General features: G+C 46.4%; 1 protein-coding gene across 1 annotated transcript; it reads left to right on the top strand.

Annotated features, from left to right (window-relative positions):
• Nucleotides 1-36,553: 36,553 nt before the first annotated feature.
• LOC143808970 (ankyrin and armadillo repeat-containing protein-like) lies at nucleotides 36,554-66,640 on the top strand. The gene is made up of 10 exons (XM_077292148.1): nucleotides 36,554-36,614; nucleotides 37,348-38,409; nucleotides 39,616-39,794; nucleotides 40,643-40,861; nucleotides 51,013-51,257; nucleotides 52,078-52,234; nucleotides 54,221-54,368; nucleotides 61,396-61,515; nucleotides 61,741-61,811; nucleotides 66,414-66,640. Exons 2-10 carry the CDS (start codon nucleotides 37,358-37,360, stop codon nucleotides 66,494-66,496), a joined length of 2,274 nt encoding a protein of 757 aa, XP_077148263.1. The 5' UTR covers nucleotides 36,554-36,614; nucleotides 37,348-37,357; the 3' UTR covers nucleotides 66,497-66,640.
• The last annotated feature ends 1,129 nt before the right edge of the window (nucleotides 66,641-67,769 follow it).

Here is a 67,769-nt window from a genome sequence, read left to right as displayed (position 1 = left end):
CTGATTCTTCAGGCTTAAGTAGATCCTGTTCGTGACGCCAAGTTGTAGCGCCCCCACTGCCGCAGGGCCGAGGGGTACCCGCGGTACCGGGCCTCTGAGTCTCTGCTCCGGGGTTGTCACGGTGGCTAGGCCCGGTCCGTGACCCTGCTGAGGGGCGTACAGTGATAGATGTAGATGGTGATGTTGCGGTGCAGTGTAGGTTGTAATAAATAACGAGGACACCAGGTTGCAGTCTCTTTACCTCTTTACTGAAGATCTCTGGGTCCTCAGTCCGGAATCCGGATAACCAGGCTGCGCAAGTCCGGCCGGTCCAATGGCACCTCTAGAGTTCTCTTAGCAGGTGGAAATCTGTGCCTTCCTTCTAGCGCTAGGTGTTGCGGTCCTTCCCTGCTGTGCTTACGGAAAGTCCCCACAACTGTTGTGTCCATTTCTTAAGTTCCCTCACAACTCGATTAGATGATGTTCTGCTAATCCTCCGTCCCTCCCTGATGTTACGGTTAGGACGGCACCCGTATGACGGGTAGGCTCGGAGCTCTTCCGGGACCCTAGAGTCGCCCCTCTCCACAAGTTGCCCCCCAAGACTGCATAGGTGATTTAGGTGAGACAGCCCGCCTTAGACTGACTGTCCTGCCGTTGGTTTAGAGTATTGCCTGAAGCTGAATATTGTAATACTCCCTCGGCGTTCCAGCCGCCGGTTGTGCGCCTCAGTAGGATGTTGCCTCGGTCTCACAGCACGACTCCTACTGGTATTCTCCTTCTTGCTTTGATCTCGTTTCTCACTCAGCACAATCTATCTCGCTTCCAATCCCTCCTTGGGCACCGCCGCTATGCTGAGCAGGCACGGTCCCGTTACGTTCGCTCAAGTTGCCAGGCCTCTGTCAGGATCCCACCCCTGACAGGGACCCTACCGAATCTTCTCCCACAACACCCTCTGCCACAAGGTGTTGCCTGGTTCCAACCCAGTCGGCTTTCTGTTCTAACTTCCTGCCTGACCCCCAGTTTTATCAGTATGTGAGGAGTGGCCTAATGAATAGAACCCTTAGCTCCCCCTGGTGGCCCCGCTGTGAAATGTATTGGTGTCTGTGATACCTGGTCAGATGAACTCCTTCAGTGCCATCAGACGTACCATAGCTCCCCTTAGTGGCGGAGCCACAGTACTGCAACGACCAGGACTCTGGGGCGCTGCAATAGCACCTTCCAGATCGCATACAGCTTCCTTAAATTTGACGACCTTGCGGCAATCTGAGGACTCCATTCTCCCTGGTAGTGTGTCCTTTCTATATGTCCGCCCCATCCGAATTGACTGGCGTCTGTGGTATCAGTGACACAGGGATCGAGGACCTATGTAACCCCCACCTTTAGATTCTTCGGTGTTGTCCACCAGGTTAGGGATTTCTTTCCTGACAGAGAAATAATCATCTTCTTGCCCAGAGAGTCCTGTCTCCTGTTCCAAGATCTCAAAATTTCTTTTTGAAACCTCGCGAGCGGAACTGGCTCCATTTCACACAGGGTATACATGCCGTCATTAAGCCCAGAATCCTCATTGCCTCTCTTATGGAGGGAGTACTTTTTCTGGAATTTCATTCTGGAATTTGGGACCAGGCATGATTTTTTCCAATTCACAATCCACCCCAGGTCCTGTAGAATGGAGAGTGTGAAGCTGCAGTCTATTTTGAAAAGATTCTCTGATCTCGCCATTATCAGAAAGTCATCCAGATATGGCACTATGGCAATATTCTGGTTCCTTAGATAGGCTACTACCTCTGACATTAGTTTGGTAAATATTCTGGGTGCTGAAGCAAGACCGAAGGGGAGACATCTGAACTGGAAGTGATACATTACTCCTTTGTTCATCAGGGCGAATCTCAGAAACTTTTGGTAGGAAGCGTGTATTGGGTAGTATGCATTGCTTAGATCTACACATCACCATGTCTTTGTCTATGAGAGGCGTTGTGGACCTTATAGATTCCATCCTGAATCTTTTGTACCTGACCCACCTGGTCAAGGGTTTTAAATTTATGATCGTTCGGGAGTCTCCCAAAGGTTTCTTTATTGAGAACAAGTGAGAATAATGGCCCTTGCCTCTGTCCGAGACGGGTACCGGGATGATTGCCTCTAACTCTAACAACTCCTGGATGTTTGTCCACAGAGGAATCTAAGAGCGGACAGGGTCTGGTTACTCCAAATCTTTCAGGGGGACGGTTGGCAATCTCTAGTTTGTACCCCTGAGCAATTACCTGCAGAATCCAAGGATTTTGGGAAATTTTCTGCCAACCCCCTAGAAATTTCTGTAACCGACCTCCCACCTTGATGTCATTTATTTGGCTTTCCTGCACCTGTACTTGGAAAAATGGAGTCTCTACCCTTTCCCGGGCTACTGTTGTTGCAGCTATATTGGCCCGTATTATTGCTGCCGAGGATTCCCAAGTTTTCCTGAGCAGTCCATCGGCTTTGCGATCCATTGGATCCTTTAAAGCGGAGGAATCTTCAAATGGAATTGAGGTCTTCTTTGCCACCTTTGCCAATGGAACATCAATCTTGGGAACTTCATCCCACACTTTAATATCCTCCGGATTATAAGGTAAACCGAGTCTGAAGTCTCTAGGTACTACTAGTCTCTTCTCCGCTTCCTGCAATTCTTCCAGAATCATGGAACGAATATGATTGTTGACTGGAAATAGTTTTGTGACTTGAGCATGTAAACCGCCAAACATTTCATCCTGGATCGAGGTTTCCTCTGGCGTGTCTTGTAACTGCATGGTGTTACAAACTGCATGAAGAAGCTCATCTTTATCTGTTGCTGAGAAGAGATATCTTTTCCGTCTGCCCAACAATTCGTCTATCCCTTCCTGGTCTGATTCTTCCGAATTCTCTTCCTTAGAAGAAGGACTAGACTCTCTTGGTCTTTTCCGTGATGTTTGCGGTTCTTACTGACTTGTCTGGGGAAAGATTCAGGCTTGAGATGGATGCCTGAACCTTCTGACAAATCATTGTTCTCATACTGGTTAATAACGCAGTCTGTTCATCACCCACAATCTTAGATGTGCACGACTTGCATAGTGGCTTTCGCCAATTTTCGACCAGCGTATAATCAGTCCGTGTGCTGTCCGTATGCATACAGCTGGCATACTGACCAATGCAAGTCAATGTCTTAGTTCACATGAAGGTTTTTACACTCGGACTGATGGTCTGCGTGTAAAAAAGTTGCAGCAGTCACCACTTCGATCCATATTTCAGATAAGACGCACCCATTATAAATCAGTGGGTGCACGAAAACCAGATGAGATATGGCTCACCATCAGCATGTCATGTGTTTTTCACAGATTCATTACAATTATTAAACAAACTAAACTGTATTTGGCCTTTCATTAGTTTTTTTTTGTTACATATTTAGTATTACCACGTCCATAAAAATCTGATTAAACTAACATTAACATATATATGCCCAAATTGCAACTTTTTTCAGTGCTTGTGAGTACCAAACAACGCAAGAAAAAGGAATTAAAACTTTATAAAGTACCCCAAAATAACACCTATAAAAAAAAAACAAAACAGTAAAAAACCAAGACCTCCCACTGCTCCATCAGCAGAAAAAAAAGTCTCCAATTGTAGAAACTAGTGACACCAACCCAATTTTTTTTTTTTCTTTTTTTAAACATTTTGGAATTATTTAAGCAACATAATAAAATTCTACATCCTTTCAATAAATGGTGTCAAAGAGAAACCCAAGATACAATGGCGGAATTCAATAATTTTTTTTTTTTCAGGTTTTCAAGTTTATTATGTAAAAACATCACTTATACGACGATGGAGACAGATAAACATTTGTTGTGGCTCTTGGAAGAAGGAGAGGAAAAAAAAATGCCATTAACAAGGGAAGGGGCATTCTCAGGTATGAAGCGGAGGCAAAAAAACATGAAATATGTAGAAATATTCTTTATGCGTCACCTACACAGAGATCAGCAATAACATTATTTCCCAGAGTTTTACCTCAGAAATTGTTCCTCTTGATTTTCTCCTCAAACATGGCTCCTCAGGGCAGGAGCTGTGCGATTATTATGTGTGCTGGTCGGCTTTTCCCCCTCAGAGGACTCTGACACAGGCCTGCTGTCCATTATCTACCATGAGGGGTTAGAGGAGCCCATCTTGTAATCTCAGAACCACAGAGACAAGGCACCATTACAATAACGAGCTTCCCAGTGTCTGTGGAGGAGGAGTGCATGTTGGGAAATGATGTCCACAGGAGAGATCCGCGCACAGGTGTATTGTGGCAACTGATGAGTAATTTGATGATTTCTGAGGTAAAAGTTTCTCTTTTTTTTCCTCTTTGAGGCTGATTCTTGTATCTGCAGTGCCAGCCGGTGAGGGAAAAGCAGAAAACATGGGGTTTTTGTCATAAAAATGCATATTTCCCCCCAACGTCTCCTTGTATATCCATTCCTCGATGTAATGGCCGGTTTGTCAGTCTGTGAGGTAACATGATAATTGAGAATTTTCTCTCCCCACCCCCCAATTCAGCATTTGCTCTCCCCAAGACCATGTAATTCTGTTAAAAAAAAATTCTAGACTTACCTCTCATACAATCCTTTGCCACTCCACTTCTGGACGGGCATCCTGGCGCTCTTACATGATATCATAGTTTACGCGGCAGAGGGACTTCCTTGTAGCGTCATGGCCGTGAGAGCTCCAAGCCACCAATGGCGGCGTGCTGGCACACGATAACCTGGGGCCCGGTGAGCAGAAGCATAAGAGAGGGGGCCCAAACTGGGCCCCCGCCCTTTATTTCTATTTACCAGGCCCCATACAGCAGTCCTTATAGCAGACCTGCACACAGCTATGTCACAGTTCTGAGCTGAAGTTGATCGCAGGGGTTTTATTCAAGCTTCTTTTCATCACACAGAATCACTTCTCTTCATGCAATGCTTCATCACATATATGAAAATCTCTTTACAGATAACGTCTCTTAACACACAATGTCTTAACCTAAATAGAACTGTACTTTGATCATGCAGTGAGGTGGGGGAGGGGATGAGTCCGGTACTGTAGCTCTCACTTCTATCTTGAGGTAATAAGGATGCTCTTGGCTGTTTTTATGATTACAGCAATCGCTTCCCAGGAAGGACTGGTCTAATTTCAGTCTGACATGAGACTCTCTAGCACACAGCTAAGGCTGCTTTCACACTAGCGTCGGTACGAGCCCGTCGCAGTGCGTCGGGCCGACGTACCGACGCATGCTGTGAAAGAAAAGCACAACGGGGACAGCGGAAGCAGTCTTACGACGCTTCCGCTGCCCCATTGTAAGGTCCGGGGAGGAGGGGGCAGAGTTTCGGCCACGCATGCGCGGTCGAAAATGGCAGACTAGACGCACAAAAAAAGTTACATGTAACGTTTTTTGTGGCGGCGGTGCGCCAATATACGACGCAACCGTCGCACGACGGTTGTGACGTGTGGCGATATGTCGCAATGCATTGGTAATGTAAGTCTATGGGGAAAAAACGCATCCTGCAGACAACTTTGCAGGATGCGTTTTTTCTCCTAAACGACGCATTGCGACATCCGCCGAAAAACGCTAGTGTGAAAGTAGCCTTACTCTTGGATGTCCGGGACACAATAATCACTTTCCCAGCATCACCTGGGGCTGAGCTAACCACTCCCTGGCTATAACCATTTTAACCCCATAGTTGCTGGAGGATTCTAAATCAACAGTGCAGCTTCTACCCGTCACACACAGAAACAAGGCACTATTAGAACAAAACTCCCAACATGTTTCACCCTTACAGGCTTCATCAGGGGAATAAGCAAAAGTAAACCAAAATGGCCGAACCACCTCTGTATAACCTCCCCATCTAACATCAGACCGACCTCATCGTTATGATTCTCAATCTGCAGCCAATCTGCGCTGCCATAATGCCAGACCAATGAGCATCTATCAGAGTATGGTCAGAGATATACGTCCATGCCACATGTGTGTTTACTATCAGCACGGATTATTGTATGCAGCCAGCACAGAGCAGGTCGCCATGTCATCACATCATCGGGGTAAAGATATAATTATAATGGTCTCCAAGAAAACGGCATCTGCTCGATACTATGGGTGCCGTCCATGGCCACAACGCTCACACAGCAGGTACTAGGTGGGCGCTATCCCTTTAAATAATCCTCGGCCCATTATCCAGCACAGGTCTAGTCTAGCGCATTATTCTCTATGGAGTAGGCACTGTGGCCACTTGTGAATGAGCTCTAAGGCCGCCGCCATCTTTTTGATGACTTTCGACACCTCATCACATTGCGCGGGCGTCACAGCCATTTTGAAGGAGTCCAAAGTATAAGACCGGCACCATTTTCTTGAAGATTTTGTGGGTGCGACACCTGTGTGAGCGTCGCTGCCATCTTTGTGAAGCCCATAGTATGGAGCAGACACCATTATCTTGGAGACCATTATGATTTTACGTTTTGCAGCATGGCAAGCTTCTTTGTACTGACAATACTGATGGGTTAGCTTTCATTTTTTCCAAAATGACTAGTGTCTGGTTTCCCTGGGCGCATCCTCCACCATTCTCACTCCACAGGAGCCTGTGTCTATACACTTCAGCCCGGATCACATTCTCACCGGAGAAACGCACGCCTTGTTTGAGGGTGAGATGTCCAGAGCACGCACTGCACATGCTCAGGAAGGATCCACCAATCACAGCCGCCCGCGCAGTGTCTGTGGAGGAGTGCATGCCGGGAAATGGAGTCCACAGGAGAGGTCCGCGCACAGGTGTGTTGTGGAATTTCTGAGGTAGAAGTGTCTCAGTTTTTTCACTTTGAGGCTGATTCTTGTATCTGCAGCGTCAGCCAGTGAGGGAAAAGCAGAAAACATGGAGTTTGTAATAAAAGTTAATATTTTTCCCTAAGTCGAGTATATCCATTCAGTGAGGTAACCTCGCGTGTGACAGAGGAGCAGAGGTATAAACTGTGCACAGTGAGGACCTACAGTGGACCGACAGAAAACGCACCAAACCTCTCCCAGCAGGTCACACTGGGCGATATATGTGCCGCCAGTCAACCCCTTCATGACTGGACGTTTTTTTTTCAATTCCATTACTTTCTCCATTAATTACTTTGCGACTCCTCCATTATTTCTATGACGTTCACTGTGCGGTAAAATGACCCGAGAATGCGATTCTCCAGGTGAGTACCATTATGGCCATACCAAACTTGTGTAGGTGGTTTTTTTGAATTTTTATTTCTATTTTTTGGGGGGTTATTTTAGTGGCTTAAAAAATAATAAAAAATTAACGTTGCTTTTTCAGGAATTTTTTTCCAATTGGCTTCTATGCGGAGCAATAAAAAAAATGCAATTCAGTTTAAGTGCAGAATTGAAGCTTTTCTGTATTTATATATATATATATATATATATATATATATATATATATATATATATATATATAATGCTGCTTCAAACTTGCTCAAAAAGGTAGAAAATAAAAGGGAAAACGAATCGAAAACCATTGGTGGACACAGACAGAAGAAAACCTCAGTATAGCTCCTCATACTGCACAACTCCACCTGCTTTAGATATTGCCCCTGCAGCCCCTCGCATCCCCCCTGTGCCCCTGCATCCACATGTGCTCCCGCACCCCCCGCATCCCCCCTTTGCCCCCGTATCCCCCTGTGCCCCTGCATCCCCCTGTGCCCCTGCATCCAGATGTGCCCCTGCATCCAGATGTGCCCCTGCATCCCCCCTGTGCTCCTGCATCCACATGTGCCCCTGCACCCCCCCCCCCCGCATCCACGCAGCCCCCATGTGCCCCTGCATCCCCCTGTGCCCCTGCACTCGCCCGCATCCCCCCTGTGCCCCTGCAGCTTTGGATATTATCCCTCCTGCTCTGGTGGCCACTAACCTGCCTCCATAGGAAGAGCCTGTTATCAGCCAATCTCGACAAGTGATCGCCATCTAGTGGATGTACTTTATAATGCATATTATAGTTATATTTCTACATAGTATATAGAGATAATAGTTATATTTCTACATAGTATATAGAGATAAGTTATATTTCTACATAGTATATAGAGAAAAGTAGATTCATGTCTAATCACTGAATTCTGTTTTTTCCTTCACCCCCATTGTATTTATCCCTCCCCGCCCCATGCTGTCTGCCTTTACTAACTGGCCGATGGTGCAGAGCACACAGATACTAGCGCGGTCCTGTAATAGGAACCGCTGTTCATGACAATTCTCCCTTACTAACATTTCCCCCATTACATGTGAGTAATATTATTGAGAAATGGAAGGAATTACAGCAACTCAGCCATGAAGTGGAGACCCCGTAACATTACAGAGTGGGGGGCCAAGCGCTGAGGATCAGAGGGCAGAAAAGTCACCACCGCTCTGCTGACCCTATAACTGTAGAGTCCAGACCTCCTCTGTGCCCGGCCGGGAGCTTCATTGTTCTCTGGCTGCTATGCTGCTATTTAAACCTACAGAATGTCTATATTTGATGCACAAAAAGCACTGATTAGTTGTGGCCAGGGCTGGACTGGCCATCGAGCACTTCTGGCAAATGCCAGAAGGGCCGGTGCCAGTCATGGGCCGCTCGATCCGCCTCCCCCCGCCGCCGCCGACTCACCCCCCTGCCGCCGCATTCAACTATGCACAGTACAGGTACATACAGGTACAGTTGAATGCAATGATGGAGGAGAGAGCGTCTACAGACGCTCCCTCTCCCATCATTCCCCGCTCTGCCTCTGACACTGCGGGTGCACGATGACGTCATATCATCGCGCACCTGCTGTGTCCTGGGCAGACTGCAGCCGTTGAGACATGAGCAGGAAGCAACGCGGGCAAGAGGAAAGGTGAGGAGTGTATTTTTTTTTTTTTACTGGACTGTGGGGACATTCTCGGGGGGGTGGGGGGGGGGAGGAGGAGGAGAGATGCAGGCTGTGCTGGATATACCACTGTGTGGGCTGTGCTGGATATACCACTGTGCGGGCTGTGCTGGATATACCACTGTGCGGGCTGTGCTGGATATACCACTGTGCGGGCTGTGCTGTATATACCACTGTGTGGGCTGTGCTGTATATACCACTGTGTGGGCTGTGCTGGATATACCGCTGTGCGGGCTGTGCTGGATATACCACTGTGCGGGCTGTGCTGGATATACCACTGTGCGGGCTGTGCTGGATATACCACTGTGCAGGCTGTGCTGTATATACCACTGTGCTGGATATACCACTGTGCGGGCTGTGCTGGATATACTACTGTGCGGGCTGTGCTGTATATACTACTGTGTGGGCTGTGCTGTATATAATACTGTGTGGGCTGTGCTGTATACTGCTGTGTGGGCTGTGTTATCTACTATGCGGGCTGTGCTATATACTATGCGGGCTTTGCTATATACTATGGGGAGTATATTATCTTCTATGGGGAGGCCATGTTATGTACTATGTGGCTGTGGTATATACTATTGTGGGGGTATATTATATTCTATGGGGGAGGTTGGGTTATATACTATGGGGGAGGTTGTGTTATATATTATGGGGGGCTGCATTATATTCTATGGGGGGCTACATTATATATTATGGGGAGGTGGGCTGTATTACATTCTATGGGGTTACATTATACTATGTGGGGTGGCTGCATTATACTCTGTGGGGTGGCTGCATTATACTCTGTGGTTGCCGCATTATATTCTGTAGGGTGGTGGCTACATTATACTATATGTGGGCTGCATTATACTGTATCGAGGACTATGGGGAATACGTTATACTATATGAAGAACTATGGGGTGCATTATACTATGGGAAGTGAATTGTACTACATGGATGACTATGGCGGTGCATTACACTATATGGAGCACTATGAGGAGTGTATTATGCTATATGGAGGACTATGAGGAGTGTATTATACTACACTGTGTTCCAAATTATTATGCAAATTGGATTTAAGTGTCATAAAGATTTAATTGTTTTGTTTTTCAAATAAACTCGTGGATGGTATTGTGTCTCAGGGCTCAATGGATCACTGAAATCAATCTTAAACACATGTGATAATTGGTTTTCCAGGTGATTCAAATTAAAGGAAAACTACTTAAAAATGATGTTCCACATTATTAAGCAGGTCACAGTTTTCAAGTAACATGGGAAAGAAAAAGGATCTCTCTGCTGCTGAAAAGCATCAAATAGTGCAATGCCTTGGTGAAGGGATGAAAACATTCGAAATTTTCCAAAAACATAAGCGTGATCATCGTACTGTTAAGAGATTTGTGGCTGTATCTGAGCACAAATGTGTTTGTGCTGATAAAGGCATAATGAGGAAGATTTCTGCCAGGCAAGTTTATCGGATTAAGAGAGCAGCTGTTAAAAAGCCATTACAAAGCAGCAAACAGATATTTGAAGCTGCTGGTGCCTCTGGAGTCCCTCGAACCTCAAGGTGTAGGCTCCTTCAAAGGCTTGCTGTGGTGCATAAACCTACTATTCGGCCACCCTTAAACAGTGTTCACAAGCAGAAATGGTTGTATTGGGCCCACACATACATGAAGACTAATTTCCAAACAGTCTTGTTTACTGATAAGTGTTGAGCAACCCTGGATGGTCCAGATGGATGGAGCAGTGGATGGTTGGTGGATGGCCACCATGTCCCAACAAGGCTGCAATGTCAGCGAGGAGGTGGAGGAGTCATGTTTTGGGCCAGAATCATGGGAAACAGCTGGTAAGGCCCTTTAAGGTTCCTGAATGTGTGAAAATGACCTCTGCAAAGTACAGGTCCTTCTCAAAAAATTAGCATATAGTGTTAAATTTCATTATTTACCATAATGTAATGATTACAATTAAACTTTCATATATTATAGATTCATTATCCACCAACTGAAATTTGTCAGGTCTTTTATTGTTTTAATACTGATGATTTTGGCCTACAACTCTTGATAACCCAAAAAACCTGTCTCAATAAATTAGCATATTTCACCCGTCCAATCAAATAAAAGTGTTTTTTAATAACAAACAAAAAAACCATCAAATAATAATGTTCAGTTATGCACTCAATACTTGGTCGGGAATCCTTTGGCAGAAATGACTGCTTCAATGCGGCGTGGCATGGAGGCAATCAGCCTGTGACACTGCTGAGATGTTATGGAGGCCCAGGATGCTTCAATAGCGGCCTTAAGCTCATCCAGAGTGTTGGGTCTTGCGTCTCTCAACTTTCTCTTCACAATATCCCACAGATTCTCTATGGGGTTCAGGTCAGGAGAGTTGGCAGGCCAATTGAGCACAGTAATACCATGGTCAGTAAACCATTTACCAGTGGTTTTGGCACTGTGAGCAGGTGCCAGGTCGTGCTGAAAAATGAAATCTTCATCTCCATAAAGCATTTCAGCCGATGGAAGCATGAAGTGCTCCAAAATCTCCTGATAGCTAGCTGCATTGACCCTTCCCTTGATGAAACACAGTGGACCAACACCAGCAGCTGACATGGCACCCCACACCATCACTGATTGTGGGTACTTGACACTGGACTTCAGGCATTTTGGCATTTCCTTCTCCCCAGTCTTCCTCCAGACTCTGGCACCTTGATTTCCGAATGACATGCAAAATTTGCTTTCATCAGAAAAAAGTACCAGGTCAGGCGCTTCTGCCGCTGTTTATGGTTCAAAAGTGGCTTTACCTGGGGAATGCGGCACCTGTAGCCCATTTCCTGCACACGCCTGTGCACGGTGGCTCTGGATGTTTCCACACCAGACTCAGTCCACTGCTTCCTCAGGTTCCCCAAGGTCTGGAATCGGTCCTTCTCCACAATCTTCCTCAGGGTCCGGTCACCTCTTCTCGTTGTACAGCGTTTTCTGCCACATTGTTTCCTTCCAACAGACTTACCATTGAGGTGCCTTGATACAGCACTCTGGGAACAGCCTATTTGTTGAGAAATTTCTTTCTGGGTCTACCCTCTTGCTTGAGGGTGTCAATGATGGCCTTCTTGACATCTGTCAGGTCGCTAGTCTTACCCATGATGGGGGTTTTGAGTAATGAACCAGGCAGGGAGTTTTTAAAAGCCTCAGGTATCTTTTGCATGTGTTTAGAGTTAATTAGTTGATTCAGAAGATTAGGGTAATAGGTCGTTTAGAGAACCTTTTCTTGATATGCTAATTTATTGAGACAGGTTTTTTGGGTTATCAGGAGTTGTAGGCCAAAATCATCAGTATTAAAACAATAAAAGACCTGACAAATTTCAGTTGGTGGATAATGAATCTATAATATATGAAAGTTTAATTGTAATCATTACATTATGGTAAATAATGAAATTTAACACTATATGCTAATTTTTTGAGAAGGACCTGTATATAGAGTTTCTGACTGACAACTTTCTTCTATGGTATAAAAAGCAGAAATGTGCCTTCAGGTGCAAAATTATCTTCATGCTGACAATGCCCCATCTCATGCTGCAAAGAATACTTCTGAGTCATTGGCTGCTATGGGCATAAAAGGAGATAAACTCATGGTGTGGCCACCATCTTCCCCTGACCTCAACCCTATAGAGAACCTTTGGAGTATCATCAAGCAAAAGATCTATGAGGGTGGGAGGCAGTTCACAACCAAACAGCGGCTCTGGGAGGCTATTCTGACTTCATGCAAAGAAATACAAGCAGAAACTCTCCAAAATCTCACAAGTTCAATGGATGCAAGAATTGTGAAGGTGACATCAAAGAAGGGTCCTATGTTAACATGTAACTTGGCCTGTTGGGATGTTTTGGAGTTAAATAGCTTTTTTGTTCAGTGAATGTGACCTCCTAATGCTGCAAATTCCACAAATGAGCATTTTCAGTTCTTTAAAACATATCAAATGTATAAAAATTCTACTGTGCATAATAATTTGGAACAGTGCATTTTGAGTTTTTATTCATTTTGGAGATTATACTGTTATCATTTGGAGGTTTCTTCAATAAAATTCGATGTATAATCTAACAGGTGATGACTTTTATTAGACTGACTGTCATTTGCACCGACCATTTAGGAAAATCTGATAAAAATGTAATTTGCATAATAATTTGGAACATAGTGTATGTGGAGGACTGAGCAGTGTATTTTAATATATGGAGGACTATAGGGAGTGTATTATACTATATGGAGGACTGTGGAGCACATTACAATATATGGAGGACTATGGGGTGTATTTTACTAAACAAGTAAAATGCTGCATATTCAGATTGTTTTTGCCGGAACAAAAATCATTGTTCTCAGCAGCACATCGCCGCTGTAAACTGTAGATGTGCTGCTGATAACATGATACTGTATGGGGATCGGTTAGTGATCTGTTAGTGATGGTTCTGTCCCATCATTCTTTCTCAGATGGTGGAAAGAGGCCGGGAAACAAGTGTTGAACAACTTCAGTATTGTCGATCAAACTCATTTAGCGGCCTGAACTCAGCGCTTGTAAATACAACTGAAATGCTTTTGTGTGATGTGCAATATGTTAGCATTTTGGGCCCCATTTTAAACTTTGCCTAGGCGTAGGGCCCCACTTTGCCTAAAACCGGCCCTGCCTACAAGTGTACAAAGATATTATAAAGTCACCATGTGACAAGTGGGCCTGTGTAACTTCAAATGCCAGGGCTGAATTTTAGTCCCAGTCCGGCCCTGGTTGTGGCTTTCTCCTTTGAGGCACACTCCCGTGGGATCTTTCCACTGTTGATATACTATAGTTGTGAAATGCACCATAACAAAAAACAATGTGGATTTAAGCAGGTTAGAAATTTACAAATTGAAGAAATTTGCAGTCAAACCCTGTGAATGTACAATACGAATAATGGTGAATGTCCCTGTGCCGCTGGCAGTGACTTGGGGGTCACATTCTGTATGTCACCTTGCCATCATTGGAGGCTGGGTGGACGGAGAGCTAAGCGAGGTTACCATCAGGAAGGTGAGTACATGGATTTTTAATTTTAGTTGATCTGCAATGCACATTTCGATGCGGATTTCCCTGTGGCATTCCCTGGATGTGACAGGGAGGATCGTGTGTGATACATCACAAGGCGTCTACAATGATGGGAGCGAGTTCCAGCTCTCTAAAGAGTCAGAATGGACATCAATAAGGGCTCGTAGAGACCACAAATTATATCAGATCGCACCTGAACCAGTGTTGTTCTCTGGGGTTGTGCACATGTAAGATTTTTCCTCTAACTGAACCGATCCGCTGCATGCCCGAGTTTATTCCAATATTCGTAACAAACTCGGTCATGAAAGTCAATGAGTCCATGCAAACCACTGGACTGCACTCGGATGGCATCTGAGTGCAGTCTGATTTCCACAGACTCACAGAATGAAAAAGATAATTTTTTTTTCTCCTCCTGACTAGAGTGCATTTATGTAATCAACCTGATTGTCTTGGATGAGCGAACACACGGTTGTCTGCAGTGGCCCAAAGAAGTAGTCGCTGTGCTCTGCAGACCGGGCTGGTGGCCGGGGAAGCTTTCCACCTCTGCTAGCCTTGTGCTGTCATCTACTGAAGGCTTATGCTCTATTTAAAGTGTTGTATGAAGCTTTCTCCGATCTCCCACCTGCAGTTTTATATTCAGCATTATTTATGTTGAATCAAACAGACATAAATGAGATCCTACATAATTGCCTTCTCTTAGGAGAAATTCTTCAGATAGACTCATATCCATAACAATGAGGATGACTCAGCCGCTCATCACTCATCTGTGAACCTTTAATTTGACTTCCTATATTGTGCATTCAACTATTACCAAAACATATATTATGGTTACACGGAGCAGAAACGGTTTTGTGGTGATTGGGGTTGTTTTCTGCAAAACCCATTTAGATGAGTGGGACAGTTGCAGCCATTATTGCATCAATCCTGTGAATTTATCCTCATTCTCCAGTCACATCTAAAGCTATTTCAGTTAGCCCTGACATCTTTCTGCTGCTGTGTCTGTACAGTGGTTTCATCCTGTTCTTCTACAGTTATTGCAAAACTACAACTCTCAGCATGCTCTGGGAGCCTTTGGTTGTCAGTGCATGCTAAGAATTATAGTTTTACAACAGCTATAGAGCCACAAATTGAAGATTGCATGTTTTCCCCCCCCAATATCTGCTATTGGGGAACAGTCAGGAGACCACCCCATAAACATTTATTCGGAAGAGTGAAAATGACAGTGAGCGGAATTGTATTATATTAATACACAAAGTAAGTGCTGCCCTAAAGGTGATGTGAATATATGTGATTATAGCGCCACCTGGTGCTGAGGGACTGATATGCGCTACATTCTTGTATCAGTTCTATTCTTTAGCTCTCTAATCAATGAAACAATCGTTACAACTTATTCTGATCCGTCTTTCTCTCCGTTCAGCTTCCCTCTGGCCACTGGACTCCATGGATGATCGGCTGGTTTGTCTACTGAAATTGAGTACGGTAGATGGTAATGTCGTTCTCCACCTTTTATGTGGTATATATCGGGAGGGTTCAGGCAGGAGCATCACAGTCTCTGTTTTTATCATTGGCTCTGCAGTACCTTATGTAACATAATTGCTCCTAAGTCCTGTGTTGTAATAAATTGTGGATATTGGAGTCTTCTCTGTGTTTTGCCATTCATTACCCCTTTTACTGGCAGCTCATGAGGTCAAAATCCATAAAAAATCAATCTTCAGTGCAGCAGAAAAGCTCAAATACTTTATGTAATTATTATTTTACTTTTCCTCCATATTGATTCTTTTGTTATAGTAATATGTATGAGGGTTTTGTATTTTTGCAATCAGTACATACCCAATCTCTGCTACTGCTCTGGTGATTGGCTGCAGTTATATTCAGTGGGCACTGCGGTTCTGTTATATGGCACTTCTGAAGACAAATTCAGTGCCGCACCATGGAGTTTGGTCCAATCTGGAGAGGTGTTCAATGCTGCATGACGGTATTTTGCTGCACTTTTGGGGAGGTAATTAGTCATCACTGGTATTTGGCACTTCTATAGAGGTATATTTTTCTGTACTGCGGTATTTGACGTTTATCAGAAGACGTATTTTCCCCCATGACAGCACCGCACATGAGAGATGGTATCCGCCCCCAGGAACAGGAAACCTGTAGCAGTGATAAAAGAAGGGGGGCGGCACCTCTCTCCTCAGTTTTGGTTTCCTGTTCCTGCAGGTGGATGCCTGTGGCAAGCTGTATACTTTCAGGGGTATCTGACGAAGTCTGGTCCGGAGGCCGAGGTCCACAGTAGGGGGGAAGCAGCTGGGCGCGGTGGCACGCGCCTGTAATCCCGGCCGGAGGAGGCTGTCATATGCTACACTCATCCCCCCGCTGGACTCCCCGGCGGCTGCTCCTGTCGGGAATCTGGGCCGGGAGGAGGCGTGCCCATTATGATGCTGGCGCGGACTGAATGGGAGACGGCTTCCGGTTGCGCTGGAAGTGATGTCACACACTGGAGGAAGATGGTGTGCTGGACGCTTCCGGGAGGGAGTCGTTCCAGGGGCGCGCACACTGTTCCTACCCCAATAAAAGAAGCGACGTGCAACACATGCAGTGGTAAACAGCTTCACACGAGGCATGGCAGACCCCGCTGTAGAAATACACACACCGGAGGATGAAGAAAAATTGGAAAAAGCTCCTAGACTGGATGCGGCTCTCGCCAGTACGTCTAGAGGAATAGCCCTGCCATTCGAGGACATGGGTGCTTTAAAAGATCCCCTCGACAAAAAAAGCAGATGCTTTTTAAAATCCGCTTGGGAGGCGTCAGCGTGGTTATTTAAACCTGGGGTAGCCGCTACTTGCACAGCTCGTGCTATGGTGAAGTGGCTTGAAGAATTGAGTAAACAGATAAAAAACAAGTGCCCGAGAGAGAGGCTATTGGAGGCAATACCTTCCTTACAAATGGCGGTGGGATTCCAATCGGACACGTCAGTTGACTCCATTCGATGTGCCACCCATGCATGCACCCTATCTAATTCAGGGCACTGTTCAGTCCCTTGTGAAGGTCAGTACCTCTTCGGGATGGCGTTAGATTAAATTTTGGAGAAAGCGTCAGATAAGAGGAAACGGTTCCCACCGCCCCCCTTCTCTAGGCGCCGTTGGGGTGATGCTCGCTTGTCCTTTCGAGGTTCAGGGAATAGAGGTGGCCGGGGATGCTCAGACGACAGGTCCATGCAAGGAAAACCCTAGAGGAAAGATAAGGGGATTCCTCTTCAATAAGCCTCGCCCTAAATCACACCCTAAACTTCAATGACGCCAAAAGTCCAGTGGGGGGAAGACTTCGATATTTTCTCCACCAATGGTCAGCATTAGCCGCCTCACAGTGGATAACCAATTTATTATCCGTAGGCCTGCGACTAAGTTTCCTTAGCCCCCCGCCGCGGAGGATGATAATCACTCGGGTGGCCAAGAAAAATCAAGCCACACTAGAAAAAGAAGTTCAAATCCTCCTACAGAAAGAAGTGCTCATAAAAGTACCACATCACCAAATAGGAGAGGGATTCTACAGCACCCTTTTCCTCACACCAAAACCAGATGGCTCATTGAGGACAATATTCAATTTAAAAGCACTAAACCGATATATCCGGGTGGAGAGTTTCAAAATGGAAACTTTAAAGTCAGTAGTAAGTCTACTCGATCCAGGCTGCTACATGGCGGTAATAGATCTAACCGACGCTTACTACCATGTACCAATCTGCGGAGAACACCAGTGGTACCTAAGATTGGTAGTGGAGATTGTGCAAAACTCCACTCATCTACAATATCAGTGTCTTCCCTTCGGGGTGTCGGTAGCCACTCGTATATTAACAAAGATAATCTCCGAAATGGCGTCCTATGTGAGGAAGGAAAATATACTGCTGGTACCCTATTTGGACGACTTTCTTGTCGTAGCAGATGACAAGGGAAAATGCGCAAAGGCAGTCACAAGAGTGCTAGAGGTGCTGACCAGTCTAGGCTGGATAATAAATTTCAAAAAGTCAAGGTTAATTCCAGCTCCGATAAAGGAATTCTTAGGGATCCAACTAGATTCAGTCAAACAAGAATGATTCCTTCCAGAGAGAAAGATGTGAACCATTCAACAAAAGATACAGCAGGTACAATCGGGTCAGCCCATCTCAGATCGGCAATGTCACTCTTGGGCGTCCTAACAGCGTCATTCCCCGCAGTCCAGTGGGCGCAAGCCCATACAAGGGAGTTACAATGGCAGATCCTGTCGAGCAGGCAGCGGATCCATACAACTTAAACTGAAAGATTCTCCTATCGCCACGGGTGCAAGAGTCATTAAAGTGGTGGCTGAGCACCAGAAACTTAAGCAACGCTGTACCTTGGTCAATTCAAAACCCTGTGGTACTAACCACAGATGCAAGTTCTTTAGGTTGGGGAGCACACCTGTCAGACCAAATTCTGCACGGTCCATGGGAACCCTCAATGAGAGCAGCATCCTCCAACCTAAGAGAGTTAACAGCTGTAAGGCTTCTTTCACACTTCAGTTTTTTGGCGTCAGTCACTTCCGACATAATGACGGATCGACGGATCCGTCACAATAGTTGAAAAAACGGATGTAACGGATCCGTTTTTTTGACGGATCCGTTACTCGGGGGTTGTATATACTTTTTGGAGCATGCGCAATTGAAAAAAATTGAAAAAACGGATTGGAGCGACGGATCCGCCGAAATGACGGTCGCGACGGATCCGTCGCGATCCGCCATTTCAACGCAGACAAAAAACGTTGCAATGACCGTCAATGTCTAGATGACGTCTGCCAAATTTTGACGGATCCGTCGCATGACGGATGGAACGGACGACCATCCGTCACAATCCGTCGCTAATGCAAGTCTATGGGGGAAAAAACGGATCCGTCGAAAAAAAAAACCGGATCCGTTTTTTGAGGAAAATGGCGGATTTAGACTGACGCCAAACAACTGAAGTGTGAAAGAGGCCTGCGAGCACTTCTTCATGCAGGAAAAGAAGTCCAAAGGAGACATGTCACAATATTGTCCAACAACAGCACGACTATAGCTTATATAAAACGACATGGAGGTACAAGATCAACATCCCTGATGGCGGAAGCCAAAGTGCTGTTCAGATGGGCAGAAAGCAACCTTTTGTCCCTATCAGGTACGCACTTGAGAGGGGCGGACAATCTTGTGGCAGATTTTTTTAAGTCGTCACGTATTGCGCCAGGGAGAGTGGTCCCTGAATCAAGAAGTATTTGGGAAAGTCTGTGCCATCTGGGGCACGCCAGAGGTGGATCTGTTTGCCACAAGGAAAAATCGAAAGGTTAACAGGTTCTTCTCCCTAAATCCAAGATGTAACGGAGTCTACCGTGCTGGAGTACCTCTTTAGTACCACCCCGTGTTTCAGGAGGTCCACTCTGCTTTAGCTGGAGTCTGAATGAAGGACACTGGCTAGAATTCCTTCATTACATGGGCCATATAAAATATCACTGCTTCTCCACGTATTTCCAGTATGACAACCCCTTACTCACAGGACACAGAATATACAGGGGTTGGACAAAATAATGGAAACACCTGGAAACATCAACAAAAGTTAGTTTAATATGGTGTAGGTCCACCTTTTGCGGCGATTACAGCCTCAATTCTCCGAGGTATGGATTCATACAAGGTGTGAATTGTTTCCAAAGGAATTTTAGCCCATTCTGCAGTTAAAACACCCTGTTCTTTGAGCGACGATGGCGGCGGAAATCGACGTCTAACTTGAATTTCTAAAATCGACAATAAATGCTCAATAATGTTGAGGTCTGGGGATTGTGGGGGCCAGATGAGATGCTCAACCTCATTAGAATGTTCCTCGTGCCATGCTTTAATGATTCTAGCTGTATGAATTGGTGCATTATCATCCTGAAAGATGGCGTTCCCCTCCGGGAACAGTGCTTGAACAATTGGATGCACTTGGTCGCCCAAAATGCCCAAATAATCTCGGCTGTTAGTTCTTCCATGAAGGGATATCATTGGCCCGGGGGATCTCCATGAAATATCACCTCAGATCATCACAGAACCTCCACCATGTTTTACGGTTGGGAGAAGGCAGTCTGGATGGAATGCTTCTTTCGGCTGTCTCCAAACGTACACTGGGCCAGAGGTCGGAAACAGGGTAAACGATGATTCGTCTGAGAATATCACATGTTTCCACTGCTCGAGGGACCAATCCTGAATGTTTCTACACCACTCTAAACGGTTGGAAACATTTGTCATTGAGAGCAGCAGTTTTCTAATTGCAGCTCTTTCGTGGAATCCCGATTTGTGCAGCTCCCGACGAACAGTTTTTGTGGAAACTGGGTTCTGTAGGTGTTCATTGAGCTCAGCAGTGATTTTCGGAGCCGTGGTCTTGCGATCCTCTCTCACAATTCGCTTTAGAGTCCGACGGTCTCTCTCAGTCAACTTTGACTTTCAGCCGGACCTGTGCTTTGCTGCGGACGTTTTTCCTTCTCTTTCAAACACAGTCATTACTTTGGAGACAGTACCTCTTGACACGCCAAGCATTCGGGCACTTTCTGTTACATTAGCGCCTGCCATACGAGCACCAACAATTTGGCCCCTTTGAAAATCTGAGAGGTCTGCCATTGGTATCAAGTTATCATCAATATTCTTACAATTATGCAAAACAACAGTTAATTTACATACACTTATCACATAACACGAATAATCAACTACAAAACATTACCATATGTCACAGTTTGCATGTTTATCACATGTTCGAAGATTATGATGCCAAAACGTTAGGTGTTTCCATTATTTTATCCAACCCCTGTATATCACACAGGTACAGAGGGCAGGCCTATTCAAAAGCGGCAGGCCAGACATACATTACAATAGCTGCAGGGGGCCGGAGCCTGACGATATTTACTATGGGAACTACAAAGGTGGGAGAGGTCAGAAGGGGGATATCTTGTTCCCGCTGCCCAGGGATGCAGCCTGTGGGCTGATGCATTAGGGACATGCCTCTCACATGGAAACTATTATACATACATATAACTGCACAACATATTCTGGGTACTGAGGGGTTCGGTAACACGGCTCCCCCTTTTCAGCGATGCGATCGGCATACACAGTCTGATCCTTAATGGATAGGTTTGGGGATGACCGAAGTTTATGGGGTTGGTACAAGTTCCGTTTGTCGACTTAATCCATCGGCGTTACCGTTTTGTTTGCCGGGTCTGTAGTGGATGGTGAAGTCCAGAAGTTGTAGGGCTAAACTCCACCGCAGTAATCTGGCATTGTCTCCGGAGACCCGATTAAGCCACACTAGGGGATTATGGTCCGTTAGGAGGGAAAACTGTCGTCCATACAAATATGGTTGCAACTTTTTGAGTGCCCATACTACCGCCAGGCACTCCTTCTCGATGGCCGCATAGCTTACTTCACGGGGCAGTAGTTTCCGACTAAGGTAAGAGACCGGGTGTTCTTGGCCGTCCGGCCCGACTTGGCTCAGTACTGCCCCCAATCCAAACATAGAAGCGTTTGTGTGAACAAGGAAACGTTTAGTTGGATCAGGTGCGGCCAATACAGGGGTATTGGTGAGGGCGTCATTTAGCTGGCAGAAGGTTTCCTCACACTCTGGGGTCCAGGTTACCTGGCAGGGTTGGTTCTTACGGGTCAGATCAGTGAGGGTCTTGGCTACGCTGCTGTAATTGGGAACGAATTTCCTGCAATACCCCGCTGTCCCTAGAAACGCCATGAGCTGGGTTTTAGTGCGTGGGGTGGGCCATTTGGCTATGGCCTCAATCTTGGCTGGTTCTGATCGCTGTTTCCCACTTCCCACCCAATGCCCTAAATACTGAACCTCTGCTTTGCCCACGTGACACTTGTTTGGGTTCAGGGTGATTCCGGCCTTGTGGATCTTGTCCAGTACTGTCTCTAGGTGATTTAGATGCTCTTCCCATGTCGCGCTGTAGATGGCGATGTCATCCAGGTAGGCACAAGCATAGTCCTGGAGACCATCCAGAAGCCGGTCAGCCAGCCTCTGGAAGGTCGCCGGGGCAGTCTTCATCCCGAATGGCATAACTCGAAACTGGAATAAGCCGAACAGGGTGACAAATGCCGACTTGGGAATAGCGTCAGGACTAAGGGGAATCTGCCAGTAGCCTTTGCATAGATCGATGGTGGTCAAATACTTTGCCCCCGCCAGCCGGTCTAACAACTCATCCACACTCAGCATGAGATACGCATCCGTCACTATTTTGTCATTGAGCTTACGATAGTCTACACAAAACCGTGTAGTCCCATCCTTCTTGGGCACTAACACTACGGGGTATGCCCAGGGACTATCTGACTCTTCAATGACCCCTAAACGCAACATCTCTTGTATCTCTTGTCGCATCCCTTCTCGTACAGACTCAGGGAAGCGGAAAGGGGTTTTTCGCAGGGAGGTATGATCCTGGGTCTCAACCTTGTGTTGTGCCAGGTGAGTGTACCCTGGTCTCCCCGAAAACATCCTCTGTCGCTGCCTCAACAATGCCTCCTGTTGTGAACTATACTTCTTGGCTCCCTCTTGTGGTCACTAGTGATTTGGCACTTGGATTGTCTTTTACCAGGTTTGTACTCACCTGCTTCGTTAGGCCTGGGGTGTTGCTATTTAAACTTCCTGGATTCTCAGTCCAGTGCCTGGCATCGTTGTAATCAGTTCATTTCTGTTTGCTCCTGTCTTCAGGTCCTGGTTCTTTGCAAGATAAGCTAAGTCCTGCTTTCTTACTTTTGTTTATTTGCATTGTTCTTATTTTTGTCCAGCTTGTACAAAATGTGATTCCTGATATCGCTGGAAGCTCTAGGGGGCTGATATTCTCCCCCCTCACCGTTAGTCGGTTTGGGGGGTTTTGGATATTCAGCGTGGATATTTTGCAGGGTTTTTTGCTGACCATATAAGTCATCTTACTATCTTCTGCTATTTAGTCAGTGGGCCTCTCTTTGCTAAAATCTAGTTCATTCTTACATTTGTCTTTTCTTCTTGCCTCACCGTTATTATTTGTTGGGGGCTTGTATTTCTTTGGGGTCTTTTCTCTGGAGGCAAGAGAGGTCTTATTTTCCCTGATAGGGTTAGTTAGTTCTCCGGCTGGCGCGAGACGTCTAGGATCTACGTAGGCACGTTCCCCGGCTACTGTTAGTGTTTGTGCTAGGATCAGCTATATGGTCAGCCTAGTTACCACTTCCCTATGAGCTGGTATTTATGTTTGCAGACTTTGCTTAATCTCTGTGATCCCTTGCCATTGAGATCACAACAGTATGCCAGGCCTAAATAGTTAATGCATTGCAGAAGTGGGATTAAAAGAAAAGGAGTTCTGAGTTGTTGTTTTTTTTCTCCTCTGTCTTCCTACTCTGTTATGGCATTTGTGGATTCAGGTGCTGCCCTGAGTCTTATGGACTTGTCGTTACTGTTGTGAACTATACTTCTTGGCTCCCTCTTGTGGTCACTAGTGATTTGGCACTTGGATTGTCTTTTACCAGGTTTGTACTCACCTGCTTCGTTAGGCCTGGGGTGTTGCTATTTAAACTTCCTGGATTCTCAGTCCAGTGCCTGGCATCGTTGTAATCAGTTCATTTCTGTTTGCTCCTGTCTTCAGGTCCTGGTTCTTTGCAAGATAAGCTAAGTCCTGCTTTCTTACTTTTGTTTATTTGCATTGTTCTTATTTTTGTCCAGCTTGTACAAAATGTGATTCCTGATATCGCTGGAAGCTCTAGGGGGCTGATATTCTCCCCCCTCACCGTTAGTCGGTTTGGGGGTTTTTGGATATTCAGCGTGGATATTTTTTTGGTTTTATTTTCGCCCCTTCTGCTGTGGAGATGGACCCAGTCAAGGTCCGAGCTATTCATGATTGGACTCAGCCCACGTCTGTTAAGAGTCTTCAGAAGTTCTTGGGGTTTGCTAATTTCTACCGTCGCTTTATCGCTAATTTTTCTAGCGTTGTTAAACCTTTGACGGATATGACCAAGAAAGGTTCTGATGTGGCTAATTGGGCCCCTGCAGCCGTGGAGGCCTTCCAGGAGCTGAAGCGCCGGTTTACTTCGGCGCCTGTTTTGTGCCAGCCTGATGTCTCACTTCCCTTTCAGGTTGAAGTGGATGCTTCTGAGATCGGTGCTGGGGCTGTTTTGTCGCAGAGAGGCTCTGGTTGCTCTGTGATGAGACCATGTGCCTTTTTCTCTAGGAAGTTTTCGCCTGCTGAGTGGAACTATGATGTTGGTAATCGGGAGTTGTTGGCCATGAAGTGGGCATTTGAGGAGTGGCGTCATTGGCTCGAGGGTGCTAAGCATCGTGTGGTGGTCTTGACTGATCACAAAAATCTGATGTATCTCGAGTCTGCTAAGCGCCTGAATCCTAGACAGGCTCGTTGGTCATTGTTTTTCTCTCGTTTTGACTTTGTGGTCTCGTACCTTCCTGGTTCGAAGAATGTTAAGGCTGATGCTCTTTCTAGGAGCTTTGTGCCTGACTCTCCTGGAGTCTCGGAGCCAGCTGGTGTTCTTAAAGAGGGAGTAATCGTGTCGGCCATATCTCCTGATTTGCGACGTGTGTTGCAGAGATTTCAGGCTGGTAGACCTGACTCTTGTCCACCCGACAGACTGTTTGTTCCTGATAAATGGACCAGCAAAGTCATTTCCGAGGTTCATTCCTCGGTGTTGGCAGGGCATCCGGGAATTTTTGGTACCCGAGATTTGGTGGCTAGGTCCTTTTGGTGGCCTTCCTTGTCACGGGATGTGCGGTCATTTGTGCAGTCCTGTGGGACTTGTGCTCGGGCTAAGCCTTGTTGTTCTCGTGCTAGCGGGTTGCTTCTGCCCTTGCCCGTCCCGAAGAGGCCTTGGACACACATTTCCATGGATTTCATTTCTGATCTTCCGGTGTCTCAAGGAATGTCTGTCATCTGGGTGGTGTGTGATCGTTTTTCCAAGATGGTCCATTTGGTACCCTTGCCTAAGTTGCCTTCCTCTTCCGATCTGGTTCCTTTGTTTTTTCAGAATGTGGTTCGTTTACACGGCATTCCGGAGAATATCGTGTCCGACAGAGGATCCCAGTTTGTGTCCAGATTCTGGCGATCTTTTTGTGCTAAAATGGGCATTGATTTGTCGTTTTCATCTGCCTTCCATCCTCAGACTAATGGTCAAACGGAGCGAACTAATCAGACACTGGAGGCTTATTTGAGATGTTTTGTTTCTGCGGACCAGGAAGATTGGGTGACCTTCTTGCCATTGGCGGAGTTTGCCCTTAATAATCGGGCTAGTTCCGCTACTTTGGTTTCGCCATTCTTCTGCAACTCTGGTTTTCATCCTCGTTTCTCCTCGGGTCATGTTGAGTCTTCTGACTGTCCTGGGGTGGATTCCGTGGTGGATAGGTTGCAGCGGATTTGGAATCATGTGGTGGACAACTTGAAGTTGTCACAGGAGAAGGCTCAGCGTTTTGCCAACCGCCGCCGCGGTGTGGGCCCCCGACTTCGTGTTGGGGATTTGGTTTGGTTGTCTTCTCGGTATGTCCCTCTGAAGGTTTCCTCTCCTAAGTTTAAACCTCGCTTTATTGGTCCTTATAAAATTTTGGAAGTTCTTAACCCGGTTTCTTTTTGTTTGGATCTTCCGGTGTCGTTTGCCATTCACAACGTGTTCCATAGGTCTTTGTTGCGGCGGTACGTTGTGCCTGTGGTTCCTGCTGTTGAGCCTCCTGCTCCGGTGTTGGTTGAGGGCGAGTTGGAGTACGTGGTAGAGAAGATCTTGGATTCTCGTCTCTCTAGACGGAGGCTTCAGTATTTGGTCAAATGGAAGGGCTATGGTCAGGAGGATAATTCCTGGGTGGCCGCCTCTGATGTTCATGCGGCCAATTTGGTTCGTGCCTTCCACGCTGCTCATCCTGGTCGCCCTGGTGGTCTTGGTGAGGGTTCAGTGACCCCTCCTTAAAGGGGGGGTACTGTTGTGAACTATACTTCTTGGCTCCCTCTTGTGGTCACTAGTGATTTGGCACTTGGATTGTCTTTTACCAGGTTTGTACTCACCTGCTTCGTTAGGCCTGGGGTGTTGCTATTTAAACTTCCTGGATTCTCAGTCCAGTGCCTGGCATCGTTGTAATCAGTTCATTTCTGTTTGCTCCTGTCTTCAGGTCCTGGTTCTTTGCAAGATAAGCTAAGTCCTGCTTTCTTACTTTTGTTTATTTGCATTGTTCTTATTTTTGTCCAGCTTGTACAAAATGTGATTCCTGATATCGCTGGAAGCTCTAGGGGGCTGATATTCTCCCCCCTCACCGTTAGTCGGTTTGGGGGGTTTTGGATATTCAGCGTGGATATTTTGCAGGGTTTTTTGCTGACCATATAAGTCATCTTACTATCTTCTGCTATTTAGTCAGTGGGCCTCTCTTTGCTAAAATCTAGTTCATTCTTACGTTTGTCTTTTCTTCTTGCCTCACCGTTATTATTTGTTGGGGGCTTGTATTTCTTTGGGGTCTTTTCTCTGGAGGCAAGAGAGGTCTTATTTTCCCTGATAGGGTTAGTTAGTTCTCCGGCTGGTGCGAGACGTCTAGGATCTACTAAGGGCCCCTTCACACTGTGCAATCAAAGTCTGAACGAGCGTTCGATTTGTGACGTTTATCCGTCCTCGTTCCGAGGTTGCAAAGTGTGACATGGCGTTACGATTTGCGACGCAGCCCAGCATCGTACGATGTGAAAGAAAGAGCAGAACTTTCTTTCGTCGTAAATGTCCCGCTGTGGCGGTCGAAATCGTAGTATGTGACGGCGGTCATACGAGCTCGTAATGCGACTACGTGGGTTGGGCTTCCGCATACTTGTCTCCTGATTGGGCGTGACGTTTTAGCACGCCCATGCTGGTAATACGTCACGCTCGGAGTCGTAGGACTATGGCGGTGTGAAGGGTAGCGTACGATTGCGATGCGTGACGTTCACATCGCAACTACGTCAGAAAAAGCGTTAACATCGTAGAGTGTGACCGCTGGCTACGAGCTCGTACTGCGATGTCGAATATGACGCAAATGCGTCGTAATCGTAGCAGAATCGACCAGTGTGAAGGTACCCTTAGGCACGTTCCCCGGCTACTGTTAGTGTTTGTGCTAGGATCAGCTATATGGTCAGCCTAGTTACCACTTCCCTATGAGCTGGTATTTATGTTTGCAGACTTTGCTTAATCTCTGTGATCCCTTGCCATTGAGATCACAACAGCCTCCGCCTGCTGTCTCTCCCGGGGACCTAGGTCTTCACCCCAGTGTACCTGGTCCCATGTTTTAGACTGAGTCCTTTCCCCTAAGACATCCGGCAAGGGAAGTCCGGCTAAATCCTCTGCTTCAGGTGCACAGATGGCCACTACCTCTTCAAGGCGCTCCCGATAGGGCTTCAGCATATTCACGTGGAACATGTGGATAACCCTGGGGTCGTCACAATCGGCGACATTATAGGTGGTGTCGGCTATTTTCCCCACTACCTGGTAGGGCCCCTGCCATGCAGCTTGGAACTTGTTCTTCCTAGTGGGCTCTAACACCAGGACCTTCTGTCCTATTTCCAAGGTGCGTTCTCTGGCCCTCCGATCGTACTATACGCGCTGGCGCCCCTGGGCCACTTGCATGTTCCCAAGTACAGCCTGGGTCAGCTCCTGTAGGCGGTCCCGGAATTCCAGCACATAGGGTACAATAGGTACCCCTTCTATGATGCCCTCCCCTTCCCAGTGTTCTAGCACTAAGTCTAGGGGTCCCCTTACCCCCCTCCCGTATACCAGTTCGAATGGGGAGAACCCCGTGGATTCTTGGGGCACCTCCCGATAGGCAAACAGGAGGTGTGGCAAGAATTTCTCCCAGTCCCTGTAGGTCCTGGTAAAAGTCCCAATGAGTTGTTTCAACGTCCCGTTAAAGCGTTCACACAACCCATTGGTTTGCGGGTGGTACGGGGCACTTCTAATGGACTTTACGCCGCACAGCTTCCACAGTTGGTTGGTCACCTCTGCTGTAAACTGGGTACCCTGGTCCGAGATAATCTCCCGGGGAAATCCAACCCGTGAGAAAACCTGGAGCAGGGCAGCCGCCACCGTCTCTGCCAGTATGTTAGGTAAAGCGACCGCCTCTGGATACCGTGTGGCATAATCTACCACTGTGAATATATACCTTTTCCCTGACGGACTGGGTTTGGCTAACGGCCCTATCAGATCGACCGCTACTCGTCTAAATGGTTCCTCCACAATGGGGAGGGGGCGTAATTTGGCCTTGCATTGATCTCCCCTCTTGCCAATGCGCTGGCAACTGTCACAGGTCTGGCAGTACTGACGAACATCATAGGTTACCCCCGGCCAAAAGAAGTTTTGTGTCAGACGATGCTTGGTGCGACTGACGCCGAAGTGCCCGGCCAAGGGTATGTCATGAGAGATTCACAGTAACTCCTGCCTACACTTCTTGGGAACTACCAGCTGTCGTTTTATAGTGGGGCTCGTCCCTGTGTGGTGCTGCTCTGTGATCTGGTAGAGGAGTCCCTGCTTCCATACAAACTGTTCCCCTTCCAGTACCCCTCTCCCCTCCTGTGCCTTCCTACGATATCCCTCCAATGAAGGATCCTCAAGTAACTCCCTCTTAAATTTAGCTGGAGTGGCCCAAGAAATGTGTCTGGCTATGGGAATACATGTGGGGCTGGGATGTCTTACCTGGGCCTCCTGAGTGTGATTCCGCCTCTGCAGCTCGAGCTTGTCTCCGGGTGGTCACAGGATATGTCTCAGCCAGAGGGGCAACCGAGAAGTCAGACCACATGGGCCCCAAGTCATTTCCCAGCAAGACATCTGCAGGCAAATCCTCCATCAAGCCGACCTCAACAAGGCCATCCCCGACTCCCCAGTTCAGGTGAATTCTGGCAGTGGGTTGTCGATGTATGGCTGCCCCTGCTACACGGACTGCCACTGTCCGGTCCGTCTTCTCTTGGTCCTGGACGAGATGAGGCTTCACAAGGGTCAAAGTTGCCCCGGAATCTCTTAGTCCCTGCATACGTTTCCCATTAACCCACACGACCTGTTGATGCTGTTGTCGATTATCTGCCCGGGCTGCCTGCACGGGGTCTACTTCATGCAGCACTTCCTCCATCACTTCCACCCCCTGGTTAGTCGTAGCCCCCAATGCCGGGTCAGCTTCGCCTTGGTAGCAGTGTACAGCGGCCCGGCTGAAGGTAGCTGTTCCTGCCTTTGGCCACTGGGTATGCTGAGTCCGGTTGGGACATTGTCTTTGCAGGTGGCCCAGCTGATGGCAGGTGTGGCATCGCGCCCCAGGGGGACTGTAGTAGGCCGGGTTTTTAGCTGTTCCCCCTACAATCTTCGGTGGTTTGGGGGCCTCCAGGTCCATGGGCGGACCCCTAGCGACCATCTTTGATCCGGACAACTGAGGCATCATGATGTTCATCGGCCAGACGAGCGGCCTCCTCAAAAGTCGTTGGCCGCCTGTCCCGAAGCCATCCCTGTGTCTCGGGGGTTAGTCCATTAAAGAATCGTTCTAACAAGAAGAGCTGGAGGACGTCCTCCTTAGTGGTTGCTTGGCTCCCTTGTACCCACTGTAGCAGTGACTGCCGTAATTCACAGGCCCATTCAGCGTGGGTATCGGTTACGTGTTTTATAAGTCCGCGGGACTTTTGGTGGTATGCCTCTGGTTTCAGCGCATACCGGGCCAAGATCACTTCTTTGATCCGTTCATAGTCCATACAGTCCTCATCAGGTACCGTGCAATAGGCGTCCGCTGCTCGGCCGGTCAGCTTGCTGGCCAGAATCTGAACTCGTTCCTCCGGCCTCACTTGATGAAGGGCACACTGCCGTTCAAAGTCCTGCAGAAAGCCATCAATGTCTTCCTCTGCCTCCCCCAACTGTCGGAAGGCATTATACTGGATCTTTTGTGGCTTACTGTTGAAGGTACCTGGTCGGAGGCTAGAGCTCCCCCCGCTCGCTGACTCCCCTCTCTCCGCTCTGCCATCTCCATCTTGGCCAGCTCCACTTTGGATCCGCTCTGCCATCTCCATCTTGGCTAGCTCTATCCTGGTCTGCTCGGCCATCTTTTCCTTCAGATCAGTACGCACATCAGCCATCACCTCTCGTATGATCTCTACTGCAGGGTTTGGGCCATAGAACATCAGTCTGTTCTTTACCTCCCTCTGGAATTCAGTCTCCTCCACGTTCACATTGGGGGGCGCTGCACTGTCGTGTTCCATGATGGCTGCTATCAAATCCGCTTTTGTTTTGTTGCTGGCGATTAACCCTCGGGCTTCCACCAGATCTTTTAATGTAGTCCTATTTAACTTCTGGTAGTTGTTTTCCATTCATTCCTTTCCTCCTGTAGAAGGGGTATCACATCCCGCTGTCTGCCACCAGTGTAACGGAGTCTACCGTGCTGGAGTACCTCTTTAGTACCACCCCGTGTTTCAGGAGGTCCACTCTGCTTTAGCTGGAGTCTGAATGAAGGACGCTGGCTGGAATTCCTTGATTACATGGGCGCATATAAAATATCACTGCTTCTCCACGTATTTCCAGTATGACAACCCTTTACTCACAGGACACAGAATATATATCACACAGGTACAGAAGGCAGGCCTATTCAAAAGCGGCAGGCCAGACATACATTACAATAGCCGCAGGGGCCCGGAGCCTGCTGATATTTACTGTGGGAATTACAAAGCTGGGAGAGGTCAGAAGGGGAATATCTTGTCCCCTCTGCCCAGGGGTGCAGCCTGTGGGCTGATGCATTAAGGTACCGTCACACTAAGCAACGTCGCCAGCGATCTGTGACGTTGCAGCGTCCTAGGGAGCGATATCGCTGTATTTGACACGCAGCAGCGATCAGAATCCCGCTGTGAAATTGCTGGTCGCTGCTAGAAGGTCTGCACATTATTTGGTCGCTAGGTCGCCGTATATCGCCGTGTTTGACAGCAAAAGCAACCATACCAGCGATATTTTACACTGGTAACCAGGGTAAACATCGGGTTACTAAGCGCAGGGCCGCGCTTAGTAACCCGATGTTTACCCTGGTTACCAGCGTAAAATGTAAAAAAAAACAAACACTACATACTCACATGCTTCCCCCGGCGTCCGCTTCCCACACTGACTGAGCGCCGCAAATTGAAAGTGAAAGCACAGCACAGCGGTGACGTCACCGCTGTGCCCTGCTACTGCCGGCGCTCAGTCATTACAGGAAGCGGACGCCGGGGGACGCATGTAAGTATGTACTTACATTTTACGCTGGTAACCAGGGTAAACATCGGGTTACTAAGCGCGGCCCTGCGCTTAGCAACCCGATGTTTACCCTGGTTACCCGGGGACCTCGGCATCGTTCGTCGCTGGAGAGCGGTCTGTGTGACAGCTCTCCAGCGACCACACAGCGACGCTGCAGCGATCGGCATAGCTGTCGCTATCGCTGCAGCGTCGCTTAGTGTGACGGTACCTTTAGGGACATGCCTCTCACATTGAAACTATTATACATACATATAACTGCACAACATATTCTGGGTACTGAGGGGTTCCGTAACACAAGAGAACACCCGGAAGGAGTGGAAGCACTGCTGCACTGCTGGAAGTTTCACCTGGGGTACGCGTTTCCCCCAATTCCATTGATCCTGATAGTCCTAAAGAAAATTCGGGAAGACAAGGCACGGATAATCCTTGTCGCGCCCTTTTGGCCAAAAATTGCATGGTTCATATGGCTCAGACTCAGTCTATCACGGACCCATGGATCCTCCCGGATATCCCAAATCTCCTGCACCAGGGCCCAGTACTATATCCTCAAGTGCTTTTACTAGCAAAAGTTTTTCAAACCCTTTAGTAACCACTTTGCTTGCTAGCAGAAAGAAGATAACATCGGACAAGTATCAAAAAATATGGGAAAAAATTCTGGAGTTTTCGGGGCGACAGTTGTCTAATACGAGTCAAAAAGTCCCGGTAAAGGAAATTCTAGAATTCTTTCAAAAAGGACTGGAAAGAGGGTTATCTACTAACACCCTAAAAGTGCAAGTTTCTGCCCTGGGTGCATTCTTTGACCAAAAACTTGCAGATCACCCTTGGGTCTACAGGTTCATCCGACCCTCCTTTGCAGCCAGACCCTCAAAATCACTACCCATGGTAGCTCCCTGGGATGTAAATTTAGTTTGAAATGCCTTAACTTCTCCTTTCGAGCCTCTTCCATCTATTTCAGTAAAGGCCTTGACATTGAAAACAGTGCTCCTGGTTGCCCTGACGTCAGCTCGGCGTATCTGCGAGCTGCAAGCTATCTCTGTAAATCTCCCATATACTACCCTTCTGGAGGGCAGAGTAATGATAAGAACTGACCCGGCCTTCCAAAGGTCAATTTAAAATTTCACAGGGACCAGGAAATAATAATAATAATCTTTATTTTGATATAGCGCTAACGTATTCCGCAGCGCTTTACAGTTTTGTACACATTATCATCGCTGTCCCCATTGGGGCTCACAATCTAAATTCCCTATCAGTATGTCTTTGGAATCTGAGAGGAAACCGGAGTACCCGGAAGAAACCCACACAAACACGGGAAGAACATGGAAATAATTTTGCCCTCATTTTGTTGCAACCCAAAATCCCAGGGAGAACAAACCTTCCATTGTGTAGATGTCAGACGTTGCCTACTCCAATATATAGAAATCTCAAAATCATGGCAACAGTCTTCAGCCCTTTTTGTCTCCTTCCAGGGGACAAATGGGAATAAAAGCTTCAAAATCGACTATCCCACGGTGGCTTTGTATGGCTATTTCACTGTCTTACTCTTCCTCCAGTCAGACTCCCCCACTGGGTGTAACGGCTCACTCTACAAGGGCCATAGCCACGTCCTGGGCTGAAAGGGCAAATGCGTCTGTAGAACAGATTTGCAGAGCAGCAGTATGGTCTTCACCCTCCACTTTCTTCCGCCACTATAGGCTAGATGTAGGGCTCTCAAATCTAGTCTTTGGTAGAAAGGTGTTATCTGCTGTTGTCCCACTCTAGGAGTCTCTTCTATTTCTTTCTCTCATGTGCAGTGCTGTCGTTGGGAAGGGAAAAAATAATTACTTACCGGTAATTTGATTTTCCAGAGCCATGACAGACCACATTAATTCCCACCCTATCTTGGTGATGGTTGTGTGATACACAAATAAAAAAGGGGAACTGATTTTTATTAAACAGAAGGTGAGTAAGAGTGACTTTGTTAAAGTGAATATACATGTGAACATACATGTGAACATATTAGGCAGTTACCTTGCATACTCTGAAACAAACTAGTACTACTAGGAGTAGTGTGGTACTAACAGTAATGTTTGAGATTATGGTCTCCGCTCTCTTCAGGTCATTGACCAGATCCTCCTTTGTAGTTCTGGGCCGAAAACTGACCTTCCTCAGAATCATCCTTACCCCATGAGGAAGATCTTGCATGGAGCCCCAGACCAAGGAAGATTTACAGTCATCTTGTGGTTCTTCCATTTTCTAATAATTGTGCCAACAGTTGTTGCCTCTCACCAAGCTGCTTGCCTATTTTCCTGTAGCCCATCCCAGCCTTGTGCAGGTCTACAATTTTGTCCCTAGTGGCCTTAGGTGACTGTTTGGTCTTGGCCATGGTGGAGTGTGTGTGTGTGTGTGTGTGTGTGTGTGTGTGTGTGTGTGTGTGTGTGGACATGTGTCTTTTATACAGGTAACAAGTTCAAACAGGTGCAATTAATACAGGAGTGCGTGCAGAGTAGGCGTCTTCTTATTAAAAAATTAACACGTCTGTGAGAGACAGAATTCTTGCTGGTTGGTAGGTGATCAAATATTTAATTAAATAGCTTTTTTTTGCATGAAATATGTGAAAATCATACAATATGATTTTCTGGTTCTTGTTTTTAGATTCTGTCTCTCACAGGTGAAGTGTACCTACGATAAAAATGTCAAACTTCTCTATTCTTTCTAGGTGGGAAAACTTACAAAACCGGCAGCGTATCAAATACTTATTTTCCCCACTGTACTTCTCCATCCTGCAATACCATCAGAAGACATCTCATTGACTCTGGCATCTGTATGTAAATCTGTGGCTAATTTTCAAGCCAAAATCAAGAAAGAAATCCTCATTTAATGTGTATTTTTACACCATTTCCACAGTGTCATTTTACACCAGTTGAAGTTGGAGCGGACCTGTTGTCAATTGATAATCCGGGACTGTCCCCTTGAATCTGGGACACACAGGAGGTATTGATATGTGTCCAATTATTTGTTAGTTTATGAAAACTAAACATCCCTATTGTTCTCTTTGGTCAATTGCTTTATTATCTACCAGCATCATATTTCCAGAGATCTCACCTGGGGGTACAATGTAACGTGACACTATAAACCTTCAAAGCTAAAGATTAATCCCAGTATAAAAGAAACTTTAATTTTGAACAATTAAGCTGCGGTGTCTTCAGATCACATTTACATCAGCCCCTCTGTACTACCACACAGAGATACAACCTGAGGGAGATACAGTGGGGGAAAAAAGTATTTATACAGGCCGACTGAACACATGTTACAGGTAGTGTATAGCTTCAGGGATGTGGTTTACAGAGCAAGAGGAACAGAGCTATTTATGTATTTAATCTGGAAAAGTAGACAGTGTTTATAAAACATATGAAAAGATGATACAAAATGAGAACAAAACAATACGCTCTATACAATTACATAAAATAAAAGGGAATAACGAAAGTGAACGGAAGTGCACCGATTCCGAAAGTGTAACACTCACAGCAAACTATGTCTTCCAGAATGAACAATGACAGACCCACAAACTCTAATTTTTGTTAGATCAAGGTTACGCCCTCTCACATAGGGGATGGTTGATGGATGTGCTAGGTCTGTTAGAACTTACAGGATATATCTGCCCCTGGAGGTCTCAGGCGGTAGACATTGTCGTTATGTTTACTATTGCGATTTTACCTTTCTATAGAGATGAAACATGGCATCATGATGATGTGAGTGAATGTGTTATATTCGTCCCTTTGTGACAATGCCGAAAATATATCTCCCATAAACATCATTGCAAATCCCAAAATTCATCAAAGACCACTAGTTCTAAAAATTCTGGGACCCGTGCTTTGATCAAGGAAGCTCATGCCTTGGTAGTGTACTTATCTGCCTCTAAAATGACGATTCCCAAGCTTAGTGTCTAGCTCTCGGAGCAAATCTCATGATGTAGTTACCTGGTCACTGCAGGAGGTCCCTACTTCAATGGAGGTTTTAGTGTTATATTTTTAACATTTGCCCAGTTATAATTAATCCCATATGTTCAACATGAGGGTGAAGTGTTCTCTCTCTGGAGATGTCTGTATGGATTTTAGCATTTTTCGTCTTAGATACACTTCACTCTAAATGTGTCATATAATACTTCTAATATTTCTGTGGTCGCACCGTGTAATTTTTCTACTTAAGACTTGGGATAGTTTCCTGAAAGGAGTTAAGCGTAAAGAAAATTTTATTTAGATGTGACCGAATATAAAGTTGCCACAATCTTCCAATATCAACGTGGTCTCGGCATCTGCACTTCCAGTTTATGTTCGACATAGGTGTATGAAGGGGGCAGGCTAAGCTAGCCCGATTCTCCATCATGGTTAATGTATAGACAGAGAAGGATGGATGGCTTTGCAATTAAAAAGAGTAATTATCTAGCCCCGGTTTCTGTCTGTGCATGTTTAGCCTTCTCCCTTCACACATCAGTGGTCATTGTTGATACAGGAAACTCTCCAGCACAAACCAGAAGTGCTGCTGAGCTCAGAGATGGGGTTTGAAGAACAGGACACCTTAGGAAATAAAGTATAATACGAAACTTTTTATAATCATAATAAAAACACTTTTAACTTTTTAATGGCCTCATTTTGTGTTTTTAGACTTAGGGCTCGTTTACACTCTGCATTTTTCAAGGGTAAAAACCACTGCAGTTTACAGTACCAGCAAAATGAATACAATTTCTAAAACCTCATGCAAATGCTGCTTATTTTTTCCTTGCAGATTTAAAACATCAAAGCTGTTTTTTTTTTTAAATTTGCAGCGTCAATTATTTCAGCGTTTTCACTCAGCCAAATAAATAGGATAAGAATGCAAAAAAAAATCACATTGAAAATGCATGGTAAAAAGAACCACTTCAAAATGTGCGTATTTTACTGCCAAGACTCTGATTTTGGTGCAGTAAAATCTGCTGCAAATACTCAACGTGTGCACACCCCCTTATCTATTATGCCATGGATTTCAAGTGTCTTTCATTGCGTATTTTATCTTGTCAAATATACGTGTTTTTTTTTTTTTGCTAGAGCATGCTGCATTTTAACAAGAATGCAAAGGACTCACGAAACCCAACAGGACAGAAAAATTAAGCAAAACAAAGCATTATTGGCAGTGCATTTTATATTTTGCTACTATGAATTTCGTCTTAGTGCAAAAAAATAAAATAAAGTCATGCAAATATGCCAGGAAAAAAATTGCTTCAAGTGATACCTCCCTGAGAAGAAAATTCTTGAGAACAAAGTTTGGATCTGCATTTTCTTGAGTGCACATGTGAAGTTGCTAAGAGCTTGTGTAATTAATGACAGCTGAGAGCTGTACACACAGAGCGAGGGCTCCGACACTCCCTCTAATCACTGTTCCGTGGGCTCAGAAAACTGACCTTCCCTACAAATCTCACACAGAATGGACCAGGAGACAACATGCATAACTGCACCCACATCGGCCTTTGTGGGAGCTGACCGCAGGTAAGAGTCCAGTCTACTTACAAAGGCTGAGGGCCAATGTCCAGGATCTGTGCTGTCTCCTTTATGGATATATCCTACACTAAATCATCCATGGATGAGCCAGCCGTCAGCTCTGCTCTCAAAATTACACCGTCCAGAAGTTTGGAAATTTCTGGGCTGCCCTTTTAAGTTATAGTCTTCTGTCTTAAAATTAGCTTGCTGCACTTGGCGAACCAGATTTCTTTTTGCACAAGGAAACATTCTTCCAAGCAACATGTAGAGATGCTACATGACTTTATCTATAATTGACAATCTCCAAAAAGATGTTTTTGTATATAGCTACGAGTTGTATGCACCCAAGTAAAATGAAATATTCTCTGTATCTGAGAATCGGGTTCAAGGACATCTTCGTCGCTCTGCAGATGAAAGGCACTTATCATCTGACAATATGCTGCACACGGATGACACACACCATGCAAATGCAAGGACGGTGATGGCACAAAAATGCAAAAGTCATGAGTCAGATGCAGGAGAACTTCGAAATATGTTTCTCTCCATTCCCTTCAAGGTTTTTATACGATCTGTGCGCAATACAAGTGCGTTACCTAACTATTTCTACTAAGTTAAATTCTCTTAAAGTGGAAGAATCTTGTAGCAACACTTCCCATATATTATGTGACACCACCAGCGCTTCCGTCCTCTTTGTAGCATTTATATACTGACGTGATGTCCCAAATCTTCTGCTTTGTTACAGATTGTCTGATATGGCAGCCATGAATGACTCTGGGTGGTCTCCAATCCATCATGCAGCCTTCAAAAATCATCTCCTTCTTGCTAAGCGTCTCATTGAATCTTCAGGATATGAACACCTAGAAGAGAAGACCAATGATGACCTTCAAAACACACCTTTGCTTTTGGCCGTGGCATGTGGAAGTCGCCCGATGGTACAGTTATTGGTCAGTCATGGAGCTGATGTCTCCTACGTGAACACCTGCCGGCAGGGAGTAATAGAAATCTCTACTGTCTTTCATCACGCCAACCTTATAAAATTATTTTTGAGTCTTCAAAATAAGGACTTAAATGTGTATAAAAAACTAGTAGCTCTCCTAGACCACAATGCAGAAGATGTAGTCAGGGGGGCTTGTATGGTCATGTTAGAGCTGACTCGCCAATCGGAGGATCAGGAGTCGATGTGTCATTTGAACCATCTTGTAGATGAGGGGCTGGTATCTAACTTGGTCGATTTACTTAAGAAGAATTTTGCAGAGGATGTGAAAATGCAAATTTTAAATCTGTTTAAGTGTATCTTGCAGCATAAGAATGTGAGAAGAAAGATGGTGGAGGTGGATGGCTTCAAGATTCTAGTATCTCTAATCTTTGATGGGTATAAACTGCTGCTTCCTGGGGTCATGGGCTGCATATACGAGCTGGTAGCAGATAAAGACTTTGCAGAAGATGTGTCAAAAACTGTAATGCCTGTGCTCATCAAGCTGCTTTCTAGTTTAGAGCAGGAGAACCAAGAGGATGTTCTGAAGTCAACATTAAAGGTCTTGGACCTTATGGCAGCCGGGTCAGTGATGTGTAAGGACAGTATTGGTAAAGAAGCCGGTCTTCTAGGCATCCTGGTAAAGCTTTTCAAAGTTTGTCAAGTGCTCTCCTTGCTGACGGTTTGGAGTGGTGCTATTGGCAGCATCGCTGAAGGAAACCGGAGTAATCAGGATATTTTCCTTAATGAAAATATTGGTTCATGTCTCCATCAGATGTTAAAATCCCATAAAAGAGATGTCCAGATATCAGCAGTGAAAACTCTGTACAGGTAATACAGCGAACACGGAAATGTGTGAGAGTATACATGAAATAAAGATTAGCAAAGTGTGTCATAGGGTGGAGGGGCAGTGATCCCTTGATTTCGTGAACTGGTGGGATATCGTACGTCACTATCTGTAGGTTGTATAAGGCCTGGTTAACATCGCAATTCTCTATAGGGATTCAGATGTGTCTCCAGCGGACCCATTGAATTCAATGAGGCAAGTGGAGTCCAAAATTGCAAGTTTTGGAATCAGTTTGCCTAATTGAACTCATGGCTCCATCGGGATCTGAATACAATTTTTGGGGAATTCTGTTAGAAATGCAATATGAAGCTAACAAGGTAATCTCACACTTTACATGGGTCTGTCATGTCACTGCTCGATATTTCACCTCAAAGAACAGTTAATCTCCGAGCAGACAGGATTCTTCTTGTCCACTTGTAACGGCATATTAATACATTACAATACGTGCACCATTCAAGGCAGTGGATGACTCGCTCCAGGAATCGCCCCAGGGTATTTACGAAGGTGTTTATGCTCCATTGGTAAGTCTTCATCTGGAACCACAAAGGAGCCAATTCCAGGTCACATACAGGTCTCTCTTTTAATGGATTTGTAAGACTTTCATATCCATATGCATAAAGGAATTTAGTCATTAATACAAACTGATATGTGGCTCACTCGTCCGCGGGGGTAATATGAGATTAGAAGGAAGATATGATTTTTTCTCTCGCCTAGAAACCTTGTCTCCTGTCCATGGTCTGTAAATGGCTTCATTTAAATGGGTGATGTAAAATTCTTATCTTCAGAAGTGTCTAAAAAAATTACGGCTTAGACTGGTGACATGGCTGCGTCTCCAGTCAGATTCTTTCAGAAACTATTGTTCCGAGATTTCAACTCCTTAAAATGCTTCTATTTCCTGACTGTAAAAAGAAGGGTTGAAATTGGTAAAGAATTGAAGAAAAAGTTTAGAAAAAAGTTGCAGAACTTATCATTACACAAGGCCGAATTTACAAGTCCATGTTGGAAGCAAATATGACACGGATGGCATCTAAAAAAGCCATAGTTGGTACACGTGAAAAAAAAAAAAAAAACTACACGGAACTTGGATTTGTTAATGGGATCTAAGGCTATAAATTTATACAGAAAACTTTTTATTTGTTCTATAGAGAGATGATGTAACTAGTGCTTGGATGTTGATGTTTTTTCTCCAGGCTTGTAGAAGAGAATCCTCACGCACAGAAGAAAGTCATTGAATCTAACAATTTCTCTCCCCTCGTACGTCTACTAAGAAGGAGCAAGTCTCAATTCACACAGGAGGCCATTGCCAAGACCCTGTGGTCCCCGTCAGGACTGGAAACAGAGACTCTGAGAATGGTTGCGGCAAGGATAGGTCGGTATCTGTGACCTTTTTACTTTTGGATCCTGTATTTATTTTATTATATTGAAAACCAGCTATAGTGGTTTTGTTTTAAACTTCACTATTAAATACCCTCAGGGCTAGTAGGAAGTATTGCTTGGAGAGTCTCCCTTAACAAAAAGTATAAAACAAAACTTTTAATTATTCAATATTAAAAATTCATGACTACGGACACAACATAAGAAAACGTGACACACAATTACAATATACACATACATAAAGTGCTAGTACTCAACCACTGTTCATTAAAAAATGGTTTGGTCTCACCCATTCGTAGAATTGTGTTCGTAGCAGGATCACAGGCAACAGGAACAATGAATATATGTATGGGGTGGAGATTTTTCTCTTACTCCCTGTCGTGCCCCTGCATTGCTCCTGTTCTCACAAGGACAGTCCCCAAGTGTAGGCTGCTACTGATTCCCCACTATATATATATATATATATATATATATATATATATATATATATACACACACAAGTTAAAAACTCCCTACATGTTTCCTCCCCAATGGAAGGCATTCATCAGGAGAGCAAAAAATAGAAAATTACTTAGAGGGTGTAAATGAACCCTACAGTGGCAGGAGGTAAAAATGGTACCATTAAAGGTTATGTTTTATACTTTTTGTTAAGGGAGACTCTCCAAGCTATACTTCCATCTTATTATATTGGCCTTGATAGGTGGGTGTTATGTGTCCTGACTTTGAATGGTGGATAATGCACAGCGTGCTAATGACAGGCGCCACCAGCAATTACACGGTCAGTAGCACTACATATGGTAGAGACTTTACTCTCCAGTGTAAACCTTTTCGCTTATTTTCCAGGCATACCTTTGCTGGTAGAATTTCTCTCCTCTCCATCTTACATCCTAAATCTAATTGGAACCAGGGGATTGAGGGTCTTGATACAAGGAGCCTACGACCTGAGGAATGCAGTCATGTCTGCTAATGGGGCTCGTCAGCTGGTGCGCCTCCTGAGATCCCCCAGGGAGGATGTCGTTCTTGGTGCAATACAAGCTTTGCGGCACATCTGTCTCGGTGTGGGTATGTATACTTCATGCAGAGGTGCCTGGGGCATGCAGGGGCAATCTGATTTATTTTAGAGCTTTAGCTGATTTGCAGTGTAAAGCATAGGGAAAGTAAAGTAGCAAATTCAACCTGAGATGTGTTTGGAAGTAGACTCCAGTAAACACTAAAGAAAATGTCATTCTCACCCAAGCACGCATGATCCACAACTGGACGTCAGTATTAACACTCAGATCTTTATAATCAAATGCATAGAAATATTCTTTGACATGTTAGATTTGCACTTGCCGTGTTCAGTCCCCCCCAGGTCTCATCCATTATACCGGGACACAGGAACAATGGCTCCTGATAGATCTCGGTGGAAACGGTCATTCTGGAAAGTCAACAGCATCCGTCAGGCTTGCAGCATGTCTCACTGACATGTGGCCAAACATAAAGCTTGTAGGCAAACACCTAATAGAAGTCTGCTGTTTACTCACCATGAACCAGCAGAAATTCAGGTTACAGACGTTTTCTTGTTTATAGGAGTGGGGGGTGCGGGACCAGGGGTTTACGCCCTGAACCTCGGATGCTTGCCACTAGGTGGAATTTTTTTTTAGCTATACCCTCTCCTCCTCAGAGTCTAGGCAACTGATTTTTAGCCTAGTTTCCATAGGTAGGTGGATCTGATATCCCCATCCATTTCTTTACCCCGAGGAGGATACCCCATGCGCGCCACAGTAGTGTACATCCTTGCGGACACCATGTCTCTGCTGGTCATATGCCGCAGTGGAATGCTGGAGTCCCCACAATTGTGAGAGGCCACCAAAGGAGTGACCCCTGAGTGCTTGAAGATGCGAGCATCATCTTATCCCCGTCCTGCACTCCCCCTTCCTCCTCATGTCCCATTCCTCTTTCCTCCCTGGGGCTCCCTCATCCCCCATGTTGTGTTTTTTTTTGTAAGGGTGGGTTTATCCCGGTGTGTCTAATATACAACACTCACCCAGGGCTATTACCACGTGTGGTGAAATATGTGTATATACAGTATATCTATATGTGTGTTTTTATTATGTGTGTGTTTTTCGTTTTTATTATGTATACCCCTCCTCACATGTAAAGCGCCATGGAATAAATGGCGCTATAACAATAAATAATAATAATAATAATAATAATAATAATAATAATGTGTGTAGTGACATATGTCTAGGGTTATATGTGTGACTAGTGATAATGTAACATCTGTCCTGAAGGCAAGTCGCACCTAGGTGTTAATAGGTACTTCCTTGGGACTAGTAGAAATTGTGTCTCCATATCTCACCAGGAGGTCTAGCTAGGGCCAAGAAGAAAGGTAACATTTGGCACCTCCTAGGTCTTGGAGAGGAGATGCTAATTGCGGCTGGAGGGCATCTATTCCTGAGAACCTTTTCACAAGTGCAGCGCCCCAGAGTCCTGGTCGTTGCAGTACTGTGGCTCCGCCACTATGGGGAGCTATGGTGCGTCCGATGGCACTGAAGGAGTTCATCTGATCAGGTATCACAGACACCAATACATTTCACAGCCGGGCCTCCGGGGGGAGCTAAGGGTGCTATTCATTAGGCCACTCCCCACCATAGTGGGTAAACTGGGGGTCAGGCAGGAAGTTAGATCAGAAAGCTGACTGGGTTGGAACCAGGCAACACCTTGTGGCAGAGGGTGTTGTAGGGGAAGATACAGTAGGGTCTCTGTCAGGGGTGGGATCCTGACAGAGGCTTGGCAACGAGAACGAACGTAACGGGACCGTGCCTGCTCCGGGTAGCGGCGGTGCCCAAGAAAGGATTAGAAGAGAGATAGATTGTGCTGAGTGAGAAACGGGATCACGCAAAGGAGAAATACCAGTAGGAGTCGTGCTGTAAGACCGAAGCAACATCCTACTGAGGCGCACTACCGGTGGCCGGAACCCCGAGGGAGTAGAATAACATTCAGCTTCAAGCAATACTCCAAACAGCGGCAGGGCAGTCAGTCTCAGGCGGGCTGTCTAACTCAAATCACCTATGAAGTCTTGGGAGGCAATTGTGGGAGAGGGGCGTCTCTAGGGTCCCGGAAGAACTTCAGGCCTACCCGTCAAACGGGTGCCGTTCCTACCCGAACCTCAGGGAGGGACGGAGGATTAGCAGAACATCTTCTAGTCGAGTTGTGAGGGAACATCAGAAACAGACACAACAGTTGTGGGGTACTTTCCGTAAGCACAGCAGGGAAGGACTACAACACATAGCGCTAGGGGGAAGGCACAGATTTCCTCCTGTGAAGAGAACTCTGGAAGTGTCATTGGACCGGCCGGACTTGCGCAGCCTGGTGAGCCGTATTCTGGATTGAGGACCCAGAGATCTTCAGTAAAGAGGTAAAGAGACTGCAACCTGGTGTCCTCATTATTTATCGCGACCTGCACCCCACAACTGCACCGTTACAACACCACTTATTGCACCGGATGTCCCCCACTGACAGACAGGGCCACGGACCGGGTCTAGCCACCGTGACAACCCCAGAACTGAGACTCAGAGACCTGGCTCCGGGTACCCCTCGGCCCTGCGGCGGTGTGGGGGCGCTCCACAAGTGTCTCAGGAGAAAAAATAATATATTCATTAGTAGCACAGCCGTGGCCAATCAACAAGCCAGCAATTATGATATTAACCTGAGGGTCGGTCTAGAAGCCTGACCTCCAGACCAAAGTTATAAATTTAGGCTGCAGACAGAGAATTGTGTTCACATGATGGGGGCAGCCTGAGAAGCTGATGTGATCCAATCTACATTCGTCCTACCCTCAGGGAGCAGAAAGCAACTACCAGTTAGATAATTTCTGTAAGTTTCTCCTGTTTATTTTGATACTGTTTTGCATAAGTTGTATGTCTTTTTATTATCATATTTTTATACCTTTTTCTTATTGTAAGCATTGAACCTTTTGTTATTAAAGTATAAAACTTTAACAAGTTGAACCTTGAATGTTTAAAAGAATTCATAGCCTAAGGTGTGTGAGCCTTATGAGTGATAGACATATTTTTATCAATATTATTATTTCCGGGACTCATCGCCCGTGTATTCGATGAGTGGTGGCAGCGTGTATGAGCAGGTGTGTGGCCTGGGTCAGTGTGTGATTTATCCTCCCATCACAGTATAGGACAGAGGTTGAATGCTGGACTGAGAGTGGGGAGATAGATTCACCCTTGCAGGCACAACCCCAAGTCACGTGTGAGAGCAGGCACGTGACGAATAAGTGACACCACGGAGAAGGGATCCGTGACACCCCGGGTACAGTTACAACGGTCCAGGCATTTGGGTATCCCTTGGAAACTTGGTGGCTCCTGTTTCCAGTCTTTGGTCCTTTCTATCTTCAACCTCTTGCTCATCTCTTTAATTTTTTCACGCTGCACCAAATGCTTAGCATGCTGTCAACCATGCTCCTCAGGACCTTTCAGATCCCCCTCAGAACCTTCTGAATGGATCAGATCTTTGACCCACACCATAAGTAACCTGGCCATCTTTTCCCAATCTAAAGTCGGTTCTCAGCTTGGCCAACAATGTATGCTTTTCTAAGTTGGTCTGCGCAGAACCTGCTTACCCCACTTTCCTGCAGACATAGGATTGTTCTCCAGAGCTGTTCCTCGGATCACTTTCAGGACAGAGACACCGAAGATGGGATCATTTCTCCCCCTGCAGACTCCGCTTCCCTTGGGGATGTATACCAGTGGTCCTGTGTTCCCCCAATGTATTCAATGAGAGAGTACAAAATCCCATTTCTCCATCGCCACATTGGGGGACACAGGACCGTGGATGCTTGCTGCTGCCACTAGGAGGCTGACACTAAGTAAATACAAAAAGGGTTAGCTCCTTCACTGCAGTATACACCACCCACTGGCTCCGGATAGAACCAGTTCATGCTTAGTGTCCGTAGGAGGCACACTGGGTCTGCTGTTCAGACCATACTTTTTTATTTTTATATTTTGTTTATACCTTTTTGCTCAAGAGAAAGACTGGGGCGACGGACCCTTTGAAGGAGCCGATCTCCCCCAAACATCAACAGGCGAGCACGGCGAGTGTCGCCTCCTCGTACCCTCTCCTGTGACGTGAGAAGCCAGGCCTGAGCTATTTTAGGGTTGACGGTTCCCTTCAGGGCGCCGATCTCCCCTCTCCAGCAACAGACAGAACACAGAGTATCGCTTCCATGTACCCCCTTCTGAGCCAGGCCACAGCCGGACACAGCCCTGTGAAATCCTAGGGGAGTGAACCCTTAGAATAGAGGGTCCCTCCCCATGGCGTCCAGCTGCTCCCGTTGCACCACCACTGAATGAATAGTGGTGCTGCATGGAGCTGGACGGTCCCACTCCACCTCCCCCAAAGGGGATGGTGGATCGAGCGTTCCTGCACTGTCCTCCTCGCATTACTGACTTCCTGCAGAGCTGCAGCTCTGCTCCTCGATCCTCCTAGGCTTCGGGTGAGTTACAGCGTCACTGGTCCGGCCAGTTCTCCTCGGCTGGGCACCGCTAATTTAGTCCCCAGCTTCGGCCTCGACTAGGCCGCAGGCAGAAAACTCCGCCCACAGCGCACCTCACGCCCGAGGTCCCAACCACCGGCCCGGCGCTTCTCGTACACTGCGAGAAGCGCCCTTCCTAATCTTGGCGGTCATCTTAAGCTCCCCTAAGGACGAAGAAACACCGCACTGCCGCTATAAGGCTACGTTCACATTTGCGTTGTGCGCCGCAGCGTCGGCGCCGCAACGCACAACGCAAATAAAAACGCAGCAAAACGCATGCACAACGCTGCGTTTTGCGCCGCATGCGTCGTTTTTTTTCATTGAATTTGGACGCAGCAAAAATGCAACTTGCTGCGTCCTCTGCGCACCGACGCGGGCGCCGCAGCGAAGCATGCGGCGCAAAACGCAAGTGCGCCGCATGTCCATGCGCCCCCATGTTAAATATAGGGGCGCATGACGCATGCGGCGCCGCTGCGGCGCCCGACGCTGCGGCGAGGACCGCAAATGTGAACGTAGCCTAAGACCGCTGGGGAAGCAGGGGCACAGGACCTGGGTAAGTGCTCTGCCACACTGCCCGCAGGTCCCCTTTTCTCAGCCGCACAAAGTGCTCTGCCTCCCTTACAGCAGCACACAAAGTGCTACGCTGACTTTACAGCACAAAGTGCTCTGCTGACTTTTCAGCCACACTTAGCCTTCCCTGCAGTATTTTGGGGGTTAACAGGGATACCGCATGTCTCTATCTAAAACCTCCAAAAAGTCATCTAAGGCACATACAGTGTTTTTCACTTCTTGCACTTGTCCGGCTGCGCTACCAAGTGGGCATACTGCTCCGCACTGTCATGCTGGCGACCCTAAATGCGCTCAGGAGCCCCCCCACCGTGATCAAACCCACGGTGACCAGTCCCCCTGAGTGGGCCTTGTCACTATCGCAAGCTATGGCTTCTTTAACTAAGGTGATTGAGTCCAATCAGGATCCCTCCAGGAGCAGGACCACTAATCTGTCTGTCTCAGAGAATTCCCCTACATCAGGGGAACCACCGGCCTGCAGGGGCCTTTCTCATTTAAGACACAAACAGGCATCTAGGAAGCGACTACATAGCTTGTGTCCCCCGGGCCCTCCGGTGCCCCGGCGTCCGTTAGCTCCACTTCTCCCTCTCCAGGCGCCTATAGCGATCATGAATCTGATTCTGAGTCTGATGGGCCCCTTGATCTAGAGTCGCCAGGTTATCAGGCTACTGTGGATAGTCTCATTGAGTCTGTCAACCAGTCACTGCAGGTCGACAAAGAGCTTTCTCCTTCCCTCACGGATAACGCAATGTCCTCCTGACCTCCCCAAACAATGGACAGAATCCCCTCCAGTGGATCTATCCTGATTGTCCTCTAAGACTCCTCTGTCCCTGCCGGACAGATCCTCCATTAAAGATCCCACAGATCGCCTGATTGAGAACCTCGCCCGTTCGGTTTTTGAGGCATCAGACTCAGCACTTTTTCCCTCATTTGCAGCTACCTGGGTAGCCAAAGCCGTGATTTACTGGGCAGATTCCCTGCATAAGGACATACAGAAGAGTGATCTCCCCTCCGAGATAGCGGAGTTGGCCAATCAAATTTCTTTGGCTGGTGATTATTTCGTAAATGCTTCCCTGGACGCGGCTAATTGCTCTGCACTTACAGCTTCAAACACAGTAGCGATTTAGAAGGGCGCTATGCCTGAGAAACTGGCGAGCGGACTCTGCATGTAAAAAGGCCTTAACGTCCCTTCCCTATCTCAGTGTTCGCTTATTCGGTGAAAAGCTGGGCCAACTGATTTCGGATGCTACAGGGGGGAAGGGTAAATCCCCTCCCCAGCAGAGAATTAGGTGACCGATCCGCTGACAGCTGCAGACTCGTTTTCGGTCCTTTTCCAGCAATTACGGGTGGTCCTCTATAGCCAGGTCCCCCAGTTCGGGCGTCCCGCTGTCAGAGAAAAAAGTCCATAGACCTCATACAAGCCCAACCACTCGTGGAAGGGCCGCCCCATGCAGTCCAGATCTAGGGGATCCAGACCCCAAAGATCTTCAACTAAATGACTCGCAATACTGTCCGGACGACACCAGCAGAGTAGGCGGCCGCCTACTCCTGTTTAGCCATATCTGTCTCGCAGTCGTTCACGAGTGGGTCAGAGATCTGGTATTCTCGGGATACAAAATAGAATCCTGGGTTCTGACCCAAACGGGTTTTTCCCGCGAAGTAGTTTCCACCTTGATCAATACTCGAAAGCCAGTGTCATTGCGCATCTATCACCGGACCTGGAAAATCTTTTTTGAATGGTGCAGAAGCAGAGGTCGCCCTCTGCTGGTTTTTAACATTCCCACCATCTTGGAATTTCTTCAATCTGATCTGGACTTGGGGCTATCGCCGAACTCCCTCAAGGGGCAGATCTTGGCCTTGTCCGTCCTTTTCCAGCTTAATATTGCTTCCAAACCCCAGGTGAGAACGTTCTTTCAGGGAGTCTCCCACGTGGTACCTCCCTATAGAGCACCTCTAGAGGCTTGGGACCTTAATCTGGTCCTAGGTGTCCTGCAGGAATCTCCCTTCACCTGCAACCTGGTCAGCCTGCATACTATCTCAAAGCATTATAATGTCCATACTTGGGCATCTGCAGATGCGAGCCTGGGTAGATGAATTTTGCAGGCAGCGGTAGCGCACTTTTAGACAGCAGGCACCGTGAGTTTACTCTGTTGTGATGTTATTTCCCACCCAAGGACTGCTTTGGGACATCCCACGGTCCTGTGTCCCCTAATGTCCCCTCATTGGGCGACACAGCACCCACCCTTTTTGGCCTGTTACCTATGATGAGTGTTATAGTTTTGACATGTACCAACGGTTAATTTTGTTAATCTCCTGCTTGGCCACTGAACTGGTTCTATCCGGAGCCAATGGGTGGTGTATACTACAGAGGAGCAGCTACCCCTTTTTGTATTTACTTAGTGTCAGCTTCCTAGCCTAGTGGCAGCAGCGTACACCTACGGTCCTGTGTCCCCCAATGAGTGGCTCGGAGAAAGGGACTTTGCGGTACACATAAAATCCCTATTTTTTTATGCAATGACGAGTCACATTTTTTTATCTATTCTTTCTTAGGCTTTATTCCTCATGTTAAAATTCAGAGCGCTGTCGCCAGTTCCCGGGGGCTGAAATTCCTGATCGCATTGTTGCGGCACTCTCAGTCAGCACACATTAAGGTGGAGGCGGCACTTACCATTGCAGCATCAGTTCTAGGTTGGTCTGGATGGTGCACTATTCATTTATTATACAGATTTAGTCCTAAGCACTGGGGGATATGGCGATTTATACGCTGAAGGATATGGCAATGTTTGCGCTGGGGAATCGGATATGTCGATGTATGAACTGGGGAATATGGCTATGTATACACTGGGGGATATGGTGATGCATGCACTGGGGGGATATGGCGATGCATGCACAGGGAGGATAAGGCGATGCATGCACTGGGGGATATGGCGATGCATGCACTGGGGGATATGGCGATGCATGCACTGGGGAGGGGATATGGTGACGTATGCACTGGGGGATATAGCGAGGTATACCATACCTCCCAACTTTAGGGGAAGGGAAAGAGGGACAAAGTCAGCGGCACGCTACGCGCGCCGCGGCAAATTTTAGGCCACACCCATTTCACAACTAGCCACGCCCCAACCACACCCATTTAGCACTTCTAATCACAATGTTTCGTTAACAATAATTATGAACAAAAAAATATGGCCACACACGACGCTCCATACTGTACAATGGCCATTGGCCACATTATGCTCCATACTGTATAATGGCCCCACATGATGCTGCGTACAGTATACTTGCCCCACGTGATGGTCCATACAGTATAATGGCGCCACATGATGCTTTGTACAGTATAATGGCCCCACACGATGCTGGGTATAGTATAATGGCCACACAATGCTGGGTACAGTATAATGGCCCCACACAATGCTGGGTGCAGTATAATGGCCACACATGGTTACCCCACCCCCATCATTGCCTTCTCCATCAGTACACACAAACACCTTTCACCGCGCTCCCTCGCAGCAGCCGGCAGCTTCCACTCCCACGGCGCTGAATGGTGTCATCCAGCTGCGCCGCTGACTGCTGTATCCAGCATTACAGCTCAGTCCCCATAGAATGTAATACAGCACAGCCCCATAGAATATAATGCTGCACAGCCCCCATAGAATGTAACGCAGGCAGGTGGCAGCCCCCATAGAATGTAACGCAGGCAGGTGGCAGCCCCCATAGAATGTAACGCAGGCAGGTGGCAGCCCCCATAGAATGTAAGGGGTGCTGCACCAGGTTGGTGGAGAATCCGATGGATGGGTACCAGGGGGAGAGTGGGAGCGGGGTGCGCGCACCATGGGGAGACAAAGTTTAGTTTGTCAGTCCTCCTATGCTGTCAGAGTCTCTGCTGTAACCGCAGCAGGGCAGCGCTGCATGGAGAGGGGGAGAGACACATACATTCACTTACAGTCTGGAGATCCGCTCGCTGCTCCCGCGGTCACGCAGACACGGAGTGTCTCACAACTCTGCCCCCGTGCCAGAAACCAGTCCGGGTGCTGCCGCTCTGTCCTCAGAGTCCGCCCACGTCTATAGTTGAGGAGGAAGCCGGAGGCGGGCGGTGAGGCAACTCAAGGGGGCGTGGCTACAACGCAGTCCCAGGGAACGGAACGAACAGCGGGTACTAATCGGGCTCTCTCTACGTCCCGGAAGTGGGCGGGGCTTCACCGGCGGCCGCAAATTCGGGATTTTAAATGCCCGAAGCGGGACAGCGGGACCCCGGTGCCAAAGCGGGACTGTCACGCTGAAATCGGGACGGTTGGGAGGTATGGGTATACACGGGCTATCAGTATATTTGCATTGCACCTGGTAAATCTTTGTAACTGCAGGAGTTTAGTGACCATCAGGGTAAAACTGCTCATCCACCTCCTGTTCAGCAACAGCCAAGTGTGAAGGCCCCTGTACAGATTGTAAAAGCCATCGCTGCAATTTTTTTTTATATAAATAAGTGATGGAGATTAATACTGTCCCAATACGGTGCCATTTACTAGTCCTGTATAATGCCTACATAGTGGCCCCAGACAGTGAGCAGAGTCCATTCCTAAATTAAACCATGGAAAGAGAAGTCGGGAGGTGAAGGCCGCTGATTGTAGACTCACTTGGCAAATGCTCTTTTTGTCGATGCGGAGATCCACCATAACCCTGACACCCATGAGACTGATTTGCTCCTGCCCCAACTATCCACCAGTTATCATCGCAGTGTCATTGTCAACAGTTTTGGAAAAGCAGCCATTTCTAACGCTCGTGTAATATTTACCTGATCCTGGCTCTGGTTACTATGAGGAGCGCTGCTCCAGAGCATGACAGGTTAGTTCATAGATTCCAGGGCAATGAAGCAAGTGACCACAAGCCTCTGATTTTCTTATGTCTAATGCGAACCCCATGACTTATAAACACACCGACCAACTCAGTGGTTAAGAACACAAGAAACCAAAATAAATGTTGACTGTGTCTAGAGTTAGAAAAGATATGTATCAGGTGTAGGAAGCCTTCATACACGTGACAGCCTCACTCCTGCAATTTAATTTTTTTCATGCAAGTTCTCTGTTACGCCGTAAACCTCTCAGGTCTCCTATTATTTTCGCAGGTCACAGTGAGAATCTGGAGCTGATTGGGAAAGGCTCAGGCTTCAGTTACTCTCACGTCCTCCTCCTGTTCCGCTCATCGGAGGAAGCCGTCCGCCTGACAGCCGGAGAGGCTTTAGCCACTTTTGCTTTTAACAGTACAAACCAACAAAGGGAGATTACCCAGAATGGAAGATTGATGTGGAGCGACTTTGCCCTATTCCTAGAGTCAGCCGATCAGAATCACAGGGCGATGGCAGCGTTTCAGGTATATTATGACATGCCGTATCAGTCTGCACCCGATCAAATCAGTGCAATTATATTATTCACTAGCAAAACCGTGCAGTGCAGGAGACAACATCAACAACAAATGCACAAAAACACCCGCGACAGTACATAATACTAAACCGCTGCACAATTGTTACCACCTCTGCACAAAAACATTGCTGTGAGATCATTCGGGCATAACCCACTCATGGACAGGGTGCAGGTGACCCACCCAGGTATTGTGTGCAGGTGACCCACCTGTGAACAGGGCACAGGTGACCCATCCAAAAACACCTGGGAACGAGATTCAGATGACCAACCCGGGAACGTAGGTGACCCTACGCCCTATTCCCGGGTTGGTCATCCCAGTCCTATTCCTAGGTGGATCACCTGCACCCTGTTCCCGGATGAGTCACCTGCGCCCCGTTCCCGGGTTGGTCAAGTGTTGTGTTTTATATTAAAATGCACATACCGTATTTTAATTAACCCAATTCCCAATAAACCTACATTCTTTAAGGGTTTTTATAGTCAACCAGTCTTTCCAGATTAGTAGTGATAAATATTAACTAAAAACTTGCAAAATACAGGCGAAAGGCAAAACCCAACACTCCTGGTCCCCAATACGAAATCTGGACTAGGGCTGTCCCAATCTTCATCACACTATGGCAGAGGGGCCTATGTATGACCTATAACTATGTAGAAATTAAAGAAATCACCTAAAATATATTCCCTGAGCCATCGTCGGTCATCTCCTTTAAGTTGCTGGAGCTGTGTGCTTCTGCTTTAATGTTATCATTGATTTTCTTTTTCTCCTCTTGCAGTTGGTGGTATTGGCGCCCATCATCCCTGATAAGGATCCATCATACACGTGTGCTGTTGGCATACAGACACTAGTAGAGTTACTGGAGACCCCACGCTCTTATGACACCCTGGCTCTGGCTGTGGACTGTGTAGCCAGATTATCCCATACTCGGGCAGGTAAAACACTCCTCCTTATATCTATAAATTTGTATCCGTAAATTTATGCCCTTTAATGGGTTTATGTCTGCACTAATGCATTTGCTTCAGGCATATGTAGATGAGGGGCCTCAGTCTACGATAGCTTCATGGGCCTGCATCCAGCCTTTACATTCATTACAACTTAACCCAACACAGCAAGGGTTAATGTGGGTTAATTTCTCCTCTAGGGGCAGGAATAATTTTGCCATAGAGTGCTGTTATTAGGGGCAGTTTGTGGTCAGTATATATTGATCTGCATGGATTGAGGATAACTTTCAGAAGGTTGTCAGCTGTATAGCTCTACAGCCCTCACTTCACATGGAGTGGGCTCAACGTCTAAGCCGCCATATACATCACATGTGCTCAGAAGACTTGCATGGACAGCACTGTGCATTATGGGTTAACAACTGCATTTTCATGCACAAATTAGACTGCAGTAAAGAAGCCTGTTTTAGGCGACAGCGTCCTGACCCCTGTTATAAGCAGCGGTGTCCTGACTCCCGTTTCAGGCGTCGGTGTCCTGAACCCTGTTATAGATGGCAGATTCCTGACCCCTGTTGTAAGCAACAATGTTTTGACCCCTGTTGTAGGCAGCAGTGGCTTGACCACTGTTGTAGGCGGCAGCATCTTGACTGCTGTTGTAGGCAGCTGTGTCCTGACGGCTATTGTAGGCAGCATTGTCCTGACCCCTGTTGGAGGCGGTAGCAGTGTCCTGACCCCTGTTGGCGGCGGCGACATTGTCCTAACCCCTTGTGGGAATATGCTACCTGAGTGGGTTGGGGAATACTCGCTTGGCAGCAGGATAAACACTTCAGGCACGACATCTCACACATAACAGTCTTATTTGGTTTATTAAAGTGTCATAAACCACATGACGTACAGTCCATTGCGTTACATTTCATGAACTTATCACGATCCTCAGTCCGTTCATGCAGCCGATAGGCTTTTCTGCTGTATAATATAATCCCCTTGTCCGGGGTTACCTTTCAGGAGTTCCACTCCTCATGCTCACTACCGGTCAGTCCCATGGTCCTCACCACAATGACCGTCCAGGTCGACTGTCTCACAGTGCTTCCAGGACGACTCCAATCCCAAGAGCCTCCAACACTGACCGTCCAGGTCGATGGTCTCACAGTGCTTCCAGGACGACTCCAATCCCAAGAGCCTCCAACACTGACCGTCCAGGACCTAAAGCACACAGGCCATTCTGCGGTGTCCAGCCAGGACACATGGAAGTGTGTCCACTCTGACAGAGTCCCAAACACTCACTCTATGTGCTACACACACCTCCTTTACATAGGTGTAACCACACCCAGGTACCTGTCACATGGCCAGTCAGGTGAGCGTGACATCACCACAGGTCCTTTCACACAAAACCACCTTACGTGTTCAGACACGCCTCTTTCGGTGGGTTTGTAGGTGACTGAACCCACCCATCTCTCCAATCACCTGGAAGCCTTCCCAATGTAAACAAATCCCTCAGTAGTAGATCTGCTTGAGCAAAACATACCCAGGCTTCCATCACAGGGCCACCCACCTCTGCGATACATACCGTCCATCAATCACATGACCAGTCGTTGTTTCAACACAATTATGTCTCCAAGTGCATCCCGAAGTGCACATGCAGCGCCCCCTGGCTGCAACATTGGTCACTGCACCACACCCTGTTGGAGGCGGCGACATTGTCCTGACCCCTGTTGGAGGCTGCGGCAGTGTCCTGACCCCTGTTGGATGTAGTGTCGGTAGCGTTCTGACCTCTGTTGTAGGCGGCGGCGGCATTGTCCTGACCCCTGTTGGAGGCGATGGCATTGTTCTGATCCCTGTTCGAGGCAGTGGCAGCATTGTCCTGACCCCTGCTCGAGGCGGCGGCATTGTACTGACCCCTGTTGGAGGCAGTGACGGCAGCGTTCTGACCTCTGTTGGAGGCAGTGGCATCCTGATCTCCTTGTTATCTTTTGCTCTTAGGCCTTTCTGCAGCATTGGTTTCCATTGATATTGTGAATTTGTTGTGTCCACTCCTGTCCATCCCATCACAGCAAGTGAAAGGTTCGGCCTCCATTGCTTTGTCTTACCTAAGCTTCAATCCGCTGGCTGAGAGGCAGCTACTACAGAGGTAACACATGAGATATTGGGTATTTACAACTAACTGATCAGAATGGTTGTTGTTGTGAATTTGGATTCTGGGCTCCCCCGGTGGCCGCTTGTGGAATTGGACTTGTCATCCTCTTTCCTGTTTCACCTGATTCCATCAGTAGTGGGTGTCGCTATTTAAGCTCATTTCTCTGGTGGTTTCTTGCCGGTCAACAATGTTATCTGATGCCTCTCAGTGCTTGTTCCTGCTTCTAGACAACTACTGATAAGTTGGACTTTTGTCCATGTTTTGTTTTGCCTATTTGTTCCAGTTCGCAGCTGAAGTTTTGTTACTGTGTCTGGAAAGCTCTCGTCGATCAGGGATTGCTACTCTGGCGTTATGAGTTAATGCCAGAGTTTAAGGTAATCTCTGGATGGTGTTTTGTTAGTGTTTTTCTGCTGACCATGAAAGTATACTATCTGTCTTCTGCTATCTAGTAAGCGGACCTCAAATTTGCTAAGACTATTTTCCTGCTGCGTTTGTAGTTTCATCTGAACTCACCGTCATTATATGTGGGGGGCTACTGTCTTCTTTGGAATATTTCTCTAGAGGTGAGCCAGGTCTTATATTTCCCTCTGCTAGCTATCTAGGTCTTAGGCCAGAGCTGGGCATCTAGCGATAAATAGGAAATGCTACCTGGCTATTTCTAGTTGCGCGGCAGGCTTAGTTCATGGTCAGTATAGTTCCATCTTCCGAGAGCTTGTCCCTCTATAGGCTTGCTATGATCTCTGCCTGCAGAGATCATGACAGTTTGACCGGCCCATAAAGTGTTAAAGACCCAGGTTGAGAAAGGAGAGTTATAAGAAGTCTGCTGGAATTTTTTTTTTTTTTTTTTTTCCTCCAGTCTGCCTTGCTGCAGTCTCTTTTCTCTCTCTCCTCTTAATCTCTGTATGCTCTGTGTGCACCTGACAATAATGGATCTCCAGAGTGTAACTGCGGGTTTGAATAATCTCATCACGAAAGTACAAAATTTACAAGATTTTGTGGTACATGCTCCGGTATCTGAGCCGAGAATTCCTTTGCCGGAGTTCTTCACAGGGAATAGAGCTAGCTTCCAGAATTTCCGAAATAATTGTAAGCTTTATTTGTCCCTGAAGTCTCGTTCAGCTGGAGACCCTGCTCAGCAGGTTAGGATTGTGATTTCCTTGCTCAGGGGTGACCCTCAAGATTGGGCCTTCTCATTGCCAGCAGGGGATCCTGCGTTACGCGATGTGGATGCGTTTTTTCTGGCCTTGGGCTTGCTTTATGAGGAACCTCATTTGGAACTTCAGGCAGAAAAAACTTTGATGGCACTATCTCAGGGGCAAGACGAAGCTGAAGTTTTCTGCCAAAAATTCCGTAAATGGTCTGTGCTTACTCAGTGGAATGAGTGCGCCTTGGCGGCAACTTTCAGAGAAGGTCTCTCTGATGCCGTTAAGGATGTTATGGTGGGGTTCCCTTTGCCTGCAGGTCTGAATGAGTCCATGACAATGGCTATTCAGATTGATAGGCGTCTGCGGGAGCGCAAACCGATGCACCATCTGGCGGTGTCTATGGAAAAGACGCCAGAAAGTATGCAGTGTGATAGAATTCTGTCCAGGAGCGAGCGACAGAATTTTAGACGGAAGAATGGATTGTGTTTCTATTGTGGGGATTCTACTCATGTTATATCGGCATGCTCTAGGCGTACAAAGAAGCTGGATAAGTCTGTTTCCATTGGCACCATTCAGTCTAAGTTTATTTTGTCTGTAACCCTGATTTGCTCTTTGTCATCCATTGCCACGGACGCCTATGTTGACTCTGGCGCCGCTCTGAGTCTTATGGATTGGTCCTTTGCCAATCGTTGTGGTTTTGATTTAGAGCCTTTGGAGACTCTTATTCCTCTGAAGGGGATTGACTCCACCCCATTGGCTAATAATAAACCACAATACTGGACACAAGTAACCATGCGTATCAATCCGGATCACCAGGAGATTATTCGTTTCCTGGTGCTGTATAATTTACATGACGATTTGGTACTGGGATTGCCATGGTTGCAGTCTCACAACCCAGTCTTGGACTGGAGAGCTATGTCTGTGTTGAGCTGGGGATGTAAGGGTATTCATGGGGACGTACCTTTGGTTTCTATTTCGTCGTCCATTCCCTCTGAAGTCCCTGAGTTCCTCTCTGACTATCAAGACGTCTTTGACGAACCCAAGCTTGGGTCGTTACCTCCGCACCGTGAGTGCGATTGTGCCATAGATTTGATACCGGGTTGTAAATATCCAAAGGGTCGTTTGTTTAATTTGTCTGTGCCGGAACATGCTGCTATGCGGGAATATATAAAGGAGTCTTTGGAAAAGGGACTTATTCGTCCATCTTCTTCTCCCTTGGGAGCTGGGTTTTTCTTTGTCTCAAAAAAAGACGGCTCTTTGAGACCATGTATTGATTATCGGCTTCTGAATAAGATCACTGTTAAGTATCAATACCCATTGCCATTGCTTACTGATTTGTTTGCTCGTATAGAGGGTGCTAAGTGGTTCTCTAAAATTGATCTTCGTGGGGCGTATAATTTGGTGCGGATCAGGCAGGGGGATGAGTGGAAGACCGCATTTAATACGCCCGAGGGCCACTTTGAGTATTTGGTCATGCCTTTTGGTCTTTCTAATGCCCCTTCAGTTTTCCAGTCTTTTATGCATGATATTTTCCGCGATTTTCTGGATAAATTTATGATAATATATCTGGATGATATTCTGATTTTTTCTGATGACTGGGACTCTCATGTCCAGCAGGTCAGGAGAGTTTTTCAGGTTCTGCGGTCTAATTCTTTATGTGTGAAGGGGTCTAAGTGCGTTTTTGGGGTCCAGAAAATTTCCTTTTTGGGGTATATTTTTTCTCCCTCTTCCATTGAGATGGATCCCGTCAAGGTGCAAGCTATTTGTGACTGGACTCAGCCCTCCTCTCTTAAGGGTCTTCAGAGATTTTTGGGCTTTGCCAACTTTTACCGCCGATTTATTGCTGGTTTTTCGGATGTCGTTAAACCACTGACTGATTTGACCAGACAAGGCGCTGATGTTGCTAATTGGTCCCCTCATGCTGTAGAGGCCTTTCAGGAGCTTAAGCGCCGTTTTGCCTCTGCCCCTGTGTTGCGTCAGCCTGATGTGAATCTGCCTTTTCAGGTTGAGGTTGACGCTTCGGAGATCGGAGCTGGGGCAGTGTTGTCGCAGAAAGGTTCCGACTGCTCCGTCATTAGGCCTTGTGCCTTCTTTTCTCGCAAATTTTCGCCCGCAGAGCGGAATTATGATGTTGGGAATCGGGAGCTTTTGGCCATGAAGTGGGCGTTTGAGGAGTGGCGCCATTGGCTCGAGGGGGCTAGGCATCAGGTGGTGGTATTGACTGACCACAAAAATTTGATTTATCTTGAGACTGCCAGACGCCTGAATCCTAGACAGGCGCGCTGGTCTTTATTTTTTTTCTCGCTTTAATTTTGTGGTGTCATACCTACCGGGTTCTAAGAATGTTAAGGCAGATGCCCTTTCTAGGAGTTTTGACCCGGACTCTCCTGGTAATTCTGAACCCACAGGTATCCTTAGGGAGGGAGTAATTTTGTCGGCCGTTTCTCCTGATCTGCGGCGGTCCTTGCAAGAGTTTCAGGCGGATAGACCGGATCGTTGTCCGCCTGATAGACTGTTTGTTCCGGATGATTGGACCAGCAGAGTCATCTCTGAGGTACATTCTTCTGCATTGGCAGGTCATCCCGGAATTTTTGGTACCAGGGATTTGGTGGCAAGATCCTTCTGGTGGCCTTCTCTGTCACGAGATGTGCGAGTCTTTGTGCAGTCATGTGACGTTTGTGCTCGGGCCAAGTCTTGTAGTTCTCGGGCTAGCGGACTGCTGTTGCCCTTGCCTATTCCTAAGAGGCCTTGGACACACATCTCGATGGATTTTATTTCAGATCTGCCTGTTTCCCAGAAGATGTCTGTCATCTGGGTGGTCTGTGACCGTTTCTCTAAAATGGTCCATTTGGTTCCTCTGCCCAAGTTGCCTTCTTCTTCTGAGTTGGTTCCTCTGTTTTTTCAGAATGTTGTCCGATTGCACGGTATTCCTGAGAATATTGTTTCTGACAGAGGTACCCAATTTGTGTCTAGATTTTGGCGGGCATTCTGTGCTAGGATGGGCATAGATTTGTCTTTTTCGTCTGCTTTTCACCCTCAGACTAATGGCCAGACCGAGCGAACTAATCAGACCCTTGAGACATATCTGAGGTGTTTTGTCTCTGCTGACCAGGATGATTGGGTTGCTTTTTTGCCATTGGCAGAGTTCGCCCTCAATAATCGGGCCAGTTCTTCCACCTTGGTGTCCCCGTTTTTCTGTAATTCGGGGTTTCACCCTCGATTTTCCTCCGGTCAGGTGGAATCCTCGGATTGTCCTGGAGTGGATGCGGTGGTGGAGAGATTGCATCACATCTGGGGGCAGGTTATGGACAATTTGAAGTTGTCCCAGGAGAAGACTCAGCGTTTTGCCAACCGTCATCGTCGTGTTGGTTCTCGGCTTTGTGTTGGAGATTTGGTGTGGTTGTCTTCTCGTTTTGTCCCTATGAGGGTCTCTTCTCCTAAGTTTAAACCTCGGTTCATCGGCCCTTATAGAATATTGGAGATTCTTAATCCTGTTTCTTTCCGTTTGGACCTCCCTGCGTCCTTTTCCATTCATAACGTTTTTCATCGGTCGTTATTGCGCAGGTATGAGGTACCTGTTGTACCTTCTGTTGAGCCTCCTGCTCCGGTGTTGGTTGAGGGTGAGTTGGAGTACGTTGTGGAGAAAATTTTGGACTCTCGTGTTTCCAGACGGAAACTCCAGTATCTGGTCAACTGGAAGGGTTACGGCCAGGAGGATAATTCTTGGGTCAATGCATCTGATGTTCATGCTTCTGATCTTGTTCGTGCCTTCCATAGGGCTCATCCTGGTCGCCCTGGTGGATCTGGTGAGGGTTCGGTGCCCCCTCCTTGAGGGGGGGGTACTGTTGTGAATTTGGATTCTGGGCTCCCCCGGTGGCCGCTTGTGGAATTGGACTTGTCATCCTCTTTCCTGTTTCACCTGATTCCATCAGTAGTGGGTGTCGCTATTTAAGCTCATTTCTCTGGTGGTTTCTTGCCGGTCAACAATGTTATCTGATGCCTCTCAGTGCTTGTTCCTGCTTCTAGACAACTACTGATAAGTTGGACTTTTGTCCATGTTTTGTTTTGCCTATTTGTTCCAGTTCGCAGCTGAAGTTTTGTTACTGTGTCTGGAAAGCTCTCGTCGATCAGGGATTGCTACTCTGGCGTTATGAGTTAATGCCAGAGTTTAAGGTAATCTCTGGATGGTGTTTTGTTAGTGTTTTTCTGCTGACCATGAAAGTATACTATCTGTCTTCTGCTATCTAGTAAGCGGACCTCAAATTTGCTAAGACTATTTTCCTGCTGCGTTTGTAGTTTCATCTGAACTCACCGTCATTATATGTGGGGGGCTACTGTCTTCTTTGGAATATTTCTCTAGAGGTGAGCCAGGTCTTATATTTCCCTCTGCTAGCTATCTAGGTCTTAGGCCAGAGCTGGGCATCTAGCGATAAATAGGAAATGCTACCTGGCTATTTCTAGTTGCGCGGCAGGCTTAGTTCATGGTCAGTATAGTTCCATCTTCCGAGAGCTTGTCCCTCTATAGGCTTGCTATGATCTCTGCCTGCAGAGATCATGACAGGTTGTTTATTCCAGAGTAATGCCGAGTTTGTCCATCGGCTATTCGTGAGTTGATCAGCAGTCATTTCATGGGCTGATTTCACAAGCAAACGACCTTACTATAAACACAGAGCGACTGTTGTTCAGGGCATACATTATTACATGGTCTTACACATGAAGATGTGCAGCCGAGAATGATGATTTTTGGGTTTAATTGAAAATCATTGCATCCAATGATTTTGCTCTCTCATCAGTTGATTGCCTGCCTATTTTAGAAGGGTCGATAGCCAGGATTGGTGCTTAACTCTTGATGCATGCACGCCACTCAGTATATGAGGGTGATACAAAGGAAACATGAGTTCTTGTTGGAATCCTGGGGAAATCTTACTCAAGGAGACCGTTAGTTATAATTCTTCACAGTAGATGGGAGGTAACGTTTTACAGGCACACAGCTATGACACAGTTCTGAGCTTAAGTTTATCACAGGGATTTTATTCAAGCTTCTTTTCATCACATAGAATCATTTCTCTTCATGCAATGCTTCATCAACATATATGAAAGTCTTTTCACACACAGTGAAAGCAGTCACAGGGGAGCGCAGAGGAATCAACCCAGGGAAGGGGAGATGTCGAGCACCACCGCAGCTCCAACTGAATACCTCCAAGGGAGGATAAGAGCGTATGTCAAACAGAAATCAGTCCCAGGAGCGCTGAAGGAAACTCAGACAACATATGTAGTTTACCACAACGCGTTTCGACGGTAAACACCGTCTTCTTCAGGTGGGAGTTACTCCCACCTGAAGAAGACGGTGTTTACCGTCGAAACGCGTTGTGGTAAACTACATATGTTGTCTGAGTTTCCTTCAGCGCTCCTGGGACTGATTTCTGTTTGACATATTTTCACACAGTGTCTTAACTTAAGCAGAACTGTACTTGCTCATGCAGTGAAGTGAGGGATGGGGTATGAATCCGGTGCTGTAGCTCTCTCACTTCTATCTTGAGGCTGTCCTGACTGCTTCTATGATTGCAGCAATCGCTTCTCAGGAAGAACTGGTGTGATTTCAGTCTGTCATGAGACTCTATCGCATGCACCTTACTCTTGGATGTCCAGGACACAATAATCACTTTCCCAGCATCACTTGAGGCTGAGCTAACCACTCCCTGTCTTCTATATCCATTTTAACCCATATAGTTGCTTGATGTTTCCAAATCAACAGTGCAGCTTGTATCTGTCACCCTATTATAAATAATGTCTCACTTGCCCACAGTCCCCTCCGTAGCTGTGTACATGGATATCTGTCTGTCAGTGACTATATATATTTTTGGGTTTGGTACCAGATGTAGAAGAGAACCGGAGCTCATGAAGGTCCTAATACACTATAACAAGAAGAGAAGATGGTCGGAAAGTTTCCTGGAGAGATGGAGACACATCAGAGAGCTGACGCTGCCCCCCATCCGGTACACGCTTTCCTGTCATTGTCAATAATTCCGTGCTGTTCAGTGGTTAATAAGCGTCAGTTCAGATTGTTTTATATTGTGGGACCCACTCTATTGACCACCATGACAAGATCCATGGAGGATGTTATCCAGATTCCCGAATAGCAGATTTTACCAACCCCTTTACCTCAGAATCACATGACAGATTGTGGTAGAAATATTGTAATCTAATTGATCATGTCTTAGGAGGACGGCGGCATTTGTGACATCCTCTGGCAGACAGACAGTGGACAGAAGAGCTATCGAGAGCTCTGCAGGTACTGTGCTTACGTAGGTTAAAAAAGGAGCAGCATCCAGTTCAGGTGAAAAAGAGAAAAAAATCTTTATTCCGCCATGATGCAACGTTTCGACCAGTGTTTGTCCTTATCAAGTATAAACAATAAAAAAAAATGGCAGCCTTATATAGTGTGTAGACACATGCACGCCATTCACTAACAAGGTACTGCCCGCTTACATTTTACACAAATATAAAGTCTCACATAATCCATAAAATCAGTACATATACCATAAGCATCTCGCGTGACAGACATAAAATAAAGTAATATCAATAATAAATAATATTGCACACTATCCGCCCCGTTGTGTTGTCAAACCAATCTCTGCTGAGCATCCTATTGGTCAAGAAGAACACGGACCAGTCCAAACTCGTGACACATAGTAACCATAGAAAACAATGCCATCAACCAATGATTGTGTTCAAGTAGTATTGGCGCCAAAATCGCAATGCTTGCAAGCCAATCACACGTACTTACACTGCTATGGACATCCCGAGCTGAGGTATCGCACGCTGTCTCACCGCCGGCAAACAAACTTCGCATGCATATGTGCCACCGCCACACGTCACAGGAGCCTGACCACATGACTAAGTCACGTGACTGCACTATCCGGACACTGGGTCCAGCGTGCAGCCTAGAAACGGAAGGACGCTCATGTGAGTGCGCTGCAGTAGGGGAAAACTCACTTTTTAGTTATCTTAAATGATCCATCCATCAATGTAATGGCATCCCAATTGTATGTCATTTTGTACAGAAATTTCCAAAGCTCGCATATAACACAAAACCGAGCTCGAGCATTGTTATTACAAATCTATGAGTCAAATCAATTGGCGCTAAATCACCATGCCAAGTGTACTAATGCACAGTAGCACCGATCACAGAGAAGGCTAACATATACACAAAAATATTTTCATATTTATACATATAAATAAAAATGACAATCGGGACAAACAGAGGCCATGGGGAATAGTAGACAAATCCAAACTTGGACGTAATACTATAATCCCTGAAATCCATCTTCAGGACTCTCAGGCCGTCCCCGGATATCAATTCCCGTATATGAAGAATACAGAAAAAAAGAAAAGTGAGAAAAAAGTAAAAAATGAAAAACAATACACCAATGAGACGCCATTTGGGGGATCAGGTTACACATATCTGTAAGTTATAATCAGCATTAAGACCCCTGCGTTGTAATGTACCCAGTGTGGAAATCCATCTCCTCTCTTTTCTCTTTAGGATTTTTATTCTATCCCCCTACCCCTCTCCTCTGTACAGGGACACTATCTATGACTCTAAACCTAAGTTGGTTTACCGAATGTCTACATTCACAGAAATGTATAGGGACTGGTAAATCAAGTTATTTAGTTCTAATAGTACTTTTATGTTTGCTAATGCTCGCCTTGACCTCCATAAAATTCTCACCCACATACACCAGCCCACAAGGCATACAGTCATGTAAATAACAAAACTCGGAGTACAAGTGTATCCTTTAGGGCTCATTTCCACTGGCGAGGAAAACGGATGAGTGCAATCCGAAAAAAAATCGGATTGCACTCGGACCAATGTTATTCAATAGGTGTCTTTTCATTTGCGATTTTTTTCTCGGCCGAAATCGGACTGAGAAAAAAATCGCAGCATGCTGCGATTTGCTGCGAGTCTCGGACGAGACTCGCCAATGCAAGTCAATGGGTGCGAGAAAAAAATCGCACAGCACTCGCACCATGCGAGTTCTGTCCGATTTTTACGCACCGGTGTCCTTTGAAAAGCCGGCAATTCAGCGCGGTGTACAGTAAAATCACACTGACAGGTTAGAATAGACTAGATATATACACATAGAATGTGTATATATACATATATATATGTCAGTGAGACACCTATATATGTATATTTATATTTAATGCAGCGCTAGATAGCATAAAAGCCGCTAATTCAATTGCCGGCTTCTCATTTCTCCTTCACAAACCCGACATGATATGAGACATGGTTTACATACAGTAAACCATCTCATATCCCCTTTTTTTTTGCATATTCCACACTACTAATGTTAGTAGTGTGTATGTGCAAAATTTGGCCGCTGTAGCTGCTCAAATAAAGGGTTAAATGGCGGAAAAAATTGGCGTGGGCTCCCGCGCAATTTTCTCTGCCAGAGTGGTAAAGCCAGTGACTGAGGGCAGATATTAATAGCCTAGAGAGGGTCCATGGTTATTGGCCCCCCCTGGCTACAAACATCTGCCCCCAGCCACCCCAGAAAAGGCACATCTGGAAGATGCGCCTATTCTGGCACTTGGCCACTCTCTTCCCACTCCCGTGTAGCGGTGGGATATGGGGTAATGAAGGGTTAATGCCACCTTGCTATTGTAAGGTGACATTAAGCCAGATTAATAATGGAGAGGCGTCAATTAAAAAACCTGTCAGTGTCATTTTACTGTACACGGCGCTGAATTGCCGGCTTTTCAAAGGACACTGGTGCGTAAAAATCGGACAGCAATACGGATGTCATACTGATGTCATACGGATGACGCGATTAAAAATCGCATTGCACTCGCATGACACTCGCATGACAATCGCATACGTTACATCCGTTTTTTCGGTCCAGATTACGGACCGATTTGTCTCTCGCCAGTGGAAATGAGCCCTTTTGGAAAATGTCTTCCCAGTATTTGGGTGATAAAAGAAATCGCCCTTCAGTATTTTCCCACAGCATGCACAATCCAGGCAAGGAAAATAATCTGTTTGTCACTCTCCATAAGGAGAAACGTTACCCCTTAGACCCCAGTCCAGAGCCTCTCACCTAGCCAAATCAGTTCTCAGGCTTCGCACTGACGAGGGCCAACAGCCCGAAACACCGTGTCTGCGAATTGAGATACTGATTTGACTTTTATCCTAAGTCTGGATGCTGCTCCTTTTTTGTTTTTTGACTGTTTGTTCTCCAATTGGCTTCATTGGACTCGGAACGTGCATCCTTATATTGAAGTGCTGTCGGCTGCTACTTTTCTACATGTTGTGCTTACATAGGTTATAGAAAGTAAATAACTTGGCACTCAACTTGTGTATAGTGATGATTTTAAGAATTAAATATTTATTACTTGGATCGCAGTCCAGCATAAACGTTTCGGTCAAAACAATAAGACCTTCTTCAGTAGACCGACTGCTTGTCAGATGTAGAGGGTCGCAGAGTATAGGTAAGATCCTATATATTAATTGTAAATGGACCTCAGATCAGTTGGATATGAACGCATAGTTCTTCAAATTGTGGTAAGGTTGGTAACTAGGATAGCCAGGATAGGTATGTATCCCATAGAATTAAAGGGAACCTGTCACCACGTTTTTGGAAGATGGGATAAAAATAGCGTTAAATAGGGGCAGAGGTGGGCGTTACATTAGTGTGTGTGTTATGCGTTTATTACCCACCTAAGTTGCCGAAATAACTTTGCAAAGTCTCCGTTTTCGCCTGTCAATCAGGCTGGTCAGGTCACATGGGCGTGGTGTCTTCACCCAGATTTGGCGTAGTTTTCCGTTGGTGGCGTAGTGGTGTGCGCATGCCCAAAGTCCGGAATCCTCTTCCAGGGGATTTAAAATAGCGCGGTGTTCGTTATTGCATTGGTGATCGGTGGGCGCGGCCATCTTCCTTTGGCCGCGCGTGCGCAGAAGCGGCGCTCTGCTGGCCGCGGCTTCAGGAAAATGGCCGCGGGATGCCGCGCGTGCGCAGATGGATATCGCGGCGGCCATTTTCCTGAAGCCGCGGCCAGCAGAGCGCCGCTTCTGCGCACGCGCGGCCAAAGGAAGATGGCCGCGCCCACCGATCACCAATGCAATAACGAACACCGCGCTATTTTAAATCCCCTGGAAGAGGATTCCGGACTTTGGGCATGCGCACACCACTACGCCACCAACGGAAAACTACGCCAAATCTGGGGGAAGACAACGCCCATGCGACCTGACCAGCCTGATTGACAGGCGAAAACGGAGACTTTGCAAAGTTATTTCGGCAACTTAGGTGGGTAATAAACGCATAACACACACACTAATGTAACGCCCACCTCTGCCCCTATTTAACGCTATTTTTATCCCATCTTCCAAAAACGTGGTGACAGGTTCCCTTTAAAGAGCAGGGTAACTTTCAATGTGCTGGCATATAATAATGAGTTCCTCACCATAAATGTTATTGTATATATTGGCCAATAGTTACTCGTGTAGTGGCACAAAATTCTATTGTTCAAGGTCTCCTTGAGAGTCCTGTAGGATAGGTGCCACTGTGTTACCGGCCCCAATAAGTTGTAAATGGATGACGTGCATCAACGCGGTGTCCGCCGCTGGTTTGACCAAAACGTTTATGCTGGACTGCGATCCAAGTAATAAATATTTAATTCTTAAAATCATCACTATACACAAGTTGAGTGCCAAGTTATTTACTTTCTATAATCTTACTGGCGTGGGCAACCTATCTTGAGCACCAACACAGCTGTGCCACGATATACTTCACTATTGTGCTTACATAGGTGTCTGTTAAAGCCATTGATAAAGGTACAGAGTGATACGTCTGACCTGTGAGCGATAAAGTATTGTCCATTCCTTTCCTTTCAGATCAGATCATCGCTCCCCGAGATGACGATTTCTCAAATATCCAAAGTGATGTCAAGAGGAAGAATAATTGCTTATCTGTTTAAGAAGATCCATATAGTTTTCAGTGTCATTACACACGAAAATTGCATATATGTATGTATATATACACTGCACAGTTCCACTCCTCCTGTCCTGTATATATACACTGCACAGTACCACTCCTCCTGTCCTGTATATATACACTGCACAGTACCGCTCCTCCTGTCCTGTATATATACACTGCACAGTATCACTCCTCCTGTTCTGTGTGTGTATATATATATATATATATATATATATATATATATACACACTGCACAGTATCACTCCTCCTGTCCTGTATATATACACTGCACAGTACCATTCCTCCTGTCCTGTATATACACCGCACAGTACCACTCCTCCTGTCCTGTATATATACACTGCACAGTACCACTCCTCCTGTCCTGTATATATACACTGCACAGTATCACTCCTCCTGTTCTGTGTGTGTATATATATATATATATATATATATATATATATATATATATATATACACTGCACAGTATCACTCCTCCTGTCCTGTATATATACACTGCACAGTACCATTCCTCCTGTCCTGTATATATACACTGCACAGTACCACTCCTCCTGTATATATACACTGCACAGTACTGCTCCTCCTGTCCTGTATATATACACTGCACGGTACCACTCCTTCTGTATATATACACTGCACAGCACCACTCCTCCTGTATATATACACTGCACAGTACTGCTCCTCCTGTCCTGTATATATACCTTGCACAGTACCACTCCTCCTGTCCTGTGTATATACACTGCACAGTACCATTTCTCCTGTCCTGTATATATATATATGCACAGTACCACTCCTCCTGTATATATACACTGCACAGTACCACTTCTCCTGTCCTGTGTATATATATACACTGCACAGTATCACTCCTCCTGTCCTGTATATATACACTGCACAGTACCACTCCTCCTGTCCTGTATATATACACTGCACAGTACCACTCCTCCTGTCCTGTATATATATACTGCACAGTACCACTCCTCCTGTCCTGTATATATACACTGCACAGTACCACTCCTCCTGTCCTGTATATATACACTGCACAGTATCACTCCTCCTGTCCTGTATATATACACTGCACAGTACCACTCCTCCTGTCCTGTATATATACACTGTACAGTACCACTCCTCCTGTCGTGTATATATACACTGCACAGTACCGCTCCTCCTGTCCTATATATACACTGCACAGTACCACTCCTCCTGTATATATACACTGCACAGTACCACTTCTCCTGTCTTGTATATATATATACACC

This window comes from Ranitomeya variabilis, chromosome 2 (assembly GCF_051348905.1).
Source record: "Ranitomeya variabilis isolate aRanVar5 chromosome 2, aRanVar5.hap1, whole genome shotgun sequence".
NCBI lineage: Eukaryota > Metazoa > Chordata > Amphibia > Anura > Dendrobatidae > Ranitomeya > Ranitomeya variabilis.
This window is presented reverse-complemented; position numbering and strand designations above follow the sequence as displayed.

Coding starts and splice junctions, on each gene's coding strand:
- LOC143808970 (XM_077292148.1), top strand. CDS start 37,358: ATGGCAGCCATGAATGACTCTGGGTGGTCTCCAATCCATCATGCAGCC. Junction 52,235..54,220: donor ATTATCCCATACTCGGGCAG/GTAAAACACTCC, acceptor TTTTGCTCTTAG/GCCTTTCTGCAGCATTGGTT. Junction 61,516..61,740: donor CTGACGCTGCCCCCCATCCG/GTACACGCTTTC, acceptor ATCATGTCTTAG/GAGGACGGCGGCATTTGTGA.